The sequence below is a fragment of the Sphaerodactylus townsendi genome, linkage group LG01, assembly GCF_021028975.2.
Source record: "Sphaerodactylus townsendi isolate TG3544 linkage group LG01, MPM_Stown_v2.3, whole genome shotgun sequence".
Lineage (NCBI taxonomy): Eukaryota > Metazoa > Chordata > Lepidosauria > Squamata > Sphaerodactylidae > Sphaerodactylus > Sphaerodactylus townsendi.
This window is the reverse complement of record NC_059425.1, coordinates 119,288,427-119,360,515: the sequence shown is the minus strand read 5'-3', so window position 1 is coordinate 119,360,515 and position 72,089 is coordinate 119,288,427.

Sequence of the window (72,089 nt, the reverse complement as noted above, 5' to 3'; positions counted from 1 at the left end):
TGTATGGGAGTGGTGTGGGGGTGGGGGAGGTTAAGCAACAACCCCAAACCTATGTTCTCCTGCTAAGGCTAGGTAGCTGACTTTAATTGTTAAAATTTGTAGAACGATAGCTAACTCATTCATGTTCATCGTCATGGCCTCTATACAGTCCCATGTGGGACTGTGTTGTCACAGGCCTGCTGCAAAGCATTTTTAGTTAGCATTTCAAACTCATAGTGGTTATGTGAGTGTTCCCCTTCCCCAGTCACAGCCTGGGCTATCTGCTTTGCTCACCTATGTCATGTGATTATGGAGGAGGAATGTACTCATTCCCTCCAGAATTCTGTTTGGAGTTGCGAGGAGTGGTTGTGTTTTCAGAGTTAACTGTGCCTACTCATCTTTGTTCTATTGCTGACTATAATTATGATTATAAATATATATGGGAGATTTTTATATATGTTATATATAGAGGGAGATTATTTTCATGCTGTAAGTGCCAATCAGTTCCATCCAAAGGGGGGGGGGCAAAAGAGCTTGTGGGAGGGGCATGGTCTTGTGTCTGATTGTTTGCCCTCAATGGGGCACTTATTGGGCAGAGGGAAGATGTGCCAGTGGCAAGCCATTAAGAACATAAGAACATAAGAACATAAGAACAAGCCAGCTGGATCAGACCAAAGTCCATCTAGTCCAGCTCTCTGCTACTCGCAGTGGCCCACCAGGTGCCTTTGGGAGCTCACATGTAGGATGTGAACGCAATGGCCTTCTGCGGCTGTTGCTCCCGATCACCTGGTCTGTTAAGGCATTTGCAATCTCAGATCAAAGAGGATCAAGGTTGGTAGCCATAAATCGACTTCTCCTCCATAAATCTGTCCAAGCCCCTTTTAAAGCTATCCAGGTTAGTGGCCATCACCACCTCCTGTGGCAGCATATTCCAAACACCAATCACACGTTGCGTGAAGAAGTGTTTCCTTTTATTAGTCCTAATTCTTCCCCCCAGCATTTTCAATGAATGCCCCCTGGTTCTAGTATTGTGAGAAAGAGAGAAAAATGTCTCTCTGTCAACATTTTCTACCCCATGCATAATTTTGTAGACTTCAATCATATTTCCCCTCAGCCGCCTCCTCTCCCAACTAAAGAGTCCCAAACGCTGCAGCCTCTCCTCATAGGGAAGGTGCTCCAGTCCCTCAATCATCCTCGTTGCCCTTCTCTGCACTTTTTCTATCTCCTCCAATATCCTTTTTTTTTGAGATCGTGACCAGAACTGGACACAGTACTCCAAGTGCGGTCGCACCACGTGCTTTATATAAGGGCATGACAATCTTTGCAGTTTTATTATCAATTCCTTTCCTAATGATCCCCAGCATAGAGTTTGCCTTTTCACAGCTGCCATGCATTGAGTTGACATTCCCATGGAACTATCAACTAAGACGCCTAAATCCCTTTCCTGGTCTGTGACTGATAGCACTGACCCCTGTAAGCGTGTATGTGAAGTTTGGATTTTTTGCCCCTATGTGCATCACTTTACATTTTGCTACATTGAACTGCATTTGCCATTTCTGAGCCCACTCATCTAATTTATCAAGGTCCGCTTGGAGCTCCTCGCAATCCTTTGTGGTTCTCACCACCCTACATAATTTGGTATCATCTGCAAACTTGGCCACCACGCTACCCACCCTACTTCCAGGTCATTTATGAATAGGTTAAAGAGCACTTGTCCCAAAACGGATCCTTGGGGGACACCACTCCCTACATCTCTCCATTGTGAGAACTTCCCATTTTACACCCACTCTTTGCTTCCTGTTTCTCAACCAGTTTTTAATCCATAGGAGGACTTCCCCTCTTATTCCTTGATTGCTGAGTTTTCTCAACAGTCTCTGGTGAGGAACTTTGTCAAAAGCCTTTTGGAAATCCAGTAGACAATGTCCACCGGTTCACCCCTGTCCACATGCCTGTTTACACCCTCAAAGAACTCTAGTAAGTTTGTAAGACAGGATTTGCCTCTGCAAAAGCCATGCTGACTCTTTCTCAGCAGGTCTTGCTTTTCTACATGTTTTATAATTTTATCTTTAATGATAGATTCTACTAATTTACCAGGAACAGATGTCAAACTGACTGGCCTGTAATTTCCCGGGTTCCCCCTAGATCCTTTCTTAAAGATTGGTGTGACATTGGCCATCTTCCAGTCTTCAGGGATGGAGCCTGATTTCAGGTATAAGTTGCATATTAAAGTGAGAAGATCAGCAATTTCATGCTTGAGCTCTTTAAGAACTCTTGGGTGAATGCAATCTGGGCCAGGGGATTTGGTAACATTTAGTTTATCAATGGCTGCCAGAACTTCTTCCTTGTCTACCACTATCTTTGCTAGTTCCTCAGATTCGCCTCCTAAGAAGCTTGGTTCAGGTGCAGGAATGTTCCTCACCTCCTCTTGGGTGAAGACAGATGCAAAGAATTCATTCAGCTTCTCTGCAATCTCCCTGCCATCTTTTAGCACACCCTTTGTTCCTTTGTCATCTACCGGGCCTACCGCTTCCCTTGCTGGCTTCCTGCTTTTGATGTACTTGAAGAACTGTTTGTTGCTGGTCTTGATGTTCATAGCCATGCGTTCCTCATAATCCTTTTTTGCCTCCCTTACAGCTAACTTGCTTCTCTTTTGCCACCATTTGTGTTCCCTCTCATATTCTTCATCAGACAAACTGGACCTCCATTTTCTAAAAGACATTTTCTTTTTTCTGATAATTTCCTCAACCTCTCTTCTTAACCATGGTGGCTTTCTTTTGGACTGGGTGCTGCCTTTTCTAACCTGTGGAACACATTCCAGCTGAGCTTTTATTACTGTGTTTTTAAATAACCTCCAAGCATCCTGGACAGTTTGACTCTCTTGATTTTCCCTTTCAGCTTCCCTGCATACGATCCCCTCATCTTTGAGAAATTTCCCTTTCTGAAGGCGAATGTAACTACATTAGTAGTTGCCACTTGTTCGCATGCTGAGATACTGAATCTGACAGCATTGTGGTCGCTGTTCCCTATCGGCTCAACAACACTGACTTCCTGCACCAGGTCCTGGGTCCCACATAGAATTAGATCTAGGATCACCTCCCCTGGTTGGTTCCACAACCATCTGCTCTAAGCCACAGTCATTTAGCATATCCAGGAATGCTCTCTCCTTACTATGACCTGAACATGCATTTTTCCAGTTTATATGGGGATAGTTAAAATCACCCATTACCACTACATTTTGTTTTTGTTGGCCTCTCCTAATTTCTTTTTCCATCTCAGAATCCTCTTGTGCACTTTGGTCAGGGGGCGATAATATATTCCTAATATTAAACTGTCCTTCACACCTGGTATTGATATCCACAGTGATTCTGTAGGGGAACCAACTCCTGCATTGTCTATTTTATGTGATACTATGCTCTCTTTGATGTAAAGGGCAACGCTCCACCCCAATCGCCCTGTCCTATCCTTCCTATAGAGCCTGTAGCCTGGTATAACAGCACCCACTGGTTCTCCTCATTCCACCATGTCTCTGTAATGCCCACTATATCAAAGTCCTCCTTCAAAACTCTGTACTCTAGCTCCCCCATTTTAGGTCGAATGCTTCTACTATTAGCATAGAGACACCTGTATACCCTGTCTCTGTCCTTAACCTGGGATTTATGTGCTTTACCCTCAAGTCTTTTGTAGACACTATCCCTTGTCACATGCACATTGCTATGTTCCTCGCTTGTATGTGGTTGATTTAGAAAAACCTTCCTCTCTGCATCCCCATAGATACTGTATTCCGAACCGAAGTCACCTCAGCTCCTGTCGGCTTTCCCCCAGTGATCAGTTTAAAAGCTGTTCTGCCACCTTTTTAATGTTGAGCGCCAGCAGCCTGGTTCCTCTTTGGTTAAGATGAAGCCCGTCCCGTTTGTACAGGCCTACCTTGTCCCAAAAGGTTCCCCAGTTCCTGACAAATCTGAAACCCTCTGCCTTACACCACCTTCTCATCCACGCATTGAGACCCTGTATCTCAGCTTGCCTAGCTAAGCCCTGCTTGGCGTGGAATGGAGTAGCATTTCTGAGAATGCCACCTTGGAGTCCTGGACTTCAACCTGTTTCCTAGCAGCCTAAATGTGGCTTCCAGAGCCTCCCGGCTACATTTCCCAATGTCGTTGGTGTCAATGTGGACCACAACTGCTGACTCCACCCCAGGACTGTCTCGAAGCCTATCTAGGCAGGCGTGACATCCACAACCTTCGCACCAGGCAGGCAAGTCACCATGCGGTCATCACGCCTCTCACAAACCCAACTCTCTACATTTCTAATGATCGAGATCACCCACTACAAGGAGCCCCCCACCTCCCGAGGGGTATCCTCAGTGCATGAGGATAGCTGATCACCAGTTAAGGAAGGGATCCCATCTAAGGGAGCATCCTCCACCACCTCAGACTGGCACCCTCAATTCTGTAGCTCCAGGCCACTCTCCACTCACCATAAGCGGCGGGGTCACCTCTTTAAAGACACAAGGAGGATGGGCGTTCCCCACATCACAAGCGCCCACTGCGCGGCTGCCCATAATTTGCCGCTCTCCACCTCCCTTGTCGCAGCGGCAAATTGGGTCCTCTGAAACAACATTTTCAAAACCCGCAGGTGCCGCGGGGTGGGGAACCTCGGCTGTTTACTCATGGCTGATTACGTTCTGACACGCGGCTTCCGGCCAATCAGGGAAACAGGAACCGCCATTTTGTTTTAGGAGGTGTCCCCGTCAGAAAGTGCTCGGAAATTGAGGCGTGTGCACAACAAGGCGTGCCAACATTGCTCTTTTGCTCTTTTTTGCTCAAGCTCCACTGTTTTGCGAAAGCTTGGCAAAGTGCCGCTGAGCACAGGGTTGTCGGCAGTGTAAAGCCGAAACCGATTTTTACTTTCATTTTTCTGCCCAAGCAATTTGCAACAGGTAGTGGCGTCAGCATGTGCAGGCGTCTCAAAACAATCGCGTTCAGGTTATCAAGCGAACTTTTCGGGTCCAGCCAATCCAAAATGGAGCCCAGCTTCGACTGGCTGCAACTCTCCACGTGTAAAATGATGCTTGCGCATGCCAGGCAATACAATCAAGAACACTTTCGATTGCCTCTTTCGACTCTTGATGATGTGGAACCCTGCGGCTATCTTCCTGAATGGAAGAATGGAGTGGGTAACAAATGTATCTCCGTTGTCAAAAGAAACCCGCCGGAGAAAAACTTTTCTCACGAGGGGTCACTGCTGGGGTTGCACTCCAGACGAAGGTAAGGAGTTAGGGAAGTGGCCCTCCACCACTGCAGAACCTGAAGAGTCCAGGCTGCTTGGTGCAGGGCTGTTGCTGGTGTAACACTTGGATTAGTAGAATGGGAAGGGGTGGGGTGAACAGTCCCCAGGGAGTGGCGCCAGCGTTTCAGTAAACCTCCTCTCCAAGATTGAAGGGGAGCTAGTAGCATGGGGCACCAGCCCTTCGGACTTAGAGCCATACTTCCTGTTGTGTATGTCCTTTTCCACCCCATATGGCTTTAGCAATGGGGAGGGTTTTGAGCTTTTCCCTGCTCCCCACACCACCAACAAGTCAGCTTTTGGAACTGGTGAGGGCAGCACCACATTGATGCTGCAACCTCCTGGTTTTTGGATGGGGCTGTTTACATAGTTATTGTGGGGAGGAAAACTTCAGGCGTTAGTGTACAGTGTAAATGATGTGAATCTGGACCTACCCAAACTGAGAAAATTCTACCTGAAATTTGCTGTTTTAGTTCCAAGCTTAGGAGGAATATCAGTATGAAGCAAACACTCCCCAATGTCCCTTTGCAAATATTTGTGTCTCTCAGAGACTGGAGGTAGCAATGTAGTGGCCAAAGTGGAGGGAGGCCATGCCAACTGGATTTGGAAGCACATCCAGCCCCCCTTTAAAAGTCAAGCGAAGCACGTAGGTAAAGGGGGTTCTCGAGGTTTGAACCCCCCATTCGTAATCTGAAGCTCCAGCACCCGTTTGTGGAGTTTTAAAGACATTTTTTAGTGTTTTTTCGGTTTTTTTTTTTTTTGCCTGCAGGGGGGCGCATTGTTTTGGAGCTAGCTTGGCACCAAACTTTCTGAAAGAGGGATTGATTAGGGGGGACTCTCCTAATGATTACTACCCAAGTTTGGTGCAGATTTGGTTCAGGGGTCCAAAGTTATGGACTCCCAAAGGGGCTGCCCCATCCTCCATTGTTTCCAATGGGGAGCTAATAGAAGATGGGGGCTACTCAGCTTTGAGGGTCCATAACTTTGGACACGGTGCCTGAACTAGAAATTTCACGCAAACCTGGGAGGTAACATCAGGAGGAGTCTCTTACCTGATACCATCCAGGTTTTGTGAAGTTTGGTCCAGGGGTCCCAAAGGCTATGGACTCCCCAAAGGGGAGGTGACCCATCCTCCATTGTTTCCAATGCAGGAGCTAACAAAAAGATGAGGGGCTACACCTTTGAGGGGTCCATAACTTTGGACACCCCTGAACTCTGGAGAATTTCACCTGGGAAACCTGGGAGGTAACATCAGGAGGAAGTCTCTTACTGATACCATCCAGGTTTTGTGAAGTTTAGGGTCCAGGAGGTCCAAAGCTATATAGACTTCCAAAGGGGGTACCCCCATCCCCATTGTTTCCAATGGGAAGGGTAATAGGAGAATGGGAGCTACACACACATTTTGAGGGGTCCATAATTTTTGCAGACCCTGAACCCAAACATTCACCAGGAAACTGGGTGGTATCATTAGGAGAGTCTCCTAGAGATACCCTAAAAGTTTGGGTGCTTCACAAGCTTAACAATTTGCACTTACTGACAGCAGGCACCCCCCAAATTTCCTTTTTAAATCCACCCCATTCGGCATGGATTTAAAGGGAGAATCTGAGGTCCTCAGTTTAGAAGAAGAAGAAGAAGAGAGTTTGTGGATTTATATCCCCTTTCTCTCCTGTAAGGAGACTCAAAGGGAGTTTACAATCTCCTACATGCCCTTCCCCCCTCACAACAAACACCCTGTAGTGAGGGTGGGGTGGGGCTAGAAGAGCCTTTCCTGAAAAGCTGTGACTAGCTCAAGGTCACCCAACTGGCTAAGTCGTGTTGGGGAGTGTACAGCCTAATCTGAATTCCCCAGATAAGCCTCCACAGCTCAAGCGGCAGAGCCAGGGGAATCAAACCCGGTTCCTCCAGATTAGAAAGCACTTGCTCTTAACCACTACGTCACATTGAAAGTGATGCTGTTTCACGGGGGGGGGGGTATCCACCCCCAAACAGCATCACTTTCAATGTTATTTAACTGGGGACCCCAGATTCTCCCTTTAAGGTGGATTTAAAAGGAGAATTTGGTCTCTCCAGTTTAAACACCATTGAAAGTGATGCTGTTTGGGGGTGGATTCTAGCATCACAGCGGCTGCCCGGGGGACAGGGTGGTGGGGGACTCAGATTTTGCACCGGCTCCATTTTCCCTCTACGCCTCTTCCCAGAGGGGAGGGCAGAAGGAACTGCCAGCTGCCGGCTGGCAGCCCAGCTCATGGGGGGCAGGGGAGGGCAGGGCGGGGGAGTCTGCTGTCCCTGGCCTTGGAGAGCTGCTTTTATAAGTGCTAGGCCGTGGGCGGGGCTTGGGGAGGCGTGGCCACGCCCTAGGGGCAGGTGGGGGTGTGGCCCCACCCCGAACCCCCCATAAAAAATCTATACCTACATCCCTGAAAGTCAGTGTCCTGATATCCTCCTTTCTGAAAGGTGTAGGGCTAAAAACTGGTTCTTAGCTTCAGTGAGGGAACCAACTTTGTTGAAATGTTTTGGCTCCTAAAATGTGTATTTTATCAGAGATATACCTAGACCTCCCAATAGAATTGTAAGTAAACCAAAGGAAATATAATTGTTAGTTAGTCATCAGTATGTTGTTACCCAAATGGTGGGATGCAAAAGAAACCAGCAGAGAAAATACATTTCTTTTTTAAAGGATTTTATTGGGAAAATAAGAAAGGGAATAAAAATAAATCCCCACTCGCAATCACTCATTTACTGGGCTAAAAACACACACATACAAGGTTTCCTAAGATATAATGTAATGGTGAAAGACAGGTTTTATATATATTATATATATATATAAGAGGGATGGGGCATCTTATATATATATATATAAGAGGGATGGGGCATCAAAGATTAGTGGATGTCCAGGAAACTGAATCCTAATGGCTAGGCTTTGGATGATCAGCACTGTTGGAACAATATTATCGAGCACCATGGTGGTGTGATAATATTGAACACCTGACTGGGGTGGGCTTTTATAGGGAAAAACATGTCTTGTGGCCAAGGAAATCCTTTAACAAAGGATTTTTCCTGCTGTTCCAGGTGATGTAATGGTCTTGAGAATGAGACCATTGAACTGATGGCTGACCGATTATCTTGATGGGTTTTTGTCAGGCTGTTGGACAATAAACAGGTAATGATCCTTAATGGGTGTTGCAACATGATGGTCACAAGAAGGATGAGTCAGAGGAAATGTTAACAAATATAGACGAAAGGGAACTGGTTTCGTCCAGGTGTGCTGCTGTTTATATTGAAATGTTGTTTCCTGAGTACCTGAGGGGTGGGGGGTGGGGATCCTTTAGGCATTCTTGCTCACAAGGTCAGACATAGTCCCAAGATGGAAGTTTCTGAATCCAAACAGACTCCTACATTTCATGGCACTGTTCTGCCAAGTCTGACAGGGTAGCATTCTGGGTGAAAGACTATTCTCTCCTCTCTGCACTGCTACAGGTCAGGTTGGCTACAATGTTCATGACTATTATCTTGAATGTTAGAGCAAATTCATCATATCTAGAAAGTAAATCTGGTCTCTGTTATGGCACCAGTGCTTATGATTAACATTTTAAATAAATTTTATAAGTGTTCAATTATACTTTTCTATGGTTGATAGCTACAGGAGGAAGCCATTGATCCTTTTGTAAAACATATCTTTATTTCTTCAAGGATATTAATTCAAATCTTGATATTGTCTTCCTTCTCATGTGTGTAATCTAGGTGGCATCAGAGTAGTGTGAAATACAATTGAAAAGGAATACCATTTTTAACTGGCAGCTTAGTAGGTGGGAGGGTGTAATTCAAATTCACCCTTATTAGAATGGTGAGAGCAAACTGAATCTTAAAACAAGTTTTTTAATTGGCTATTCAAAAACTTGCTTCTCACTGTTGGTATTGACCTTGTACAATTTTGATTGAGCCATATCATCAAGGATAGTATCTTCAATCCTGAAAAATATTGCCATTAAAGGACATGATTTAACTTCCTTTTGGAAAGTCTGTGGTTAATGGGTAGGTTTTGGTTCCTGCTTTGTTTTTTTCTCAAGATATGGTTGAGAAAAATGCATTTTGCACAGCTATGTCTTAAAATGTAAGTACAATTACAAAATAGCCTTCAGTTCTTACTACATAATCAAGTATGCACCGTCACACACATTTAGGGAGGAGTGGTTTTGTTTTTTGGTAGATGCAAGTTCTTTTTCCTTTATGATTTCCTTCAGGAAACCAGATTTCTTAATAATATGCTTAACTACTATGTTAACTTGCTTCTGGATTGGCACCGACGCACTATTTATGTTTTTAAATGCGGTTTACACTTTAGATTAACATGTTTGCCCCCTTAAATATCTAGAAAACTGGCTGGTGTGAACAGTTCCTACCATTTTCGTGAAGCTTACATGATATGGTGCAGTTTTTAGGCTAGCAGCACCAAACAATCTAAACAATAAATAAATATAAATTATCATGATGGTTAGTCTCGGATACTGTTGTTACCAAGATTCCCTTTCCCTAATTCCTTCCAGTCCCCTCTATAAGTTATTGAGTTTGAATTATTTTTCTTTTTAATTTCAGTAATGTTGAAATTACTCAGCCCTGATTTTATTTCTGTACACACAGTCCTCTGAGAAATGCACTTTGAGATCTGCTTCCATTCTCATTCACTCTATGGAACTTGTCAGGATAAATTTCCAGAACATCATCCCTTCTCACTACATCTTCAATGCAGCTCATTTGACTTTGAATTCTGAACCACTTTTCCAGCTGTGACTTGCATCTACTGTTGGTACTGGTTTCAGTCTTACACTCAGTCTGCATCGCTGACCTGGATCATTGCACCAGATTCTTAATGGGTTACTTCTTTCTCTGCTATGATACAAACATTGCATCTCACTGAAATTAAATATGCTGCCTGCATATATCAGTAGACTTCAGTTCAAGGTGTCTGGCAATTAAATTCTATGGCTTCTTTTTCCAATGTGTGATTCTGTTTCACCAGGGAATTTCATAACAAGATGTTTAACTCTATCTGAGACCAAAATAGATTCAAATATAGCTGCTGAGGGATAAACTTGAGGGCTGTTTGTACGAGGTCTAATTCAGTTGAAAGTGTAATAGTCTCTTCTGAGATGAAAGGATCTATTCTCTAGCCAGTAAAGCATGCATTTCCTGATAACATTAATCAGACTTATGCATGTGAGCTGACAAAAGGAATGACCCCTAAAAGGCCTAATTGTAAGACAGTGAATTAGAATGTTTTATGCAGATTAATAAATTAGACAGTCCTGTTGGCTGAATCAAATATTTTTATAAACAAAAGCTAAACTTTCTGGTTAATTAAGATCAGTTTAGATTTGGACATGGGAAGACCAGTTTAAGTCTCTCTGCTCAGCCATGGAGTTAATTCCTTACCTCATTGAGAACTTATATGCTCTCTATAAAGGTGTGTGTTTCATGTCTCACTGGGGCTGTAGCCGGTCTTCCTCACTAGAAGGGAATGCCTTCTTTTCAGATGAGGCGTTAAAGATATGAATGGAAACCCTGTGATTAACTCATAACCAGCAGACTGTTCTACAGTTCTGTTACCCAAGTGTTTCATGTGCATTTTAGTCCTAATTTTTTAAGTGATGGAAAGTTAATATGTTGAATAAGAGCCAATATTTTAAAAGTTCACAAAAAGTTTCGCATTTTAATAAGAGCTTCCTTAGATTGTCTTTTCTCCCTTTATGCAAACTTTGATGTTCACATTGTGCATAACAGCTAATACAGAAGGAATTTGTGTATGGGAGACAGCCCAATCTAGGTGGGGTGGGTGGTTGGGCTATGGATGTGGTGCTGGGTTGTGCTGACATGTTTGCCCCGGTGGCATAGTGCTCCTGGGATGGGGGTGGGAGTGGGGGGTGCGACGCCCTGGCGAAGCGTCCTGGTGTGGGGGAGTGGAGGGGGCCCGGAGGGGCGGGGGTGGGAAGCACTGTGGCAGGGGCGCAGGACATGTGCACACCCTGGGCCAGCACAAGGGGCACCCCACCAGTAGAAAAGGCAAAGATGCCAGCATCCGGGTGCTACTCAGCTCCATGGTAGGCTGCTGATTTTGGCTGCCATAGGGGAATGCTAGTATTCCAATCAGACACTGTGGTGGGTGGTGGGTGGGCTGGGTTGTTCCCAGAGGCAAAGCTACCAGGGAGCTGGGGTGTGTGCAATGCACCAGGAGCCCCCTTGTGGGGGGCACAAAAATTGCAGGTTCGTTTGTGTTTTTTTGGTATTTTTAGTGTTTTTTCAGTTTTTGGACTGCAGGGGGCGCAGTTTTTAGGCTAGCAGAACCAAAATTTCAGAGAGTTTTTGGGAGACTCTTCTGATAATACCACCTAAGTTATGTGCAGTTTGGTTCAGGGAGTCCAACTTATGGACTCCCAAAAGGGGTGCCCCATCCCCCATTGTTTCCAATGGCAGCTAATAGGAGATAGGGGCTACACTTTTGAGGGTCCATAACTTTGGACCCCCTGAACCAAACTTCACCAAAACTGGGATGGTATCATCAGGAGAGTTTCCTGAAGATACCCTGAAAGTTTGGTGCTGCTAGCTTAACAATTGCATGCCTGACAGTAGGCACGCTCCAAATTTCCCCAGATTCTCCTTTTAAATCCACCCCCTTTGGCATGGATTTAAAGGGAGAATCTGAGGTCCCCAGTTTAAACATTGAAAGTGATGCTGTTTCAGGGTGGGGAAGAATCCACCCCAAAACAGCATCACTTTCAATGTTGTTAAAACTGGGGATCCCTGATTCTCCCTTTAAGGTGGATTTAAAAGGAGAATCTGGGCTCCCTAGCTTGAACACCATTGAAAATGATGCTGTTTGGGGGTGGATTCCAGCATCACAGCGGCTGCCCATTGGGGCACAAAACTCAGATTTTGCACCAGGCTCCATTTTTTTCCCCTATAGCTCACGCTCCTCTATGTGTTGATTTATTTCCTAGGTGTAAAAGGTTTCAATGAAGTATTGTTTGATGGGAAGAGGCGGCCGCCTCTTGGAAAGTACATTCCACAGCCGAGGCTGATGGAGGCCCAGCTTCATCGGCGGAGACTTTATCTCTGCGCGGGAGATGAGGTCTCCGTTCCCATGGGAAGCCGGGAGGGGGATGGGATGGATAGAGTTATAACCTGTGCTTCTGGCGGGAAGTGTCATTCCTGCCACTGCGTGTACTTGAGCTTTCTAAGATGTCTGAATAAACGGTCTTTTTCACCAAAGAGCCTTTTATTTCTGCTTCTATGGAATTCCTTACACTAGGGATGGAGCCAACTTCAGTTGGCTTCTACCTGGGCTTTAGGACTAGGGGTGCCATGGCCAAGGTTTCCACTACACCCTATAGTGGGCTTCCAGATGGCTGGGTTTTTTCTGCCATTTGCTTCCCTACACTGACTGGCCAACATGACAGCATGGGATGGCACCATCCCCAGCCACCTGGTGATCTGGATTGGGCTGTTAAGTGTGATAACAGTGAGAGTGAGAGTAATTGTGAAAACTCTATTATCTTTAGCAGGCAGAAGTGTTGGTGAAGTTGTGGAAGTTGTGTAAGCTACCAAAGGCATTTGGTGGGCCACTGTAAGTAGGTCCCAAAGGTACCTGGTGGGCCACTGCGAGTAGCAGAGTGCTGGACTAGATGGACTCTGGTCTGATCTTATGTTCTTAAGTAGATGGCATTTGAAGCACTACAACTTTTGGAAACACAGTTGATGTGTTCCTTTGTGATGAAAGAGAAATATTCTTAAAATCACTTTTCAATGTAATTTCTTATATTACAAATAAAAACATCTTTAAAAACCCTAAAAAATTTGGTGAGGTAAATCAGTATTCATGGACATAGCACACTCACTGATTTCATGCTAGTCATGGTCTGATCATAGAATGATAACGTTGGAAGAGACCCCAACGGCCATCAAGTCCAACCCCCTGCAATGCCACATTAACAGTCATTGTCTTTCTTTAAAGAATCCAGTAGAATTGTAGCTTGAATGAATGTTGAGTGTTCTGGTACACATAATTATCCTCTCATCTGGAATTCCAGGTACAAGAAAATAAACATTAAACCAGTCTAGTATACATTGAAAATGCCACTGAAGTTCTACTCCAGGTAGTATCTGAACTAAAATTCTGCATACTATTTAGGGTAGAAGCATTTTTGACACACATTACCACATCACATTGCTGGATCCACTTGAGAAATAACCACAGCTCCTGGAACAGGGGATGAACAGTTTTATCACTGTTCTTACCACATGCTAGAGCCGAAAGGAATGTAATACTGGAGTATGGATTGGTCAGTTGTCTATAGGCTGAACCCATATGGTCTGAAAACATATAGCTGTTATTGGAACAGCTGTATTGTGAGCTGCCTCGAGCCCTTTGGGGGTGAAGCGGCCTATAAATCTAATTAACAACAACAACAACAACAACAACAACAACAACAACAACAACAACAACAACAACAACAACAACAACAACAACAACAACAACAACAACAACAACAACAACAACAACAACAACAACAACAATAATAATAATAATAATAATAATAATAATAATAATAATAATAATAATAATAATAATAATAATAATAATAGTAGTGCATAAGGTGCATACTTCCACAACTATATCTGGCAACTTTGAAACATATGAAATAAGTCCCTTTGTCACATGATCTAAGAAATGTCAGCTTTGCTGTTTGCTGATGTTGGTTTTGCTGTTTCATCACTATGCATTTATTGAAGAATTTTTGTGGAGTTAAATGGACTGATTCTCTGCCAAGTAAAATTTTTACAGATTTGATAAAACTGGACCCATTCAACCCCAAATGTTCACATATATGTCTGTAGTTATTTTTAGAAACAATGACCATGTAATAAAGCATTGTGAACAGTAAAAGAGCTATAAAATGATTTATATGAAGAAAACTTAAGGATATAATGGTATAGTTATCTTTGCTACATGTAGTGATGCAAGAACTGAATGACACAATGTCATTGTGGCAATCAACTGAATTGTAAATATATTATTCATTATGGGACTATGCTTCCTTTGTAAAAATGTAGTAACTGCAAAAGAAAGTGGAAAGAAATTCTTTATGGTATGAAAGATACTTTGATTTAGATTTTTGATAACTGCAAAGTGCAGCATCATTTCCAGATTCTACTAGCCAAACCAAAAAGTAGCCTTGGAAATAAATCCATTTTATAGTAAGCAATACACTCAGTTTCTAGGCTTAGAGGCAATCCAAGGGCAGGCAGATGTCATGGTTTTTATCTTCATCTTAGTCTTTATGCACTGGAAATAAGTCTTTGTCTTTAAGGCACACATACACACATTAAAATTGCCCTTATCCTCCAATTAAAAAGGATAGATAAAGATATGGAACTGTCAACATATGGGCTTTTAGTAAAGCAGTTTGAAAAGCTATGTCATGGCAAACCGATTTCTTTTTAAATTAACAGCTTTTCACAATCCTCACAGTCAAAAGCTTTGCTGTAATCTCAATTCAATTCAACAATCCTTTATTACACATAAATATATGTCTCTCAAGGATAGTAATTCCATAAAATGTCATACATTTCCGAATCATTAAAACTTATATAATATTAAAACAATTACTCTATTGTCTGTTATACTTCCTTGTTAACAATAAAATAATTTATTACAGACCGCTTAGTTTATCTCCTTAATCTTAATCTTAATCTTAATTTCATTTCATTTATTAGATTTATACCCCACCCTCCCCTGAAGGGTTCAAGGCGGTTTAACAATTGACAAATCAAACAGCAAATATCGATCATAACATATCAAAAGTAAACAACCTTTCTAGACATAATAGCAAAATATCAATAACATCTTAACAATAAGAAGTGTTAATAGTAAACATATGAAACCTGACAATTTGCTAAACCAATAACAACAGCACTAACAACAAATCAATACCTATCCATACTAAATCCATACAATAGCAATAAATCAACTATACATTAACAAAGCATTAACATACCAAAAATATCAATACATGGACAATATCAATAAATTAACAATTAATCAGTATCATACATTTACAACAATACATTAACAATATATCAATACATAACCCTATATCAATGCACAACAGTAAACTAAAAACTACTCTATAACTGCTGCAAGGATAACCTAGTGATATTACCTAATTACTCCAACAAGGGAACTGGCTACACCTGACCAACCTACACACTCTAACAGTATACAGAAAAAAGTATTGACTACATTCCTTAACAATATGCAAGGAGAAGCTAACTAACTAACCAACAGTATACAGAAAAACTACTACTGCTCCCTTTGGTTGGCAACCAAAGTTTTTAAAGGGTTGGATGGGTTGGAAGACTTTGGTGAGGGTTGTTGTAATATTGTTCTCAGCATCACTCCTAGCACTCTCAGGTAGGCCAGGGATCTCTGCTACCGACACCCATTCTGCCTCGGCCCTCCTGGTAGCTGATAGCCGTCCTCCATGCCATCATGGCTTCGCAGCAGTTCTCCCTCACATGCTCAGGCAGGTGTTCCGGCTGGCATGGGTGCGCTACCCCTGACCCACACACCATCTCAGGTTGGCATGGGGTCTCTGCCACCGACTCCTGCACTACCTCCATTCTCATAGCACCACCGGCTATCTCAGGCAGATGTTCTGGCTGGCATAGGGCTGCTGCCACTGGCCCCCATGCCGCCTCAGCTTTTCCGGCAACTTGCCCAGTCCATTTGGGTTGCATGGGGCCTCTTCCACCGACCCTTGTGCCGCCTCCCCTCTTGTAACTCTCATCACTTTGCCGACTCTCTCAGGCAGGCAGGGGACTCCACCGACACCGCCCTGCCACAGCTCTCCCAACATCAGCAAACAGGCCTCCACTCCCTCTTAACAACAGCGGACCTCTGCTGACTCTGTCAGCTCCGTCGACTGCACCCTCTTGGTTGGCTGAGAAATTTTGCAAACAATTTAGCTGCAGCAGTTATTAGCTCACTTGCATTTGTATTTCCTTGAAGAAGGTATCAAACAATATTTGTATAATCTAATTTTTTGTTTGTATTAGAGGGGTTACATATGTGTTACAATTAATCTTGTGTGTTTTACACTCCACTATAATATGTTCTAGTGAATCAATTGTTTTACCATCACAGTTACACATTCTCTTGTGTGGGGGAAATTTTTAAATCTTCCCCAAAGATTATTCAATGGAAAAGCATTGAAGCATGCTAATACAAATGCTCTCCGAAGATTGGGACTATCCAGTTCATATAAATAATCAGCTCTTTTGTCATTATATGTTTTTAACTTTAGGAAAGATGGCGAATATTTATTTTTATTTATTTATTTTGAGTTTTTTATACCGCCCTACCCCCGAAGGGCTCTGGGCGGTGAACAACAGTCTAAAACATACAATCAAATCGATTTAAAATAGATACAGCGTTTAAACATATAAAACATATAAAACAGCGTCAGCAACAAAATCCAATTTTAAAAACCTCCGCAAAGGAGGGGGGAGGGGTCCCATAGATGGTGGAGGGACCCTAAAACAAGAACTAGAGTAGAAGGGGGGAGGGAGGGGCACATCAGCGGCCGGACACTCCAAAAGCCCGGTGGAACAACTCCATCTTACAGGCCCTGCGGAACTCACCAAGATCCCGCAGGGCCTGGACAGCTGGAGGGAGAGTGTTCCACCAGGCAGGGGCCAGGGCCGTAAAAGCCCTGGCCCGGGTGGAGGCCAGCCGCATCATAGAGGGGCCGGGGACTAGCAGCAAATTGGCCTCTGCCGAGCGCAGAGGCCTGGAAGGGACATATGGGGTAATGCGGTCCCGAAGGTACGAGGGTCCCAGACCGCGTAAGGCCTTAAAGGTTAGCACCCATACCTTGAAGATGATCCGGAACTCAACTGGGAGCCAATGCAGGCGGCGCAGCACAGGTTGGATATGATCACGAAGCCCCTGTGAGCAGGCGGGCCGCCGCATGTTGGACCAGCTGTAGCTTCCGGATCAAATGCAAGGGTAGGCCCGCGTAGAGTGAGTTACAATAGTCCAACCTGGAGGTGACTGTTGCATGGATCACCGTGGCCAGGTCAGTGCGGGAGAGGAAGGGAGCCCACCATCAGGCCTGACGAAGATGGAAGAATGCAACCCGGGTTGTATGGGCCACCTGGGTCTCCATTGAAAGAGACAAATCCAGGTGGACCCCCAGGCTGCAAATGGAGGAGATCGGCGCCAATGAGACCCCCTCCCACACCGGTGGCTGGAAATTCCCAACCTCCCCCCCGCAGCCAAGCCAAAGGATCTCCATCTTCGATGGATTAAGTTTTAACCTGCTCTGCTGCAACCAACCAGCAACCGCCTCCAAACAATGCTGTAGAGCCGCAGGGGCAGCGGCCATCCCCGCCTCCATCAACAGAATGAGCTGAGTGTCATCAGCATATTGATGGCAGATCAGCCCAAAGCTCCGTACCAGCTGAGCAAGGGGTCGCATGTAGATGTTAAACAATAGCGGGGACAGTAGCGCCCCCTGAGGCACACCGCAACAAAGCGGGTACCTCTGAGAGGCCTGGTCCCCGCACCACACTTGCTGACTCCGGTCCCGAGAAACTTGAGGCAATCCATTGAAGGACAGTGCCCGCACCCCGGAAGCGGCCAGGCGGTGGAGTCAAAAGGTCGTAGGTCGACCACATCAGCGCTGCGGTCAGATCTAACAATACCAACAGCGCCGATCCGCCTTGGTCAAGCTGCATACGGAGCGTGTCTGTGACGGCGACAAGAACCGTCTCTGTCCCATGCCCAGCACGGAAGCCGGACTGGAAGGGATCGAAGGCCGATGTGTCATCCAGGAAACCCTGAAGCTGCTCCAACACCACTCTCTCAATTACCTTCCCCAGGTACGAAAGATTCGAGACAGGGCGGTAATTGGCCAGATCACCAGGATCTAAGGATGGTCTTTTCAAGAGTGGGCAGACCACTGCCTCCTTCAACACACCTGGAAAGACTCCTTGCTCAAGGGAGCCATTGATGATATTCAACAGGTGGGGCCGTAACTCCTCCTGGCAGGTGTGCATAAGCCAGGAGGGGCACGGATCCAGAGGACAGGTAGTAGGTCTAACAGCAGCCAAGGCCCTGTCAGCAGCGGCTTCGGAGAGCAGGGAGAACTGGGCCAAACTTGGGCCCGAAGGCGGCAAGGGAGCCTCCAGTTCACTAATTGTAGACAAAGTGGAGGGAAGGTCCCGGCGGGTGGCCGTGACTTTGTCTGCAAAAAGCTCATAAATGCCTCAGGACTAATCGCCAATTGGGAATTTACTGGACCCTCCGATAAGGAGGTTAAAGATCGAATCACTCGGAACAATTGTGCTGGGCGAGAGCTAGCAGATGCGAGAGAGGAGGAGAAGAACGTCCTCTTCGCCTCCTTCCGTGCCATCTCATAGGCTTTCATAAAGCGTCCTATAAGATGTTGGCGCAGCTTCGTCGCGTGATTTCCTCCACACTCGCTCTAGCCGGCTGAGTTCCCGCTTCATAAGGAGGAGACCCACAGTCTACCATAGAGCCCGCCGAGAGCGGGGACGCAGAGGACGTCGAGGGGCAACAACCCGATGGCATCGGAGAGCCGGGAATTCCAATCCTCCACCTGCTCATTGAGTGTGCGGCAGGTTCAGGATCCCGCCAGAGCATTCCAGGAAACCAGTCGGATCCATAAGTCTCCGGGCGGGCATAAATCAGCCCGTCGCCTAGACAGGGTTGGTGCGGCAAATCCATCCGGACCTTCAGGGCATAATGGTCGGACCATGGCACTCTATCAGCAGAAGATACGACCAGATCAACTCCCGACCCAAAGACCAAATCTAGCGTGTGGCCAGCCTCATGAGTGGGGCCAGAATTTACTAAGGAGAGGCCTAGCGTCGCCATGGATGACACTAGGTCCACAGCCACTGTACAAGAGGCAGTATCGACATGGACGTTGAAGTCACCCAAGACTATAAGGCTGGGGAACCTCAACGCCCAGTCAGCCACCACCTCTAGCAGCCGTGGCAGGCTGTCCCCAGGTGCGCTAGGCGACCGGTACACCAGCAGGACTGCCAACCTCTCCAAGGCCAACCACTCTAGGCCGACACACTCTAAGCCAGTGATCTTCGGGACAGGGATAGCCCTAAAGGGAATAGAATCACGGATGAACATTGCCACCCCGCCCCCCCCGGCCCTGGGTTCGAGGCTGGTGGAGGCACGCGAAACCTGGTGGCGCGACCTCGCCCAAGGCGACGGTCTCGCCTTCACGCACCCAGGTTTCGGTGACACAAGCCAGGTCCATCTGCTGGTCTCCAAGATAATCGTGGAGAACTGCGGTTTTATTATTGATGGACCTGGCATTTATCAACACCAGTGACGAAGCAGGGTGTCTCTGAACCCAACCACTCTCGTTCCTTGGGATAGGACGGAGGTCAGAAGGCGAACGAGCATATCCATATCTTGTCCGCTGTCTATCATAAGGCCGCTGCCTACCGTCATATTTACCCCGTCCCATTAACACTGGCGGATATATACTGGCAGATTCATTGGATTCATTTTTGGATCTCTTTGTCTAAAATTCTTTGTTTTATTGTTCTAAATATTTCAGTCTCATTAATGTTTTCAAAGTATTCAATAGAAAATCCTATAGAGTGAATTTTATTTTCAATTAAACCCCCCCCCCCCAATGGTGACTAGATAAATTATTTTGTAGATGAGGTAGCAAGGTGTGCTGCTTCATTCTAAAATGTATTTTGAGCCAATAGCAGTTGGTTTGTATCCAGGATCTAGATCCAAGCAAATGTTGCCCCAGTTCTACAGATCACATTGTTTGGCCCACACCCAGGTACACTAAAATCTCCATCCACATTGGTATGCTGTATAGAAGTTGGGATAGAGCTTTTGCTTCATTAACTTTGGCTTCAGGTACAAATTGGTTTGAGGATAGAAGAAACATTTTATAGCAGCTACTGTACATCTCGCTGAGTTAGGCGGTTTCTGCATGGGCTGAAAGCAACGGCTTCAGCCCGGTAAAACACCATTTTGGCGGGGACCCTTCACACAGGTGCTGCTGCCAAATTGATGCAGCAGCGCTCTGTGCCTGCCCAAACGGTGTATTCAAAACTTGCTTGGGGAGCAAGTTTTCCTGCAAATGCCAGATTCCATCCGCTGCCATGCGAATGGCTGTGGGTGGAAGCCGGCGTTTTCCCCTCCCCTCCTTGGCCCCAAATGCCTCCTTACCTTCTGCTGGCAGCCACGTCACTCTATCATTGCTCTGAGGAGGGAAGGGGACACGCTCCCTGGTCTCCGGTGCTTCAGCCGTTGCTGTGGCCATGGGGGCATGTCCCCTTCCCTCCTTAGAGCGACAATAGAGCGACGCAGCTGCCAGCAGAAGGTAACAAGGTGTTTGGGGCCGGGGAGGGGAATACGTGGCTGTGCGGAGCTTGCTCCCACAGCTGCGCATCCCATGGGGCCGTTTGTGCGAACAGCCTCAGAGCCTGCATCGGCATGCCGATGCAGGCTCTCTCCCTTGGCTGTGCAGAAACCGCCTTAGTTATTTTAGATATATGGGCATTACATCTTAAATTATATTGAAAATTCACTCGACAAATGAAATTCTTTACTTGATCAGGGATTTTGTTCCCAACTATCCATCTACATTTTTTCCGACTTCTTGAAAACATCATAATTTTGGAGTTTGTTAAATTTATAGTAAGATGATTTTCTGAACAGTAATAATTAAATACACGGAGATATCTTAAGAGCCCCACTCATGTAAATGATAGAAATGTTGTATCATCAGCATACAGTAGTACTGATGTCTCATGAGTGTCTAATTTAAGGAGGATGTCCATTTATAGTTTGAAGGACCGGAGCCAGATTGTTTATACATAGATTGAATAGAGATGATTCCAAAACATAGCCTTGTCTCACTCCATTCATAGTAGGGAATTTTTATGAGAGCTGACCATCGTTCGTGTACTTCACCTGTGCACATTTTCTTTATTAAAAATAATAGTCCTGGGTTCATTTTAAGCAATTCTAGTTTTTTTCATAAGATTTTCCTATTGATAGTATTGAATGAACTTTTAAGATCAATGAATGCCACATTTGGTTTTTTATTCTTCTTTATCTTTATTAACCTTTAATAGGCATAGAGGTTTTTTTATTACTAATATGCATGTATTTGTTAGCTAAAAAAGACAGCGTGAAGCAATGATCAATTGTTAATTTACCTTCAGAAAAGCCAATTTGTTCTTGACCTACAATTTCATTGGAGTACATCCAGAATTTTAGCCATTGCTCTAAGTTTTTTTCTATATAATTTGCCAATTATAGATAGTAAACTTGTTGGCCTGTAATTTGCTGGGAGAGATGGTTCACCGTTTTTATAAATTTGAAATATTATTGAGTTTAGCCGGGATTCAGGAATAATTCCATAGAAATCTATCAAAGTAAATAAATTTGCAACCACCACTGCAGTTGCTTTTTTTTAATTTAAAAAAGTTTATTTCAACCACAGTGATACAATACATACATTTCCATTTCTTCTACATATCAACAATTATTACAGTTGTTATTATTACAGTTATTATCGTACGTACATATGAACTTTCAGAGAGAATCATTATTAGCTATAAAGTAGTGTGCATATAAATAATAATAATAGAAAATTAGAAGATAAAAAAATATAATAAAAAAATAAGAATAAATAATAATAATAATAATACAAAAAACCCATAAGAAGGGGGGACTTCCAATTTAAGAGAAATCCCTTAGAAGGGATTACTTTGTTTAATAAATATAGCACTTGCTATTTTTTTTCTCGTATATTCATAGGTTAATTATTATTTAACATTGAAGGATCAATAATAATTTGTTTGTTCCATTTCTAACTTGTATAAAGTCATTTAAAGGTCGCCAAGTTTCTAAGGTCTTATCTATATTTCTTTTTTTAATATACCAGAAAGTTTATCCATTGATGCATATTCAATTAGCAGTGAGATCCAATCTTGAATTTGGGGGGGAGAAGTCTTCTTCCAGTTTCGTGCAATCAAAATTCTAGCTGCAGTTATCATATACAAAAGTAAAGTTTTACAGTTACTTTGAATTTTATCCTTTATCATATTTAACAGAAACATTTCCGGACAAAAACATATATCTATTTTTAGAATGGTCTTAATATTTTGATAAATTTCCAGCCAGAAGTTTTTAATTATTTTACAATTCCACCAAATATGGAACATGGAGCCCTTCTCCTCTTTGCATCTCCAACATAAGGGTGAGGCCCCTTTATACATTAATGATAACTTACTTGGACAAAGGTACCATCTAAACATCATTTTATAGAAGTTTTCTTTTAATTTGGTACAACTAGTAAATTTGAGGTCCTCCCATGTTCTTTCCCATTGTTCCAGAAAAATAACTTTATTAAAATCTTGGGCCCATCTTACCATACAGATTTTAACTTGTTCTGCCTCTTCTTCTTTTTGTAGCAGTATCTTATAAATTTTACTTACAGTTCCTTTCTGTCCTTCTATTAGTAGTTTCCAAAAAACTCCTTCAGATTCGAATCCTTTTTTGATCTATTTTATATTTTACAGTAATTTGTTTATATGTAAACCATTGACATGGTACATTGTCAATTTCAATTTCATTTCTTTCTTTCAGCCTAATTTCAGATCCATCTTTAATTAATATATCACTATATCTTAATATTGTTTTATATTGATTTGTCCTCAATGTCACTGCTTCCAGCGATGAAATCCATGTTGGGGTTTTAAGTCTATTTTCTTTTTTATATTTATCCCAAATTTTATATATTGATTTTCTTATAATATGGTCTGTGAAATGTTTAAATTCTTTTCCTTCCATGTACCATATATAATAATGCCACCCGTATATTAAATCGTACCCCTCTAGATTAAGCAGTTCCCTATTTTGTAAAGTAACCCACTCTCTGAACCATGTCATGGTTGCAGCATTATAGTACAGTTTCAGATTAGGAAGCCCTAATCCTCCTCTTTTCCTCTCATCGCACATTATATCAAATTTTATTCTGGATTTATGTCCACCCCATATGAATTTAGTTAGATCTCTTTTACAGTTTTCAAAAAACCCTCTGTTCGTTATAATCGGTAAAGATTGAAATAAATAATTCATTTTAGCTAGGACCATCATTTTAATCAGTGCTATTTTGCCTAGCAAGGTTAAATTTAAATTATTCCATTTTTTAAGATTTTCCTTAATTACTTTCCATTTTTCCTCATAATTATTTTGATAGAGTAAGATGTTAGATTTAGTAATTACTATTCCCAAGTATTTTATTTTATTTGTTATCTCAAATTTCACTGTATCTTTAATTTGTTCTTCCTTGATTTTACTTGAGTTAAATAGTAATATTTTAGTTTTTTTTCATTTACTTGTAAACCTGAAATTTGCTTAAATTTCTCTAATTTTTTTTCAGTAGTTGCAGTGTGTCTTCCTGCGGGTCTATAAATAAGGCCAGATCGTCTGCGTATGCCTTAACTTTATACTCATATTTATTGATTTTAATTCCTTTTATTTCTTTTGTTGTTCTGATATATTCTAGTAACGGTTCTATCGTCAATATAAATAGGAGGGGGGAAAGTGGGCAACCTTGGCGTGTGCCCCTTTCAATATTGAATTTCTGTGAAATTTCACCGTTTATTTTAATTCTCGCAGTTTGATGCATATAGATCGCATGTATCCATGATTGAAAGTTTTCCCCACATTCTATTTTAGTTAACATTTCTTTCATACTATCCCATCCAATGCTGTCAAAGGCCTTTTCAATATCTAAAAAAATCAGTGCAGCTGGCTGATTGATTTTTTTTGGTAGGACCTCCACCAGGTTAATAACAGTTCGTATATTAGTTCTAATGTATCTCCCGGGTAGAAACCCGCTCTGGTCCGGTGGTATAATTCTACTTAATACTTGTTTGAATCTATTAGCTAGCACCATTGCGTATATTTTATAATCACTATTTAATAAGGCTATTGGATGGTAGTTTTTAACGTTTGTTAGGTCATTCCCTTCTTTTGGTATGACCGTTATTACTGTCTCCTCCCATGACTTAGGTATTATTCTTTCTTCCTTAATTTTATTCATAATTTGATGTAATATAGGGGTAAGTTGAGTTTCTAATATTTTATAAAGTTTGTTTGGTAAACCGTCCATCCCTGGGGATTTGTTCGTTTTAAGTTTTTTGATAGTGCTTTGTATTTCTTCTTTTGTTATTTCCTGGTCTAAATATTCTCTTTCCTTTTCAGTTATTTTCATCTTGTTTCCTACTTTAAAGTCTTTTATCTCTTTGTTAGCTTCTTGATGTTTGTAAAGTGACTTATAAAAATCCAGAAATTGGTTTGTAATTTCATCTTGTTTAGTATATCTTTTTTCCCCATTTACTATTAGGTTAATATTTCTATTTTGTATTTTACTTCTAATTTTCCAGGCCATCCACTTAGCAATTTTATTTGCACTGTCAAATTCTTTAGCCTTTAATATTTTTAATTGTTTTTCCATTTGATTAGTATATAACATTGTTAATTGATTTTGTAAATTATTCAGTTCCTTCAGTAGTTTTTTATTATTCGAATCCAATATTAATTGTTCTTCTATCTTTCTAATAGCTTGTCTAATTTCTATTTCATATTTTTCCTTCTCTTTTTTCCAGCTTGCATTTTCTTTTATAAATAAGCCTCATATATATGCTTTACAGGCATCCCATACTATATTCAGATTTACTTCCCCATTCAGATTAATTTCAAGGAAGTTGTTTAATTCCTTCTTTATTCTGTCTATCACCTTTTCTTTTCTTAATAGATATTCGTTTATTTTCCATATACCATTTTTCTTAAAATCCTTCCATTCCCAAACAACTGGTTTGTGATCTGACAGTATTTTTTCTCCAATTGTTATCTTTTTTGTTCTTAAACAAAGATCTTTGGTGCCCCATATCATATCTAATCTGGAAAATGTCTTATATTGGTTGGAGAAAAAAGTAAAGTCCTTTTCATCACCATGGTGTGTTCTCTATATGTCTTGTATTTTTAAATGATCACAAAGATGAAAGAAAGCTATAGCCAATTTCCCTTCTATTTTCTTTTTCCTTGTCTCTCTATCTTTCTTACTCTGTGTTATCTTGTCCAATTGTGTTGAGGCCACTCCATTCATATCTCCCATAATACAGATACTACTGTATTCTTGTTCTTTCATAATTTCTCCTATCTGTTTATAGAAACTACTTTTGTTTTCATTTGGGCCGTATAATCCCACCAATAGTGATTTTTTTATCATTCCAATTAATCTCTACCCCAATGAATCTTCCTTCTTTGTCTTCAAATATCTGTTTAGGGTTATATTGGTTTTTCACATACATTACAATCCCCCTCTTTTTCCCCTCCCCCGCAGTAACAAAACTCATACCTAACTTATTATTCTGAATTAATCCAATGTCTTTTTTCCTTATATGCGTTTCTTGTAAACAAGCAATGTCAAACTTATTTTTAATTAAATAGTAAAATATTTTCCTCCTTTTAACCGGAGAGTTCATTCCATTGACATTCCAACAGATAATTTTCCCAACCATTTTTTGTTATTCACTTAAATAATAATTAACAGCAATTCAACTAATAAATTACAACCAGTCCGGTACTTACTTATTTCCTGATTTTAAGGTTAATTTAATCTTCTCTAAAGTCTCTTTGATCTGATTAACAGAGGAGAGTCTGTAAAATTTGTCGTTATAGGTGAACTGAATTCCTTCTATCTCCTCCCATTTAAAGGAAATGTTCTCTCTTCTGAGAAAATTAACTATGTGGGAGAATTCTTTTCTTCTATTGAGAATCCATTTTGGTATCTCCTTAAGAATGATTATTTCTTTCATATCAATTGTCATTTTTTTCTTGGAGTTTTTTCTCAATATCTCATCCCTTGTTTGCTTTCTGTCCAAAAAAGTTAGCACATCTCCTTCTTTTGTTTCTTTATCTGATGATCTGAAATTGAGTCTGATTATTTTTTCTATATCATCTCCAAGCACTTCTTCGTCTATATCCAAATACTTGGCTAGACTATTAATCATAGTCTTATTCAGTTCTGTTCTATCTTTAGGTGGAACTCCTCTGAATCTTAATATTCGTTCCTTTTGTCTTAACTCAAGTAATACATTTTGTCTTGTAAGCCTTTCAATTTCTCCCTCATATGAAAATAATTTCCTTTCCATGCTTTCATTAATTTCTTCTTGTTTTTTATTATTTCCTCTGTTTTCTGTATTCTGTCTTCCAAAGGTTTCAGCTTACTCAATTCTCCTTTCACAACATCCAAGTCTTTCTCTATTTTTTCAAAGGTTTTCCCAAGAGTACATAACTTATCTTCTAATTTATTAAATCGCTGTACTGATTCATTTCTTGTTTCAATCATCATTTCCATCAGTTGGTCCATCTTACTGTCATTTTCTGCTTTTTCAATCATATCCGGTATACTGTTCTTCCTCCCTTTAACAGCTTTCGCCATTATTTTAGCCATAAGATTCGCTACTTGTCTTTCCAAAATATCAATAATTAGCAAGCATCACCAATATCCTTCCGTTTTCATACTAAGTTTCACTCTTATTTTGTTATGTTGTTTACGGGCATGCAAGATGTTTTCCCCGTTCTTCTCATCCACTGCGCATGCTCTGGATTGTTAAGCACGCTGTCTCTTTAAATAACTTGAAGACCGCGAGTTTCCACGTCTTTTGCCTTATAGCGCAACCTTCAATGTTTGGTAAGATTTAAATTTCCAAGTTTTCTTTGCCCACTTTCGTATAGTCAAATAGATGTTTTTTCTTACCCCTTAAATTCAGCTGTTGTAAGATTTACGAGGGTGCACGGATGTTTGCCTCTGCAGTACTCGGTCTTTCGTCTCTCCCATTCAACAGACAGGATTCGCATTGTGGGCGTTCAGCGTCTCCCTGCTGCTTGCTGGTGGACGAAACTGAGGGGAATTAAATCTCCTCCAGACCCTCCTTTTTCCAGGAGGGACCCTTCTCCCTGTTAGCCCTTTGCTGGCATGGGCTACAGGCTAGAAGAGTTTATTTTTTTAGAGTATTTGCAGCTGCCGCCAAGATACGGTCCGACTCCGCTCCCCTCGCAACCGGAAGTCCACTATCTCTCACAGTTGCTTTTTTAACAACTCTGCTGGAATTCCATCTGGACCAGGTGATTTACCAGTTTTAAAATCAGTTATTAATTTAACTGGGTTCTACTGAGGGCCATCTAGGGAGATCGGATGGTACAATAAGATCAGCAGAGTATAATGGATTACTTGATACATTTTAGATGGCACAAAAGTGATTTACCCATATCTGTGGGGGATTTTAACAGAGTATTGAGATTCTTTTGTATTCAAATGGGGGCAATGGCCTTCCAGAAAGTTTTCCCCTCTTTAGATTTGATAGACATCAACAATTGTTCCCATTTTACTTTGCTGCAATCTATGAGAACACAAGCTGGTTTTCTTTAGAAATTCTCTTGTATGATCCAGTAATTAACATAATTTTGCGATATGATCTCTAGTGCCTCTTCCTTTTCTGAATCCACGTTGAACAGCTGGCATTTCTCATTCCATATACGGTAACAATGTTTGTTATAAGATCTTGAGCATCACTTTACTCATGTGAGAAATTAATGTGATAGTCCAATAGTTGTTGCAATCTTTGATGTGTCTTTCTTTTCGGATTTGAAATATGGATTGAGTGTTTCCAATCTGTAGGCCATTGTTTTGTTTTCCATATTTGTTGCTATATTCTTGTTGAAATTTTGATGGCTCCCATTTTTGTGGCTTGAAATAGCTCTATTGATATTCTGTCTACTCATGATGACTTAATATGTTTGTTTTAAATGTGTTGAAAAGAAATACCATAAAAGTGTTTTGTGCGTACCAAGTTTGCCCTTTCTCTAAGACAAGTCACATTTTATAAGCTTGAATAATTTGTACAAATGAATACTGACTCCCAAAGAGCTTTCAATGGGTCACACCAGAATGCCACCCTGGATATTAAATATCAAGTGAATCCTGCACGTTCCATAGCTCTAAATGAGCACACAACACCACCAGAAACTCTGGTGGTCCAAAGCACCTCATTAGGAAATAATATTCTAAATGTAAATCTTGCTCCAATGTTGCCATTTTTTTCTTTGCTTCAACAACTGATTTGCTATATACAGCTCAAACCTCACATAAGTCCTGTGTGGTTGTATTAACCAGTCCCTGAACACAAAAAGTACCAAATTACCATTTGCTTGGAGGTTCCAGAAGTATATAGTTAGTTGATAACTAACACTGATGTAGATGGACTTTTGATTTTATTCTGTGATAGCAAGGCAATATTGACAAGCATAACTTGTTGCAAAGTTGTACCATTCTAAACTCACTGAAATATCAGGGTTCAAACTAGAAGAGCTCTGCACAGGATAGCACCACAGACTCTTTGCTTTTATCATTTTTAAACTAACTCTTTAAGTTCCCTTTGCTTTTGCAATACTGAACATTTAAAGGCCATTCATATCATTTTGGCATCCTTTTTCTATCTCAGCAATCAATTCTTCATCAATCCATTTTGTAGCAAGATTTTTGTAGTCTAGTAATATATGTATGCAGAGTAACTAAAAAATAACCTCACTTCATGTCAAAGAAATGCAGAAGATTAAATGATATGGTTTGGATGGAAATGTCAAGTAGCAATTTTATAACAATTAACAGTTGCCTCAGTACTTCCTGAAGTCAAACTACCGCTTACCTTTTTTGCTCTGCTACTCTGCAAATTACTGAAATGCACATTTCTGTTTATAAATGTTAGAGGTAAGGGCAATAATAACCTTAAAATAAAACAGCCTTTAAAAAAAAATCATTGTTCTGAACCACAAAAGCTGTCAACAAAGTAAATTACATGTCTGAAAAGGAATGTATTAATATAAGATGAAAGACGGGTTAGGATTATTTTTTTCCTAACTCTCCAATAGAGGCACTAAATCAAATCCCAAATCTTCAGCAGCACATATTAGACGTCAGACTTGCAGCTTGCGCATTTATCTCTCCTGTTCTCTCGATGCAACTTGGCTCAGAACTAGGTAAGAAGAGGTAATTAAGATGCGAAGACAAAAGTCTCAATACACTTCCTGCTCCTTTTTTTGGCTAATACTTGAAGCTTATGTGAACTATGTTTAAACTTTATGAGGAGAAGATAAATCTAATGAGAGAAGGCAGCAATTCTAGTCATTGCCCTTCATACTATTCTTCCATATTTGCCTTTTAAAAATACTTTATTATACTTATTTTCCATACACAGAAAAAAATATTCCATACATCAATTACCATACACCCAATTCAGTTTAAAAACGTGTTTTTTTTAAAAAAATATATAGATTGTTTAGCTGGAAAAAACATGGCATAATCACTTTGGTACTGTTTTGAAAATAAAACTTTTCAAAACCTATATGAACAGAAACCTCAAAAATGTTCTTGTCGTATTTCCAGACTTGTGTTTCAGGAGAAATTTATGGGCTATTTGGTTTTTTCACATGGGATAGTAGGAAAGAAAACAACACAGTAAATGACACCCCCCAAGTCTACACTGTGGTGGGAAATTTCCTAGAAGAAACCTTAAATATAGGTATGACACACCAGTGTTGTTAGCTGCTGTCAGAACTGTAGACAGATGACTGACCAGTTAGTGGTTGCTGGTATATTTATAGCTACTCTGGTGTAGGGCAAGAGCAATCCCAAAATGATCACACGCCTCCAGTGGAGAGCAAGAAGCATAATGTTCAAAAACAGTCATTACTAGTATTACAGATGTTGACTCTTGTTTAGGAGTACCTGTGTAGCTAGAGCCTCTGGATATTACTAGGGTATATATCAAGGTAGAAACTTCTCTTCTATGTTTCAGGGTGAGTTATAAATTTTCCTCAGACCCAGTGAAGAAATTGTACACATAATATTATTTTCTTACTACCAGCAATATAGTATTTCATAAAGAGTACTGTCTGTCATCCACACTGATTCAGAACATACAGAAAATTATTCAGATACCTGCAAATTATATACACCAGATGCAGATAAGCAAATGAAAAGTCAAATTGACATGTGTTAAATCAGAGTAAAACAAAATAACTCTGTATACAAACATTATCTTACATTATCAATTAAACCTAATTCCCTCATTTCCATACAGTGATGGCTACTTGAAGGCCTTTGGTATACCATTACTAGAAACTGGACGAACTTCTCGATTAGATTGAGTTATGTGCGATTATCTTGTTCAAACATGCCTTTCAGTCGCGGCCGTTCACTTGGCTGTGGCTTCGAGCCATGTTTAAACAAAATAACTGCACATAATGCAATTCTCAAGAAAATGGGTTGGGGAGGGAAAACACAGAGCGGATTCATGTTAAGATCATGTTAAGTCCCCCCGACTTTTGTTTTTTACTGGTTTTTAATTGGCCTGTGTGAAAAGGGCCATAGAGATGTTGTAAAGAAAAGGGAAAGGATCTAGAATTCTTAACCATGTCCTACTATAAGACTTTCAAAAATGAGCAGCTGGACAAAAAGGAGCAACAGTTCCTTTACATATGTATATGTGGTCATAGGCAAGAAGGAATGCTTTTTTTTTTTCAGAAGAGTGTTGAACTAAGACAAAAAAATTGTATCAATACATTGCTATTTATTCATACAAGAGGTAACTCAAAGTCCCCTTTCAGTCATTCCAAAGAAGTCATTGTGGCCACAGTAATTTAGAGGGAGTGCTTCATAGACAACAGTCTTTACATGTCCTTAAGACAATGGAGATGGGCTCTAAAAGTGGAGTTGGTTTCTGCTCGTGCAACTGAACTTGTGTTCATGTTACTGCAACAGTTTCATGTTGACAGTCATTCATGATTCTCTGGTAATATGCCGATATGAGCAGTTCCACATAATTTTGATTTTTTAAATTTGACTTTTAATTTATATACTGCCCTCCCCCGAAGGGCTCAGGGCGGTGTACAACATAGTAAATAACAAGAGTAAATACAATAGGCATAAAGCAACGTCAATTACAGCAAATCCTAACACTGGTCCAACATCTCATGTTAACAACTAACACAATTAACAACTAACAAGTAAAAAGGAATAGTTCCAAAAAGACATTCGTGCAGTTAAAACGTTCAAGCCAAAAACATTTGTATTATGCCAGCAGATCAGAAAAATAACTGATAACACTGGAAACCCCTGTCTCCTCTACAATCCCATATCTTGATCAAGCACACTCACTTCTCTAATTTTCTGGTCAAAGATACTCCATGCAGGGTCCATTGTTGCTTCCCACACAAAGTTCACCTATACTTCAAAAATGAAGGACATCATTCTTGAGCATGGAAATCCTTTTCCTGACAAGTCATGGATAGATGTCCATGTTGTAGAGGTGATGGTGCTAAAAGGAACACATAAATGTGCCATAGCAGCTATCCATGCAAACAATGTTCATAAACCGGTTGTTGTGGGTTTTCTAGGTTGTGTGGCCATGGTCTGGTAGATCTTGTTCCTAATGTTTCGCCTGGAAGATCTACCAGACCACACAGCCTGGAAAACCAATGACAACCAGTTGAATCCAGCTGTGAAAACCTTCGACAATACAATGTTCATAAAGTACTGTAGTGTTTCAAATTTTCCTTTAAAAAAACCCTGTCTCACTGAATAGGGAGGTATTAAAGTGGCAGCAAGTAGTTTGAGACAATACAGTGTAGCTACATAGAACCTTCAGTCAACAAAAAATAAGGAATCTCTAAAATAAAAAGAACAAAATCTACTAAAGAAAGAATAACTCAGTGACTACAGGGGGGAAATTTCTACAGCTATAAAAGAAAATGCAGTTTGGCTGTCATTAGATAACCTTGATAAGTGCCAGTTCTTGTTGCTGTTTCATTTTTTCCTGCCATTCTCTGTGGAACTGAAGTCTTACAAAAGAAAACATAATCTTCCTTTTTATACACTAAGAGTGTCCTTGCCAGTTTAAAAATAGAGAAAGAGAGAGGAAGGGAGTCTTGATTATGCAGGCTATATTATGGAAATAAACACATGTATGATATGGGCCTGCCAGTCTGTCAGATGATTGGTGCTGTGACCTTTGACAGCAGTGATGGTCTGTGTTCAGAGACAAAGAAAAGACAGCCGTGCTGGTCTGCAAATTCCAAGAACAATTGGGTAGCATCTTTTATTTGGAACAATTAAAGCATTGCTTTCTTGCTTGCATACTGTGTTGTAATATTTTGATTGGGAGAGAGGGAACAGGCTTGAATTCTGTCCTCTCCTCCTAGCTTCCATCTTCTCTCCAAGAGGTTAGTCTCATCAACATTGACAGTATCAGCTATCTGATCAAATGTACAGACACAGTTCTGGGTCCAGAAATGGATGTGTACTGCTATTTGCACATGTATACACAGCTCCAAATATAACAGGGGATGGCATGCAGAAAGCTGGCAACTGTGTGCATCATTACCAAGCAGGTTGCAAATGCCTATAGGATTCTACCATAGATGCATGAAAACTATGATCCTGCAAAATGAAGGGCAAATGTAGTATCTCCTGAAAGCCACCCAGGTAAAGTTTGCTTTCATAGAAGTAGCAAAGCTTTAAATGATTCCTGCAGAGCTCATCATCAAGCTGACAAGAGTGGGTTGAAAAGTAAATCTTGCTAGTCTGAAGTTCCCTGTTCTAAACATGAAATCGGGTGATATCTGGAGGAGTTGACTGCATCAAAATAAAATTGTTAAGCAGCAGCACTCCCATGTGATTAATTATATCTCTAAATTTGCCTGAAATAAGCACTCTGGAAATTGCAAAAGAGAAGACCCTCACTCACCATGAAAAAGCTCAAAAAACATTCATATAAAAATAAACTGGCATATTTCCAAAGACTATCAAGAGAAACAGGTGCAGGTTTCCTTTTAACTGTTAATATCATATGGGAAACAACAACATGAAACATGATGCAAACTGCTCTTCCAGTAAGGTAAGGTGAAGCAGGCTTAACTTATGAGCTTTATAGAATCACCTAATTCCCTTCTGCAACCTTTAGGCAGAAAGTAGAATAAAATATTTCTCATCTGTGAAATAGCCTCCTGGATTGCAAAAGCCAAAGTGACTTCTACAATTCATTCTAAATATGGGCAAAGAAGTGCAAATTTTGTCCCCTTCGGCCATACCCGATACAATAAGCAGATAGTAAAAACACTGACCCATCACTGTATCAAATGGCCATTAGACATGAAAGGAAAATGTCTGGTAGGAGGATCATGCATCTATGGTAGACTAAATGCTCCAGTCCTTTTCAGTTTAAAAAATGATTAACACCCAGCTTCTACATTTCACTCCAGGTGTGCAGAAAGAGGCCACTATCACTGAGCTTTTAAAAAATGAAATCACTCCTCTGATGCAGAAAGGAGCTGTCTGTGAGTTGTTTGTGAAACCTCCATGACAACTGGTTGACTGCTGTGTGAAACAGGATGCTAATCTAGATGGTTTGCTCCAGTAGGGTTCTTTTTATATTCTTCAAAATATCATCCATTCATTGTTGTAACATGAAAAGTGATATTTTAGTGTACCACAAGGGAATCTGTGGAGCCCACTAGACATCTGTTTCATATATTGGTGATCTTCAGTATGAAGGCTCACCTTTTTTCTTTGCATTAAGCCCCATGCTATACAGCTTTGTTGTTGCACAGCAGCCACAATGGTGGAGTCTCATTTTCACTTTTACACCTGTAGTCAACTTTGTTCAGTAAACTGTTTTTCACCTCAGCTCATGGTTAGATCAGATCATCAAAAGATACGTGGTGAAGGTGGTGGTGGAAACTTCCATGGGTCTGTGAGAAAATAGGCACATATGAACTGCTGCATGGTGTAATGGGTAAGAACAGGTGAATTCTAATCTGGAGAACTGAGGTTTTTTTAATTAAAATATTTTTATTATATTTAAAAGTAACATACAGAACATACTGACTAATAAGTCTGGCATTGGAGAACTGGGTTTGATTCCCCACTCCTCCACCTGAGTGGCAGAGGCTTATCTGGTGAACCAGATGAGTTGCCACACTCCTACATTTCTGCTGGGTGACCTTGGGGTAGTCACAGTTCTTCGGAACTCTCTCAGCTTCACCTACCTCACAAGGTGTCCGCTGTGGGGAGAGGAAGGGAAAGGAGCTTGTAAGTCACCTTGAGTCTCCTTGCAGGAGAGAAAGGTGGAATATAAATCCAAATTCTTCTTCTTCTTCCCCCTCCTCCTCCTCCTCCTCCTCCTCCTCCTCCTCCTCCTCCTCCTCTTCCTCTTCCTGCTCCTCCTCCTCCTGCTCCTGCTCCTCCTTCTCCTTCTCCTTCTCCTTCTCCTTCTTCTTCTTCTTCTTCTTCTTCTTCTTCTTCTTCTTCTTCTTCTTCTTCTTCTTCTTCTTCTTCTTCTTCTTCTTCTTCTTCTTCTTCTTCTTCTATCCAGAGAGATTGGCAGCCATTGACACTGATCAGACAGTCACAGATGATCAAAAAGTAGCAGAACATTTACTTTAAAAAGTTGTACACCATTTATTTCTATCTCGCGGACAGCTTTTGTTCATTTTTCATTTAAACAATTGGTGGCAAAATGCAGTAAGATGGGTGATGAGGTTAGAGGTATGACTCTCTGCATGCATTAAAAATATTCTGATCAATGGGCCAGAACCATTTCCCAGCAACTCAAACTACTTTGTGCTCATGATGAGTGAGCAGGACATGATGCATAAGCATCTCTATTTCAGTGTGAGGAAGGGCCATGTCTCCGTGGTAGAATTTTGCACACAGAAGGTCCCAAGTTCTATTTGTATCTCCAGTTAAAATGTTTCGATGGGAGAGGATGGATGCATGTGGAATGGAGTGATGTAGCCTAATTTTGTCAGATCTCGGAAGCTAAGCAGGGATGATACTTGAATGGGAAACCACCAAGGAAGACTCTGTAGAGGAAGTTAATGGCAATCCAACTCTGCTCTTCATTTGTCCTGAAAACCCCTTGACAGGGTTACCATACATACCATACATACGTACATACATACATACATGTGAAAGAACTGTACCTGATGTCTGGAAATTTGCTGTAATGCTCTCTCTCTCTCTCTCTCTCAGGAGAGAATGCTGCTAGAACATGGCCATGCAGCCCGGAAACCACACAGCGCCTCAAGGAGTTTTTATATTTCATCCTCAGTTCAGCACCTCAGTGATTCCGGCCTGAAAGCCTTTGACAATACATTAAAAACTCTTTATTTGCTAAGTGGTCTGGCTTCTCGGACTTCCATAAGATACTTTTCCTTTTAGATAATGAGGATCTTGCACATTGTGCACTAGTTGCAAATTTATTATTAGATATTATAGAGACTCAGTGAATTCCTTAGAGTTGCAAATTATATTTTGATCTCTTGTTATGCTTGTAGTCGTGCCGCGAGGTCAGCGCAAGAACCAGACGAGACGCGGTGATAACATCTGGTGGAGAGCGTCAGCAGCGGGAGCGCAGGTGTCCGTGTTCCTAGCGACTCTCTCGCGTGCTGGTTCCTGGCACCTTTTATTATGATTCTAGCAGGGGCGTGTAGAAGGGCGGAACGGGGGGAAATCCGGGAGAGCGGGAGAGCGGGAGACTGAGAGATCATCATGTGATGCATGATCTCACCTGGCTGCTACGTGCGGAGAGGAGCATCAGCGTCTGGGCCTAATCCTCACCTGGGGGCAAGACCATTGTCCCTTTGTCTGGGACACCCGGTGGTTGTGAGCCAGGTAGTTCATGACCCGTGACTCATCGGGGGGTGAGGAGTGGGGGAGCGGTGCGACCAGAAGATCGTAGGAGCGCTGGTGTTCCAGCGCTCTACTTACAGTGCTGCTGGGTCAGCAGCTCATCCCTACAATGATTTTTGACTTCTTATATGTTATCCTTTCCCCCTTTTTTCTTATGCCATTAAAGGTTTACTTCACTACCTATCTCTCTCACTGTTGCTTCAATTCATTTGCAGATCAGCTATCATGAAGTACTCAGCACTTTGCAAATAAAATATCTTGCACCTGTTCCACCTTAGATTCTACTTGGATTCTACTTTAGCTGTGAGAGGGTCAGATTGTCAACAACCCCCAGACTTGGTCAATAAAATAATCAGTACTTTGAAAGCAGAATTCTTATTTGCGGCCAGATGTGCAGAGGCTACTTAAAATAATCATGGACTCGGCTTGGACTGGAATAGAGCTGCAGCCCTTTTTATTTAAATAATTGAACAAAGCTGGATGATCAAGAGGAGCACATCTTCCCTGCCAGACAGCTTCCCTGGCTGCTCCCGGCTCCTCCCCATTTTATTGGGGAGGATAGAGGTCGTGGGCCACTGGGCGTCCGCTCCATTCTTCATGGCCCACCCAGCAGGGGTGTCGGGCTCACCTGCAGAGGTCCTCAAAGACATGCTCCCTGAGCCTGCTCCGCTTCATGCCTCTTAAGGAGACCCCAATAGGTGGGGGGGGTCCGGTAAGCAAACTCGGTCCCTCCAAAATTGATGCACTCCTCTGCCCAAACCGCCCCCCCAAAGGACTGCGACGGAAACTAAAAAGTCCCATCCCTAGTGGGAGGGAGGGTCAATTTGCTTCAAGGTGTCTAGAGAGGCCGAAGCAACCACGTGGGGCCTGCTCCACCCTAATGCCCGTGTGCATCAGCACGCCTATTGCCGGGTGGGAAGGGGCTGCCATTTGGCTACCCAGGCACACGCATGCTCCTCCTCTGGACCTCTTACCACGTGCCCTGCCCCCTGTCGCAATTATGGGCCTAGTTGATTCTAGTGCCGTTATTTATTGATGGTAAGCATAGAAAAGCTGTTGACTTATATTGTCAGAACTGAGTACATTAGAACAGGCAAAGCATTATATCTCCCATCATAGATACATCAGGCCAACAACCCCCCTTTCCCCCCTGCAGCAGAAAAGTACCATCACATATATCTATATGAACACACATTCCCCAGACTGTGAGAATTGGGATGAAAACACTCAGCTCCAACCCCCCCCCCCCTTTTCTCTGCAGCTGCAGACTCAGATAAGGGCAGACTGGTACAGAGAGAGATGAAAGTTAAATGTTATTAAGGCTGCTTGAGCAGCAAGCATTCAGTAGAAAGAAATATGGCAGGACCCAGGCTAAGACATTAGAAGATCATGATACAGATGATACCAGGATGCCAATGTCTCCTACTACATGGTATACTTTTCAGTTTATTCTATAAGAGGATGCGGACAAATTTCTTGAAAGTTTGAGGTCTACTACCTGCTTGTCTGACCCTTGCCCTTGCTGATTACTTAAATCTTCCGGGGATGGCTAGCTTACTGAGTTTGAAAATTGGTTAATGCTTCCTTAAGAGAGGGGATGGTCACCCCAGCCTTGAAGCAGCCTGTGGTGTGTCTAGTTCTAAAGAAGAAGTAGTAGTAGTAGTAGTAGTAGTAGTAGTAGTAGTAGTAGTAGTAGTAGTAGTAGTAGTAGTAGTAGTAGAGGAGTTTGGATTTATATCCCCCCTTTCTCTCCTGTAGGAGACTCAAAGGGGCTTACAATCTCCTTGCCCTTCCCCCCTCACAACAAACACTCTGTGAGGTAGGTGGGGCTGAGGAAGCTCCGAGAAACTGTTACTAGCCCAAGGTCACCCAGCTGGCGTGTGTGGGAGTGCACAGGCTAATCTGAATTCCCCAGATAAGCCTCCACAGCTCAGGCGGCAGAGCTGGGAATCAAACCCGGTTCCTCCAGATTAGATACACAACCTCTTACGCCACTGCTGCTCCTACCCTTTTCATTTTGGAAGTACCACCACCCCAGCAGCCATCCTGATTGTTGACTCAGAAGACAGGTGGAGTAGACCAGTAAATCTCACATCCTAAAATCTTAAACAATTACCTTTTTCTCAAGCACAGATAAATGATAGAACTTTCATTTCAAATGCATCTCTTCAGGCTCAGAATGGCATTGATGCCATCAGAAAAACCAGAAAAAACAAACAAAAACAAGTTCATACTGATATCACTCAGCATACTGCTGTGTTCATTCATTTGACCATTTGTGGTGAGAGATACAGTATATCAATGAGTGATGCATTTTGTTGTTTTTTTCTCAATTGTCGTTGGTGAAATATTGGCTGGTGGATAACTGATGGCTGTGCACTCAACTTGAGTAACTCTCAGTGTCCTAAAAGGTCCTTGTCTGCTAGAAAATGTAGACTAGCAGAACATCTGTCAAAATAAAATGAAAAGAAGGGATATGAAATGAAGTAGAGGAGGAATCTCAAACCTAAATTAGTCTCAAACCGTGAAAGTTTTCCCACCTGAGATCTGTATTTTATTATGTGCTGTGAAGCCATGTTGTATCAGAGACAATTGTAAGCTCTGGGAAATGTGCATGTGTGCGTGTGCGTGCGTAGGAGAGATATATATGACAATCCTGGTAACAAACACAGTCATGGTTGTGATGCAGATGAAGCAACATTAGGGAGAAAATGAATGTAAATGGTTTCTGGTTATTGAGAAACAAAGATAACTTGAGAATTGTTTCCTGGTTATGCAATGTATTTTTCTTGAAGCCAGATTGTCACTACATTGTAGACACATAGTATGGAAAAGAATTTTTTAAAGTTAACTGTCATTAGGTCTGCTATGTTATTAGAGCCAGAAAAAATGTTCTATTTCAAAAGTTTTAATTTCTCTCTGGATATAAGTGACAACCTGTCATAATTTTCCCCCAACACTACGTGCTGAAAAGATTATTTTTTAAAAAATAAATAGAATCAAATGTATATTGCTTATGTAATACTTCTATTATGTTTCCTCTATCTTTTCCATATTTATCCATTCTACCCCCCTCCCAATTTAATTTCAGACTGTAAGCTTGTTGGGCAGAGACCTGCTTTTTAGTTTATTATTAAATGCTGCATGTGCACATTAATAAATAAATGATACTAATAACTGGGAGCTTATAATGCCCCTGTGAACATATGAATATTAGACCAAAGTTAAACTGGAGTAATATTTTCTTTCCACCAGTGGTTAGCCAGAGAATTAAGACTTTAAAAACTTGCTTAAAATGTATTCTTGTAAAGCTACTTGGGTAGAAAATGAGTAGCAATTCTGATAATGACCCTTCAGCTCCCTGGCAAGAGCACAGTGGAATGTCACAGTCTGATATGGATGTTTGTAAGACTAGAAGTTTTTAGATCAGTTCATCTAAATGAAAATACTTTTATGCATTTTGAGCAGCTTCCATAATCAGCATGACTTCTGCTGGTCTACTATATAAATGCCAATTGTGCAAGGTAAAAATGCTTAAAGGCTCAGAGTTCAGGATTTTTTTTGTAAATAATGGCAGTCAAATACCAAGTTTCATCACAACACTAACATTTACTACTTCTTCCAGTCTCACCCATCAGAATTTAACATAAATCGGAAAAAAGGTCGTATTGATTTCGCTATCACTCAAATTACAAGCAATGTGACAATAATGGCTGGGTGAATGAATGCAGATGACTCTTCTTCAGAAGCTCTTCCATACTTTAAGTTAGCTATTTAGATCTGCAAACATAAAGTTATTTTAATTATGTTAACATTTAAAAAGAAAAATACACAATGAGCAGACCAATCCAAAAAGCCCCTAATGGCCAGGAACAATGCCGCTGCTGCACTGCTGTAGCACCTTCATACAGCTTTCAGGTAGTGCATGGAAGCAGAAAAAATAATCCCCCAGCTGCCTGAAAGCCCTCCATAATGCTGAATGGACTTACACCATCCTTTGGGGTGGCATAAGTCTAAGGGCCTGGCCACTGCACTTCTGGCAGGAAAGTCTGCATGGAAGCTGACTACAGTTGGCTCTACCCCCAGGAATGTCCTGGCTCAACCCCCTGCACCAGCATCCATAAAAACACCCACTTCTGGGTTTTGCCACTGTAGAGCCAAGGGGTGTCCAGCCACCAGTGCCTTTACCCTTTACAGTGGTGGGGGTGCCTCTTATGCTGGTGGAGGGGGCAAATACATCAGTGCAGCCCTGTGCCACCTCCATCAACCTCTCTCTTCCCCCTCCATTGCATTGGGCTGTAATTCACTTATAACTTAAAATTGTAAAAATATATACAAAACATTAAACGTATAAACAAAACATTGATGAAAAAAATTTCACTTCATAGTGAGTTGATGTATCTTTATTTATTTCATTTTTTATCTCAATTTTCATTTAGAACTGACTCCCAAAGCAGCTAGTTCAGTGGTAGAAAGACTGCAGCTGCTGGCTTCTCCTTCTGGCCTCAGGGATGGTTGCTGGTAGCTGAAGATGGAACTCTGTGAAGATGGTCCATACTAGCAGTTTCCCCTCAAGCCTTAACAAGGGTCATTGATGGTTGGCGCTCAACTGAGTTGCACAATCGAAAGTTGTTTGACTACCAGGGTCAATGTGAGAGCTAGAGAGTCATTTGTATTGAGCCCCAAACTCAAAGAGAGTCTCAAACCTAGACTCTTCTAATCTGGATTTTGAATTTCAGTTTAACATCACAGTTATTTTGACAACCATGGAAGAAGTAGTGGGTGGGAATTTGTGTGTGTGTGTGTGTGTGTGTGTGTGTGTGTGTGTGTGTATACACAACTTTTGTGACCCAAGGCATAATAAAAACAAAAATAGCAGTTTTTTGGATAGGAGAAAAGTCTATGTTGTTCGCAGAGGAGACTGTGGTTCAGGGGCAGAGCATCTGCTTAGCATGCAGAATGTCCAGGTTTCAGTCCCCTGGTACCTCCAGTGAAAGAAGCTGGCAGTAGGTGAAGTGAAAGAATTCTGCCTAAGACTGCTGCAAGTCTCAGCAGACAATACTGACTGTGATGTACCAATGGTCTGATTCCACAGCTTCTTGCATGAATAGAAAAGAATGGAGACTAGCACTGGCACAGGCAATTGAGAACTACTTTATGGGCTACTAAAGAAGTAATTAAAAAAATTATTATACAGTGCACTAAAAATACAATTTTAAAAGTATAGGCCTTGAATTTAGCCATTAGATGGAAAGCTGTCAGACTGAGTAGTCCTCAGTGGACAATATAAACAAGGTGTTTTTTTTTTAAGGAAGCATGGTTAAATCTTCTTGGTTTAAAACTACATATCTACCACTTTGATTAGATCATGCAGTGAAATTATTCTTTTATTTGTCTTGTAAAAGAAATTATTTGATAAATAGTTTCTGGCCTGCTTCTAGCTTTCAAATCAAGATCTAAACAAACACTTTGCCTGGATCAAGAGATAGACATGCAATGTTCACAAAATGAATACCAGTGGAAGGGAGCAATCCCAGTAAAAAAAATTGGGGAACTGATGAAGTTTATTGTTCAATATTTTAAGATTTTCATCTTTTCCATCCATAAGGCCACTGTAGAGTGGCTGACTTCATACTATGAAAGGTTGACTAGGCTCATATTGTTTGTCTTCCAGACCAGTAAAATGTGTAGAAGTGATGATTAAGAAGCTTGAAGGTGAAAAATGCCATCTTTTAAGGTGAAATGACATTTTTCCCTGACACTCCTAAAGCAATCAATGAGAATTTCACAGAGTTTTTCTTCTTGAAGTGCTTTGTAAACCTTGACACTGAAGAGCTCTATATAAATGGTGCAATTCAATTTCATACTACTGTAGCGTTTTAAGAGTATTCTATTGTTCTTCAGCAACATGCTATTACGTACATTAACAGACCAATGATGAAAATTATATCTATCTATATCTATCTATATATATCTATATATAAATAAATAAAACCAGAATTTAACCAATCATATTGGACTCATGAACACATGAATTTGCTTCATACTGCAGCAGAAAACAGACGTTCTCATATACTTATAGTGACCAGGCATCCCGCTTTTGGCGGGACCCACCGGTTTTTAACAATTTCTCCTGCGTCCCTCCGCCTTGTAAAAAAGTCCCGATTTTTGCTGGCTCTCCTTGGCTGTCTCGTGCTGGTGACGGTGACAGGGGGTGTCCAACGCACTGGGCACACGGCTATGGGTCATGCGGGGGGCGCAAAATTCTCCCCGGCCCCTCTCCCTTCCCCCTCGTCAGTCTGCTGCTCAGCTGTGGCCTCCGGCTCCTCCGCATCCCAAAGAAGCCAAGCCGGCAGCAGCCAGCCCGGCAGCCAGGCCAGAGCAATCAACGGTGAGAGCCCTGAGCAGCCCTAAGCAAAAGGAGCAATTGACTGCTCAACTCCCCTTCCCCCTCCCTGCAGAGGGGTCCATAGCAAGCACAGGAGTCGGGACTTTTTGTGGGCTGGGATCTCCGCTCTGGTTTTCCTTCGGCTGCTTTGCTCGCTGGTGGATGGAAGGAGAGGGAGAGAACTTCCTCACGATCTCCCCAACGAGGAGTGGGGGGGGGGTAAGAAAGATTGGGAGTTGAGAGGAGGGGGGTGGAGTGTTGAAATTCATGGGTGCTTTGTGTTGTTTGCTGGGGAAAAAACCAGTTTCGTTTTCTCTTAGCTCATCATGCAAAGGCCCTTTTCCAGTCTTAACTGCTGTGTCTTTCAATGGCAATTCATAGGTGATGAACTTGAGCTGCTAAAACAATTCCCCTTCTCGTTTCTGTTGTTCTAAACCAAGGTCTCTGTTGTGGTATTCTGGAAGATGCTGGTTGAATAGTGGGGGGGGGATGGGGACTTTGGATTGTTGCTAGTATTAAATGTTAGCTTTAGCTGAGACTCTCAGTTCTTTTGCTTTTTTTGTTTCTTTTATGGTGCCTGAAGCCCAGTTCGAGCAGTGAAGGCTTCCTGAGCTTATTAGGGAAGAGTTTCCATTATTATTCTCTAGAACACATCTAGAACCAGGAGGCATCCATTGAAAAATGCTTAGGGGAGAAGAATTAGGGACTAATAAAGGAAATATTTTTTCACGCAACCTGCGTGATTGAGTGTTTCAGGAATAGGCTGCCACAGCAGGTGGTGATGGCTGCTAACCTGGATAGCTTTAAAAGGGGCTTGGGCAGATTGATGGAGGAGAAGTCGATCTATGGCTACCAATCTTGATCCTCCTTGATCTGAGATTGCAAAGGCCTTAGCAGACCTTCAGGTGCCTCAGGAGCAGCAGCAGCAGCATGGCATTATACGCTTTCACCTCCTGCAATGTGAGCTCCCAAAAGGCACCTGATGGGCAGCTGCGAGTAGCAGAGTGCCAGATTAGATGGTCTCTGGTCTGTTCCAGCAGGCTCTTTCTCTTAAGTGTTTTTACTGACTGTTGTACCTGAGAGACCTTTTACACTTGGGGTCCCCTTCCAGTTTGTTGAATAGTTTCTAAGCTAGCCATATGAATGGCATTGTCCCCTTCTCAAAGGCTACCCCTGGGCTGTTTCCAGTTAGGCTTGAGTTTTGGAGGGACTTTTTCCTTCCAAAAAAATAAGAAGTTTTTGGGATTTTTTCTGTGTGGAATCTGGCCAGTTGGCCTGTATATATTGGAAGCATCAGTTTAGCATCAATTTCACCTGCACAGCCCCCACCAAATTCAGAAGAGATTCTTGTGTTTTCTCAAGCATCTGGGAGGGGACTCAGTTCTTTAGAAGCCTGCTCAATGCCAGCACCAGGCCACCAGCAGCTTGGAATATGGCCAGTTGGCCTGTATATTTAAGCATCAGGGCTTTAGAAAATTTAGTGCCCCAGCTTTCTCCTGTGCAATGTTTCTGAGAACTCCCTGTTCCTTTATGTGGCTTCCAAAAGGCTGCAGAAACTTTTGCAAGCGTGGAGCAAGGAAACCTTCAGGCTTCATTTTTGTCTACTACAGATAGACATGAGAAAGATGTGTCACAATGCAATCTTGCTTATTGTAGTTGTGTAGCCCTGGAGGAAGAAGGTACATCAGTAGGTAGAAAGTTAAAGACCAGAATCTCCAAGATAGCATTCTCCTCAGAACTGCTATCAGTTCCATGCCACCAGAACCACTTGAGCAGGCAGAGAAATTAGGGGGCTCAATGCATGATAAGGAAGTGATGCAAGAAGGAAAGCCTTAGATTTGGTAGGCGCATCTGGGGAGCAGTGGCATAGCCACCAGGGGGGGTCCCAAGGGGTGTGCGATGCACCGGGCGCATGCCTTGAAGGGGCTGCCCAAACCTCAAAAATGCACTTGTAAAAAAATATTTTAGTGTTTTACTTTATCGGCCATTGCAGGGCCCAATGTTTAGATTCTTCAGCTGCAGGGAGCTTCAGATGTGCCTGAACTGCACTGCTCTTCTGTCAGCATGGGCTAAATTGGCCATGCTGGTAGGGGTCAGATGGGAATTGTAGTTCCTGAACATCTGGAGAGCCGCAGGTTCCCTACTCCCCTGACTAAGCGGGGTAGGGGCCTCTTGGCTCTCCGAATGTTCAGGAACTGCAATTCCCATCAGCCTCTGTCAGCATGGCCAATTGGCCATGCTGGTAGAGCTGATGGGAGTGAGATTCCTGAGCTCTGAAAACACGGAGGCACCAGTTTCAAATTTCTTTAGGTTATCATCAGGTGACATTCCTGATGATATCAGCCATGAGAGCTTAGTGAAGTTTGAGTTCAGGGGAGGTCCAAAGTTAGTGTGGACCCCCAAAGTGAGGCAAGCCACCATTCCCCATTGTTTCCAATGGCTTGAGCTAATAGTAGATAGGAGGGCTTCCCTTTGAGGGTCCATAACTTTGGACCCCCTGAACTAAACTCTTCACCAGTAAAGCCTGGAGGTGGTATCAATATCACTGTGGGATAGACTCTTGCACTGATACCAGCCAGGTTTGAGTAGGGAAGCATGGTTTATGGTTTACTATTAGCTCCCATTGGAAACAATAGCAGGGAATGGGGAGAACCCCTTTGGGGTCTATAACTTTGGGACTCCCTGGAACCAAACTCTCACTAAACCTGGGTGGTATCATCAGGATAGTCTCCTGAAAGGTAGCCTGAAATTTTGAGGTACTGCTTAAATCCATCATTGCTACTCCTGACAGGCATTAATTCAATTTTCCCCCCCAGATATTGGTCCCTTCTGGTCCCTTCTGAGTGGATTTAAAGGGAGAATCTGGGCTCCCTAGATTAAAAAAAATTGAAAGTATTGTTGAAGGCTTTCACAGATGGATTCAACTGGTTGTTGTGGGCGTTCTGGCCGTGTGTCGGTGGTTTGGTAGATCTTGTTCCTAATGTTTCGCCTGCATCTGTGGCTGGCATCTTCAGAGGCGTATCACAGAGAGGAGTCTGTAATAAGAGAAGTCTGGACACAGTGTATAACAGACTTCTCTCTGTGATACACCTCTGAAGATGCCAGCCACAGATGCAGGTGAAACATTAGGAACAAGATCTACCAGAACACGGTCACGCAGCCTGGAAAACACACAACAACCAACATTGAAAGTGATGCTGTTTGTGGGGTGGGTGGGGAATCTACCCTGAAACAGCATCATTTTCAATGTTGTTTAAACTAGGGAGCCCAGATTCTCCCTTTAAAGTGGATTTAAAAGGAGAATCTGGGCTCTCTAGTCTAAACAACATTAAAAGTGATGCTGTTTCAGGGTGGATTCCTCCACCCACCCACCCCCAAACAGCATCACTTTCAATATTGTTTCAACTAGGGAGCCCAGATTTGTGAGTTGGGGCATGTGTTCAGATTTGTGAGTTGCGGCATGTTCTATAATGTGATTGTGACTTTGAGATGACACGGTGCAAAAATTGTTCTTCGGTCATAGTGGTGGAGGGTGGCCTTTGGTCTTGGGGAAGCCGTCCACAGGGTGGAGGGGCGCAAAACTCAGATTTTGCACCGGGCTCCATTTCCCCTAGCTACACCTCTGCACCCAAGAAAGGGCTTTAACGAGGTTACGGGAGTGATGTTAGAGGGCTACAGCTCTGCTGAGTTAAGGTATTTGAAAAAAAGGATCTGAAGCACCTTTTCTTATCGTCCATTCGGGTTAAACGGAAAGGCGTGCCTCGGGGTATCGGGTCCCTTGACATATTTTGTGCCTCTGGGGACCCTGAGAGCCTGGGTAGGTCTGGCGGCGGGGCGCGAAGGTCAATGGTGTCCCACTTTACCAGTGTTAAAATCTGGTCACCTTACATATACTAGAAGTAAAATGCAACAAAACACATCAATAAAGAGAGTGTAAAAAGGATTTAGTATTGAATACAACAGTTCATGAATATCATCACTCACATAAGCACAAAATGGATGAGAACAAAATGCAATATATAGGGAAAGATGTAACAAAGTCTCCTGCCAATTATATAATAATAAAAATACAGATTGGCTTGACAAACCACAGAATGAATATAACATTCAGCAAATACACAGTGATGGCAGATAGCTAACTGAAATCCATTTCAAAACTGATCTTCAGAAAACTCCTAAGTTGTTTGCAGTCCACCGGCCCATTATGCATGTTCCACTTCCTGTGCGGCTGTTCGCTTCATAGTGGGTTTTCCACATGACTGTCTGTCCTTACCTGATCACCCTGCTTCAAAGTGAGCAAAACTGAGCCAAGGTTGTGCCGCCATTTTGCCCACCCACCACTGATTTCCTTGTTCCCTTCAAAACCACTTTCTGGCTCCACCTTGCCTCTGCTGTTCTGCTTCTGTTTTTGCTGAATGATTGGGAAGGCTTTTTAAAAAATAACTTTAAACACTTGGACTGTATTAAATCTATTAGTGCATGGACTGTATTAGAACTAGCATTATTTTGATAGATCTAATATGATCTGTATGCTTAAAGTTTTAGTCCCCCCAATCATTGGTAAAGGCAGAAGGAGAGTGAAGGAGGTGGGGTGGAGCCAAAAAGCCCAGGAAAGAGTAATGCAGGACCATCCATTTTGTTTTTCCTGCTCTCACAAACCACAGAGATTATTGGAGATGTGGTGCAGAGTGTGTGTGTGTGTGTGTTTGTGTGTGTGATGAGGTAAGGCATTCATAGCAGAAACTACCACAAAAAGTATCTACCTTTACCGCGGAGCAGAGCTTCAGCGTATAATCAGCCACTGACCTTTTTTTTTGGCTGACTCACACCTGATTCAGTGAGCATAAGCAGCAGAAAAGGCTGTCTTATCTCTATAAAATTTGAAATAAAAGGTGGCTGTAAAATTTGAAATAAAAGATGGCTTTTACCTACCAGGTTCCCTTCTGTTATATATACTTGGCAGTAAGTATTGTTGAAGTGAGCAAATCGGTATGCCTGGATATTGGAGAGCAATACATCACTCTAAAGCCCATTCCACATGGACTCATTCCGCACATGCAGAATAATGCACTTTCAAACTGCTTTCAATGCTCTTTGAAGCTGTGCGGAATGGCAAAATCCACTTGCGAACAGTTGTGAAAGTGGTTTGAAAACGCATTATTTTGCGTGTGCGGAAGAGGCCATGGTTAAGGATAGTAAAAAAAACACATTGGGGGAGGGGGGAAATTCACACGGATCCCGCCCCAAAAGCGAGTCTGCTTTGTGTTATTTCCCCCAAACCAGTTTTTTTGGGGAATTGAACAATTTGTGAGGCTCATTCCGCACATGCAGAATAATGCACTTTCAAACTGCTTTCAGTGCTCTTTGAAGCTGTGCTTCAAACAGTTGTGAAAGTGGTTTGAAAACGCATTATTTTGCATGTGCGGAAGGGGCCTATGTCTTTTGAAAAATCCCGGTTGCTGCCACTTGTGAGCAAACAGCTGGGTAGGAGGTGCTTTATTCGACTGTGCTTTGCTTTTCTAAAAAAAATTCCCAGCTTACATCTGGGTAGTTATGCAGGTGCAAATGATCATATGGTGGTATTGTAAGACATCAGCGTGGCTGTGGGGGATCATTTGTGCATGCCTGCATAGCTGTACATCAGTGGGATATAAATTAAAAAGTTCCATGCAAAGGTGTGGCAGCAACCTGCATTGTTTCCGTGGGCTCCAATTGCTGCCTTCACTGATGCATGTGAATGCAAAAACAGGTTTCTTTATCTCAACTGCAACCCACTATACATTTGCTGTGCAGAACAGAACTTTGTGTGTATAAGTGTTATTTCTTTGAATGGGGCATTGCTCTCTTTGTCTTAATCTGGGACCTGCCCTCTGACCCCTTCTCTCTCTGTGTGTCCATTGTTGGTTTAGTGGTAAAGAGCAGGTGGACAGTAATCTGGAGAATTGGGTTTGAGTCCCCACTTCTCCACATGGCTGTGGACTGTTATCTGGTGAACTGGATCTGTTTCCCTGCTCCCACACATGAAACCTGCTGGGTGACCTTGGGCTAGTCACAGTTCTCTCAAAATTCTCTCTGCTCCACGCACCTCACAAGACGTTTGTTATGGGGAGAGGAATGAAAGGAATTTGTAAGCCACTTTGGGACTTTTTATAGGCATGAAAGACAGGGTACAAATCACTACTTCTCTTTTTCTTCACTTTCCACATGATTTTTTATGGAGTCACACATAACTACAGGTCTCTCTTGTAGAAACAATGCCTCCTACTCCCGTACACATGATACTGGATCAGCTGACAGTCTGATAGTCTGATAGGGAACTTCTCCTGAACTTCTTTCAACTGCAATTTGAATGTAAACAAAATTTACTTGAATAAATGTAAGATTTACTTTCTGCAAGATACTTCTTAGACTATTTATTTATTTCACTCAATATCATGCTTCTATGGGTTCTGTTGTCCAAATATCCCAATAGGTGTGAACCTCATTGCCTTGTGGTGGGAATACTATACTGTCTCTTTAAGACTTATTGCATCCAAGTTGTTAAAGGAATAGATCTGTGGACTATGAAAAAGCTGCTGCCTGCAAAACTACTGAAGGGAATGTTTTGTGGTAAAATCAATTTCATAAGTTCCAGTTTAATAAATTATTATTATTGGCTATCAGAAGTGTTTAGTATTAAAAGAGAGAATGTCACATTCACTACTCTGATCAAGATGCTAGAAAGATCAATAATTTTTTAAAGAAATCAAGTTCTTTAAAAATCATAATGTAGGCTGGCTACTATAAAACCTGAGTGCTTGAGAAAGGATTTCACTAATGAACAATATCAAAATTATTTCAAACATGCAAAACTCCACTATACAAAGCTGAACAGGCTACTTTATGATTGCCAAATCTGGCTTTGGTAATTCCTGGAGATTTGGTGATGGGGCAACTGTGAAGGGCAGAGTTTGGGAAGGGGAGGAAAATCAGCGTGGATATGATGCCTTACAGTCCCTTCACCAAAGCTGCTATTTGTCCCAGAGGAACTATCTCACTACTGTGCAGAACAGTTGTAATGCTAAGAGAAGGCCAAGGCCACCTGGAAGCTGGCAAAAAAAATAGTCTAAGGTTAGCAACTTTCAGATAGGGCTTGACAAAGTCTGCAGGAAACTCAAAGGCTAACTAATTGCTGGGAGAGAAGGGATATTTAAGGCATGGTGGGCTGTCAGGAGTGGGGGGAAGGAAGCATAACTACAACCACCACCATTAAAAAAGCAAAATTATATCCTTCAGAACCCATTTACTTTAACTGATTAATAAGGGTGAAATTCTGCTTAGGGTTGCACTGCAAATCACTCCCAGTCAGCATTTTGTCTTGTGAGATATCAAAACCATGTTAGTATAGAGAGTCTATTGCACAGGTTTGTCATTTTTCATTTCCCACAGTTCTTCTTATTCCCTGATGCAGAGGATATGATCTCATAACACTTTGGGATTTGATAATACATACTAAAGAAATGACACTAAGTTTTTGAGGAGAAAAACATTATTGTATAATATGGGCTTACTCTTCCAGCTTAATGGGAAGAGTAAGTACATTGTAAATGGAGCTCACTGTGCTCCATTTATAGTTCCCTATGTGCTGAAACTCCTGAGCCCACAAAATCAATTGCTCTTCCAAACTAACTGCATGTGATAAGTCCCTGATGAATTTATCATGAGACAGATAATATATAAGCCAGGCAGACACCCTTAGTTTGCTTCTATCCAATCCTCATTACCACCTGCAGCATTTTTCCAGGCCACCATTCCCATTCTGAATAGCAGTTAGGCTCAAAAATTAAGGCAAATATCAGAAAGATAAGCCTGGCACTGGAGTCTTATAGCTGCCAGGTGTATCCTGTGCATGACCACAGCTGCTTACTGTGATAAACAAACAAACCAAAAATAGCAGGTGAGACAGAGACATTAGAAACCAGCAAGAAACAATGCTATGTCATTATTTTAATTACATGGGGAAGTGCTGATTGGCTAGGTAATTGCAAAGTGACAAATTGCCGCAAGCCCAAATATATGTATGGCAAGACATTTCCAGTTGTATGTTCAATAGAAGGAAAGTCTGCCAAGGAAATGGCTGTTTAGATACTCCATAAATATAAATATTTAAAAGGTTTCTTACTGTGATTTTACAAGTTCTAGTCCCACCTCCAGTGCAGCACAAGACTAATGATAAACAAGAAAAACAGCTGAAAGCTATAAATGTGGACACATTGTAAAAACAAATATAAAAAAAATGTTAAACATGGTCTTTATAAAATGATATAAATGGATTCATGTAACTATGGGTGAATCCCCACTGAAAATTAAATACAGATACAACCAGGTTTCAAAAGAAACAGAACCTTTTCATCCAGGTTTCACCCTCCCCACTGCAGCATGTTTCTAGTGAAGACATTGATGTCTATCATGGATTCAAACAACGTTACGCTCCCCACGAACACACGATCAGCTCGGCGGGTCATGGGTGGAAGCCAGTCTATTTAACCATCACTGTTATTTGGTACTTCTATATAGGTCATTCCACTACCCAAAAAAGCGACTCCAGAGACTGCACCAACTATAGAACAATTGCCCTAATCCCCCATGCCAGCAAGATACTTTTAAAGATCATACAGAAGCAATTGGGCCCATCTCCCATTGCCTTATGAAGCAAAGTCCCCCAAACCTGTATGGTGTCATCATGAGAGTCTTCTGATGATACCCTGAAAATTTGGTGCTGGTACCCTTAGAAATGTTTGTCTCACTGCTCCTGCACATGGAGGTTCAACCACAAAGAAATTACCAAAAAAATTGTTTTCCAGCTAGTGACCCCAAACTTTCAGGGTGTCTTCAAGACACTGTTCTGATCATGCACCCCACATTTGGTGCAGTTTGGTTCAGGGGGTCCCAAGTTATGGACCCCCAAACAGGTGGCCCATTATCACCCATTGTTTCCAATGGGAGCCAATAGTGGCTATCTTTGAGGGTCCATAACCTGGGCCCCCCTGAACCAAACTGCATTAAACCTGGGGGGCATCATCAGGACAGTATTCAGAAGATACCCTGAAATTTTCATGCCGGTACCTTTAAAAATGCGCCCCCTGCAGGCACCCCAGGAATTCCCCCATTGAAAGCAATTGAAAAAATTCAATGCAAACCACAGAATCTTGGGCAAATTTTTGGGGGTGCCTGCAAGGGGCGCATTTTTAAAGGTACAGGCATAACAATTTCAAGGTATCTTCTGAATACTGTCCTGATAATGTCCCCCAAGTTTGGTGCAGTTTGGTTCAGGGGGGCCAGGTTATGGACCCTCAGAAATAGCCCCTATCTTCCATTGGCTTCCATTGGAAACAATGAGTGATATGGGCTACCTGTTTGGGGGTCCATAACTTGGGCCCCCCTGAACCAAACTGCACCAAACTTGGGGGACATCATCAGGATAGTATTCAGAATATACCCTGAAATGTTCATGCCGATACCTTTAATAATGCGTCCCCTGTAGGCCAAAACGTGAAAAAACAGCAAAAAAATAAAAAGCATCCAAGAATCTTGGATGTTACCCCAAATTCAGGTGTATCCAAGCCTGGCAGGCTTGGATATGGGAGGATATGACCCCATACACCCAAACTGGACCCGAATTTGAACCGGGGCCAAATTTTTTCCCCATTTACCAACCCTACGTGTTGATTCAAAAGAGGCTTCCATGCTTCTGGGATAATAATTTGAGGCCACTTTACAGGCCCTCTTTTTTGTGATGCTCATGTATGTGCATTAGTATTTCTTGTGCCAAATGTGTATAGTATGAATGACAGATGCATTCTTTTAACACTTGTGTATGGATGTTGAGGAGCCTTAGACCAATTGGCTCCTAGTCATACATGCAGAAAAACAGTCATCTGTTGATCACACAGTACAAGAAGCAACAATGCAATGCTTGTATATCATGGCAAACACCACCATGGCTTTTAAAGTGTAGTAAGCAGCCCAATGCAGCTTTTACCGGAACGACCAGGATTGCAGTACATACATTTTACAATGCTGCATTAAAAAAAAAATCTTGACAAGCAATTCTGTTGCTGTTCCATGAAAATGGAGTATGTTGCTTGCCATTTCACTAAAGACTGAAATCAAATTGGTCTGCTCTCCTGTTGTAGGGAAGCTGCTGTAGCTAATCATGGTTATATCAGCCCTGAGTTTATTGTTTGCACATAGGAAAGTTGGCAATAAAGAATTCTGTGTATTTTAAATGCATTCTTTGCAGGAGTGCACCTCATGCTTGGAAGATTAATGAAGAATTTCTGGCCCAGTTTTTATTAAAGACTCCACTGTTCTATAGCATTTTAATTGTAAATCTACACTTTGACATCCTAACTAATGGCTCTTTCCAAATTAATAAAAGCAACGTATTAACTTTAAATTCCTGATAAGGTAAAGATTGCTGTTTTAATATCCCATCCATATCCTTTATCTATCTATGGGGCTTTCAGGCCAGTAGTTTTAATAACATGCATGAATGAAGATGCTTTTTTTATACTCAAATAGTGGCAAAGAGTTTTTCCTTTATATTAGCAGGCAATCAATTCCAATAGCTTTTTAATGCTTTCTTAAAGAATCAATTTTGAGGCAGAAGCTCTTCGGGGAACCCTCTTAAACTTCTTCACAGCCGGTCTCCTAATTTTCTATTACAATGCAATCTAAAGCAGCTACAAAAATAATGCAGATAATGTTTGCTGGGTAATGATTTCCAATTTCCCCATTCCATGTACCCTGTTATTAGGAGGATCATCTTGGCTGTGTAAATTAATTTTCAGTTCACTTCAGGGGAACATTACAATGATTTATTCAGCATTGATGTTAAAGAAAGCATTGGGAGGATTCAGCTACGTAAAAACAAAACAAAATCAATTTGTTCTGATTATTGCTATATTAAAAACAGAAAAGACAAAAGGTTCATGAAAATAAGTTAAGTCTAAATGTACCTGATGCAAAAGTATCTGAGATGGCAGTGTCAAGGACCATTGATCTGAAGAACAAATTCCTGGAAAGTGTACATGGGGAAGGAAATGTTGAAGAGAGTTTGCAATTGGCAAAGATCAGATTTGTTCTAGGCAGATCTAATTTGTACTGATTTTTATACCACTCAATTTATTGATCTAAGATTATAGTAATGGTTGAGTATGATCCATCTGCTAAATCCTGAAGAGATGTTCTTGGTGTTCAGCCTGAATTCAGAAAATTTCAAATACAGCGCCACACATATAATGAATCACTTCTGCTTCTCTCTTCCCACTGCAACCCACTGGGAATACATAGCCTCCAAGGACATGAAGTGAACTACTAAAACTGATGGGCAGAAGAAAAATCATAACTTTCCCCCCTTTTATGAAACGTGAAATATCCTTTGGCTCTCAGAAGTGTACTTCAGATCCAACCTCATATGCACAATCTATCAAGGCAAATTGTTTGCTCATAAGCATGACTTTCCTATAGGCAACTAAGAAAACTTTCATAGACATAAGTGGAGAACAAATGTATACATGTAGAGATACAATGCAAGACCAATTCATGTTGAAGTTGTTGAAATGAGCACCAGTTTACCATGAAGCACCAGTCCACCTCTTTGAAAGACATAATTGAGAAGGTGCATTGTTTTACAAACTTGCATGTTTGTAGGTTTTGGTTCAAGTATATACACATCTAAAGTCAATCATTAGAAAGCAAAGAAGAAAGCAATGAGTACAAAGAATTACTATCAAGTTGGAGTTGGTTCCCCCAGTTCCTTTGTATTTGCTTTCTTGTCTGTTGGACTGGGTAGTGCAATTTCAGTTAAGAGTATTTTACTAATCAGGTAATGATGGGACTCCTTTGTCTTGGAATATTATGGAAGCATATTTTAAAAATTGAAAGAGATCTCTGAGATATATTATGCTATTATATTCCTAGTCAATAATGAGTTTTACCTGAATATTACTTTGAAAAATATGGGAATAATTGTCCAGCCCCAACAAGGCCATGCCTCCTCCACTTACCACTTTTCCCAGGATATACCACCACTTGTCAGTCCCCCACTCAGACAATAAAAAGTCTGTAGGTTTTCAAGGATTGTATTGAAGACAGATGAGGGACAGAAGAAAACAGTTCTGGTGAAAAGGTGCAGTTGATAATATGGATAGCATAATCCCCACCCCTAGAAGTGTCCAGCCTGAAAGCCCTTCCCAGCCACAGAACTCCAAGGCCAGAGCCAGTAGATAGCAATGCACCTGCAAAAGCAAAAGCACCCCAAGACATTCCCCCCTCCCAACAACACCAGCCTGGCTCCACTACCCCTACCCTGTCAACTTCAAGAGATTTAGCCAGTGGTGGGATCCAAAAATTTTAATAACAGGTTCCGATGGTGGTGGGATTCAAACAGTGACGTTGCCACACACACGCACCTCCAGTCCCTATTGGGTAGGGAGGTTGCTTTAGTAACCCCTTCTCGGCACTCAGAAAAAATTAGTAACTTCTAGAGAAGTGGTGAGAACTGGTTGGATCCCATCTCTGGATTTAGGCCAACTTGAGGATTTGCTCCTAGGCTCCTCCTGCATTTGGTCTCTTAAGAGACCTTAACACCAATTTTGTGTCCTCTCCCTCTTCAAGTTTCTCTACAGACCAATCTTTCTTATGTGAGTTTTCTTGGTGAACAGTAGAACAACTCCCCACCCCTATTTTATGATCCTGTTATGTATGGACTGGACTGCACTTAATGTTATTCACAGGGATCAAATTGATCACATTACAATTAAAATGTTAATAAGTAAATTAAAAGCATGCACTGCATAAGCAAACACGGCAAACTGAGCAAGGCTGATCATTCCTTGCTTTCTCAGGACTATGTGCATCTGGCTACTCTCATGCGCTGTGATGACTCCTTTCTTCTCTTACAGGAAGGTGTAAAAATGGCTTCCTTCCTTAACAAGCTGCACATGTTTATTGTCTGCCTTTTATCACCCACAGTTGACCCACTTTTTTTCCTGTCCACCCTGCCCCCCCCCCATGACTTAGGTGTGACTCAGTGCTGCTTATTTTCCTCCTCTGGCTGGGGTCATGTGCACTACTTTGGCACTGAATGGCACTGCTGCACCAGGGAGGTGACCCTTATTGACTTAATTTCCTCCTGTTAACCAGCAAGGAGCACTGTACGGTCTCTGGGTCTGAACAGAGTACAACATCAACAGCTTCTTTCTGGGACTGTAAATCATGGTGCTACATTCCTAGGATTTTAATTAATTAATTAATTAATTAATTAATTAATTAATTAAAGACATTTATTAGCCACCATTCTATCTTATAAGAACTTAAGGCAGTAAATATAGGTATTTCATCACATCTCAACTTCAAGTTTCCTACAGCAGGTCTCACTGCATAACCACAGCACTCCATTGCTAGGGGCTTCCAATTAGATATGAAAATAATTTAATATAACTGGTTCTCTCAATGCTGCTGCTTTCACAATACAGATAACTTTTAACAGGAATCATATACAACAGTCTTTCTGCAGAAAGCTTTTACTTATTTCAGTCAATGCACATTTGGATGGCAGACATTTTAAAATTCCAATTGGCCAATGGCTTAATATATCTGACCAAAGGATAGCTATGAAGTACATGCTATATATAGGAGTTCTCAAGCAGTATTTTGATCAAGCCTGCATAGGAATATTATTAGGCAAAAAGCCTTGGAAAGATTTGCTAGCTACTCTCTTCTTTGGATAAAAATATGACTGCACATAGTAGTACAAAAATCAGAACTAAGTAGGTACAATTTGTTGCTATTTCCTCACAATGTGATAATCTAACTAAAGGTCACACTTACAACGTTATTATCCATGTTTTTATATACTCTTTCTGTGACTTCTGATCTGCAAATATATTGCTTGAAATTAGCTAATTTTGGACACAGGTGAGTAATTTCTGATATACTTTTTGTATTGATTGTATTCAGACCTGTTAGATTTGCAGCTATGCTAAGAAAAGTAGCTACTGAAAAATCATTCAGGGTATTACTGTTAAGTATATTATTATAGCCAAACTATTCTTCAATTAGCTTATCTGATTAGGGCTTTCTTTAGCTAAATTACCAACATTAACATGGCTTCCTCCCACACAATACGTTTGGGTTGTGATCTAGGAAATTATCCTTAATTTGGGCAAATAAATTATAACAGGGATTCTTTTCAGGTCTCAGTCTAGGGCAGGGGTAGGGAACCTGCGGCTCTCCAGATGTTCAGGAACTACAATTCCCATCAGCCTCTGTCAGCATGGCCAATTGGCCATGCTGGTAGGGGCTGATGGGAATTGTAGTTCCTGAACATCTGGAGAGCCGCAGGTTCCCTACCCCTGGTCTAGGGAGAAAGGTTTCAATAGCATGTTTTATCAAGCCCAAAGGTGTGCTCTTGAATAAATCTAAGGTCATGTAACACAAAAAAGCTTGGTTTAATTTGTGTTCATCTTAGTTTATCCATGTTATTAACTCATAATAAATAGTCACTGTTGAAACAAGCAAAGGGATTTGCCTTGACACGCATAGATAGAAAACATTGAGTTAACTGAATATGTAAGACCCATTTAAGTCATGGCAGGTAAAACCAGTGATTTAAGTGTGCCCCAAGAATATAACTATAGAAGACCTAAGCCATGAGTAGGTGGTGAGGCAAAGTCAACCTTGTCTCTAAACTATGCCAGGCATAGGCTTAGATTCCATGGAGTATTTCTGCAGGCAATACGATATGTGCTAATAGAATACAACTTTCTCTTCTCCCTCCTTCCTATGGCAGACTGAAATGCCTTATAAAATCCTGTTTCTGATGCTTTCCTGATCTACCAGAAGATTTTGGAGGCTTTTCAGGCTACAGCAGGAGTGAAGAGGCAAGAGAGCTTCATGAGGACATATCCTTCCACCCATGTAAAAACTGTAGGATATTTGAGCCAGCAGCTTTATTCAGAGCTCTTGACAAACCTCTATATCAGGGGTAGGGAACCTGCGGCTCTCCAGATGTTCAGGAACTACAATTCCCATCAGCCCCTACCAGCATGGCCAATTGGCCATGCTGGTAGGGGCTGATGGGAATTGTAGTTCCTGAACATCTGGAGAGCCGCAGGTTCCCTACCGCTGCTCTATATGTTCATGAAGGGGAGGAATGAACCTTTTGTTGTGCTCCTGTATTTCCCTTCCTTCTCTCCTTGAGTATGATGTGCAATAAAATGCATCCTGCTCTGTGAATCCTTGGATCTAACTCCAATTAGCCATGATGTCCGAGTGTAAACTGGAGCTCTCTCCCTTCACAAAATGGAATTTTAATATTTTAGAATTTCTGTGGGAAGGGAGCTACCTGCAATTTACCTTAGCATTAGCATTTGTATGTCATGGCAAATAGTAGCTTGATTTTCCAAATATTGGTGCTTTTGGTCACACACCATGTACAAGGTAAATAGGAAGGTAGGACTGTGGGAGGATGGTAAAAAAGTTGTGTTCGTGCCTGTCATTAACAGAGGCTTGACTGATTACATCCATATAGTTTGGAAAGGGCCATCAAGTCACAGTTGACTGTTGGGTTTTCAGGCAAGAAATTAACTGAAGTGTTTTGTCATTGTTTGTCTCAGCATAGCAACCCTTTCTTACTAGTATCCTAGAAAACACCTCATATCATATATCATTCCATCTATTATTTTTCCTGCGCTATTTTTTCTTTCCTATGTGCAAAAATAAAGTCAGAGATTTTTAAAAACAAAAACAAGCCTTCATAGCATAGTTGAAGCAACATTCTTCAATATTATACCATCATTATCCTAAGCATCTTCCAGGCCAACAGAAAAACTGAAAGTTATGGCCAACTTCAGAATGTCTGGATATCATTAAAAGTTTAGGTACTCCCCCCCCCAGCCTCTAAATGCCATTCACAAGACTGTAGAAGAAGAACCTATCAAGATTTCAAATAAGAGAAATGAAAAATACATTTATGAAAACTTATTTCCTAGATCCTTGCCGCATCTTAAGCAGAAAATGATACATACTGATTTCAGAGGCACAATTACTACATTTAAACATCGGTGCTAAAGGAAAACATCTCAGACATTTTATTAACTTTGCCATGAGTTTTATGCTAGTCACAAGTTTTATTAAAGTGTGCCCCAATGAGATGGGGAGGAACACCCCTGCTTCTTTGCCAGGAAGGAAATTGAATATGAATTCTTTTCTGCTCTGAAGTGTTTAGCTTTTCATACGCAAATAGCTTTGCAGATTGCATCATATCACCATGCACCTGTTTAAGACAGTAAATTATTCCAGTAAAAAAATTACCACAGGATATTATGAAGGAATAAACATGCAAAGCCGTAGTTTTTGAAGTTGTGAGAAAGAGGTAAAATGTACTATTTCAAGAGTTGAATATCTCTGCTTTCGTGCTTTTAAAAGTAATTTTTTTAAAAAATCCCAAGAAATGTGTTATGTTTCAAAGCTGCATTAAAATTGTTTGAATACTAAAATGATTCTCTGTGTAGGAAGTAGCTCATTCCATTCTGTTCACAACTTGGTAATGAATGAGCAGCTTTGCTCACACATAGTTAGACCTTTTGCATTGATGAAATCTATGTAGCTGTTGGACCATTCGGAGAACCTTCTACATTATGGCTGATTCATTGTTTGTCACAGATTTTTCTGAACGTTCTTTTTTTTTAAAAAAATGGCTCATCTCCAAAATGCCTCCAGAATTAAAATATAAAATTCCATTTCTGATGGTTTACAGGTTTTTATGGAGATTGCGAAAAGCCTTTGGTTATCTTTTGTGACAACCCTAGATCTAAACCAAAAATTCAAAGTGTTTACCAAAGCTGCCACACAAATGAGTTGACTAGAGTATCTTTATAGTATCTATACAAAAACATAATTAAGGGATTAGGGCTCGGGATATGACTGAATTTTGTGAAAATACTGTTTTCATTCAAAAGTCCCAAATGACCAGCTGCAGGTATACCTGGAGCTGCCTCCTCTGAGGAGTTCTGGAAAGACACGCAGTGTTTAGGGGGCTCAGGAAGGGGTGACAGAAGGGAAGGGGGTTGAGATGGCAGCACTTCAGGGTGTACCTCCATTTGTTCCTCCTCCTCCAACTCTGTCCTCCCCTCCTGTGTCCCTTCGAAGGGCCTGCTGGGCTCTGAAGAAACCAGGGAGAAAGATAGTGTTGGCCTCACCTTCCTACGTGGTTCCTCCAGCATCCTCTGAGTCCTTGAAGTGAAATGCTTGGCAGAGCGATCATACACTTCCACCAGGTTCACCAGCAAGAACAGCTCAGGTGTGTCCTCCTGTTGCCGCTGCTGGGAAGTGGGGGGGGGGGGGAAACATCAGCAGCCTGAGGAAGGGGAACCTGTGCAGCAGGCTCCTGCACAGTGCCAGCACCTGCAACTTCCTGTGAGGGTGGATCTGGTCCAGCAGCCAAAATCTAGCTATCTAATATGGGGTATTTAAGTCCCCCGAATTGTCACCTAGCAAACCCTGACAGCATTTTGGGAAGCCTTCCACCAGAATTTTTTTTAAAAAAGTGAACGTTTTCTAAACTTTACCTTGATTCAATGCGAAAGGTCTTTTAAAAACAAACTAGTGACCTATTCGTACACCTATCTGAAGTTAGCTTCCAACTACCCTGGAGATGGAAGGTGAAACTTTTTAGAACAGGTTAAAAGTAGCTAAAGATTTTTTTTAAGTTGTCCTGTAACAGTACTAAAAGGTGTGCCCAAATTCTAAAGGAATCTGGAAGGAGTTGTTCAACAAATTCTGAGACCTAAGAAGCTAGTGTTTAAGTCAGCCCACCTGTTGAAGGTGGGACTGAATCCAAAAAGGTTTCTTTTATGCTATTTAACTATTTGCAAACCTTCACTCTATGCTATTTAACTATTTGCAAACCTGCTGTTATCCTATTAAGTAGGAGACTGAAAACCTACAGTGCTGACTTAAATAAAAACTCTAACAAACTCTATCAAGCCCTTTAAAACCAGCCTCTAATTAAATCTAACATTTTGGAAAACTGTGACTCAAATATAGAAAACCTAGAAATATCACCACAACAACACTTCTCCACCTTTCTCAACAGAGAAAGAATCCCCCCAACCCCCCCTAAAAAGTAATGTGGGGAGATGCACAGGCCCACCCAGTACAAAACAACACCAGTCAGAAAAACCATCAGAAACCAGAAAACCCAGAACCAGAAGGAAGGAAAAAACATCAAAAGCGTTGTGGAAGAAAATTCAAATACTAACACTGTACTATCTGATAAGCCTTAATTAGAAAAATCTGCCGGAAAACACCACGAAGGCAGCAAAAACAGAAACACTGCAGCAAAGATCCAAAGGACGGAATTCAACCGTATAGTGTGATAGTAAACCTTAACCAACAATTTTCAAATAGCAGCAAACCCAACCAAAATCCAATGATCAAGAAACAGAAGCAATAATGCATATGGTAATGATAAAGGCAGCTCCAGAACAACAGTAAACTTCAATCAGAAATGCAGAACTTTTAAAGAACACACACAATTACAGTGAATTATATAACTTTTACAGAAGGAAAAGAAGCAATTTCCCCCTTAAGATAACATTTAAATAAACAGGACAAGCTAGACCCATGTAGGCTTAGCCTGGCCACTAGACCCAAAGCTTTGGGCCTAACCCTCAGCCCTAACCTACCAGAAAGCACAACTAGAAGTAAAACAAAAAGCAATAAAATTTTAAAAGTCAATAAAAAATAAACAAATCCTTCAGTCAAATCCTTCAGCACTTTCTTCTCCAGGCAGTCTCCTTTGCAGGGCTGGCAGTATCCCATGAAGGCAGGTTCTCCAAAGACCAGACAGAGAGAGGACAAGTTCAAAAACAAAAGGGAAAACTCTTGAACTATCACTCCACCTATCTGAAGTTAGAATGGGCTGACTAGAAACCAGCATTATAATTTATACTGTTTGGGCCAGCCAGATAACCCAAATCCAGATGTTTGAAAATATCCCAGAGAATAAAACCCTTCTCTGATTGGCCAAACAACAGTATTGCAATTATGGTCACACTTCAAGGGCCACAGTAAGCTTTCTCTTCCCTCCCATCACTAAAGGTGCAAACTCTGCAAAAACCTAGCTAGCTATGTAGCTAGCTAGGGTTCTGCAGAAATATATTGCACTCACTGGCTGGGAGTGACTCTCCAGACAACTCTCCCATTTGTTGCCCTGGAAACCGACACACAGGACATGCAAAGTACAGCAGATGCCAGAGAAGGACAGAGGAAAATTGCAGCCAGCTTCAGCAACATTGCTGCACTTTAAGCAGCTCCGCAGACCCCAACAGAAAACCCAACAGACACCAAGCAAAGATAAGTAAGGTGGAGGTGAGATTCTCCAAGGGAGGATTCCCTGGCTTGAAAAAAAAATCAAATTGGTTTAAAGGGACTCCATGTTGCAAGCTGTTATGAAAGACTCCCTTTAAACTTTAAATGCCCAAAACCTAATGAGCTGAATAGCAATTCAGCTTATCGGGTTTGCTAAGTATTCGGCTTGAGTTTTTTGTCTGAACTTGTATTTGGGGACAACTGGGCTTTTCATATATATATATATTTTTACTGGCAGTATCCCATGAAGGCAGGTTCTCCAAAGACCAGACAGAGAGAGGACAAGTTCAAAACAATATATATTTTTCATATATATATATATATATATATTTACTGATTTGGTTTTACCCAATCAACAAGCCTAGTGCATTGTATTTCTTAGTCAACATACCAAACAATTATGCTACAGTTTTTCAAAGTAGAGATTTCCTCAGACTTTTCCTGCCAGAGTCTTACATTTGTAATCTCTTTTTTGTCTTTTGCTACCCTCTCCAGAAGCATTGGGTTACAATATTTTTTTTATAAGCATGGATTTTCATCTCTCTGGTTGCCACTTTCTTGTTCTCATAACACATTTGGTGAAGAAAACAGCTAGGAAAAGTCATTATAATGTTAAAATTCCTGTTAAAATGACTGTGGGAAATTGCCTTGACCTTTACAAATATGTTTATATTAGTTGGTTATTCATTCCACTACTCTCCATTTACAGCCTTACTTCTTTCTTTGAAATTCAGGAAGTTGGTAAGTGTTAAATGTGAAAATGTCAATTTCAATTCCTCCAAGGCTGTGTTAGACACTCTAACGCTGTTACTTTATTATCATAGCAAAGCAAAAATTGAAAATAACCTAATATTACTATACCCTTGACTGGGAGATGAAATAGATTGAGTTTTATTAAAGAATGTTAAATTCCAAGTTGGAATTCAAAAAGATTCAACAGCAGTTCAGAAGTAAACCATTTATTTGACAGCAGACACACTTGAATTGTATCATGCCATTAATACTACACAATCTTTCATTACAGTATACAGTTACAGTTAAGCCTTTTAAAGTACATTTAATAAAGTGCTGCTTCATACAGGGATCCTTATTTAAGTATTTGAGTTACAGGAACAACAGTGGCCTCCAGTAGATATGCAAAGCTGGAAGACCCAGGTTTAAATTCTATCTCTGTTATGGTCATGCCTGTGACCTTGGATATATCTATATCTTCTACCATAATTACCCATTTGTAAAATGGAAAGAATAGAGAGTTGTCACATTGTTATTTTTAAACATGGATTATAAGGCAATTATAAAATTGGGAAAAAGATTCATTTAATATTTTGAATAATACTAACAGTTCATTTGTGATATAATGACCTTTGTAGAACCTATAGCACTATTTTAGGCAAGCTTAAATATTTACATGTTCCAGTGGGATTTCTGGGTATTTTCTTCATATTGTAGATCCCTATTCTGCAGAGAGACATTTAGCTGGCAGGGGGCAGGCACTGCTATTTAAGGAAACCCAAATCTACTGTCTTTGGTGTGTGCAAAAGTATCTGAATGTGACTTTGGAACATCTAAAATAAAATCTTCTCAATCATGTTAAATGACTTTGGCCTGTTCATCTGCTTTCAATAGATGTAAACTAGTATTAAAGGAATAATTTAGAGTTTCTTGCCTCTGTATAGTTGAAAAAGAGGTGCATTTTAATTTTAATCTGGCCATTGGTAGGGGACAGCTCCTTAGAGTCAAAACGAGATGTCCTCTGAAATGTAAGACTTGGGTATCTCATATATTAGCCTGGCATTCTAACCCCTTCACCACACTGGCTGGAAGTTATTCTTTACCTTTCCCTCATCAGAAGACAGGGAATCCTAAACACACCTAACAAGGAATGTTGACATGGAATCCTAAGCACACCTAACAAAGAAAAGGCCATTTCCTCTCCTGCCAGAACATTCCTCATTCCAGCAAACCTTAGAAATAAGTCACTGGGAACACTGGAAGATTAAAGGAAAAGAAGCCTATTTAAGATTGGAGTTTGCCCCATTCTCTGGTGATCTTTTGATGAAAAAATTGCCTTTGGTAGCATGTCCAGGTTCTTCTTTTTGTGGTAAATTTCAAAGCACTGATGGGGTGAGCAAACAGAGCATTGGTGAAGACTGTGTTCTGTTCTCCACTCAGCTGTGAAGTTCCTTGGGTGACTTTGGACCAATTGCTGTCTTATACTTTACTTCAATGCAGGAAGCAAACCCTCTCTTTTCATTGAAAAAAATATCTTCCCAAAAATAATAAACTGACTTCTGGCAGTGCCTAACCTTCCCTAAAATTACAAAAAATGCTCTCAGGGTTTTAAAGATAACCATAACTTTATATTGTGATTGAAAACAAACTGAAATTATTTCAAGGAATATGGGGATAATATTGCTGAATTGTTTGTCAATATGTTTCAATATGTTTGTCAGGATTGGTTAGATAATATTAATTATCTAGTTATTAATCACTAATTAATTTATTTATATGCCAACAAAATATGCTGTAGTTGTTGGTAATATATTTGAAACACGCTGAGTTATCCATGGTGCTATATTATTGTTAAATCACCATCACAGAGATTTCCCCCATCACATTCCAACAACAGCAAAAATAGTAGTACGAAGAAAAAACAGCTTGATATGAGTTCTAATAATGGCAACCGGGGTGAGGGTTGCTAAATATAAATAAATACAGATATCATTGTTTTTAAAAAACTATAAACTATAATAATGACTGCTTTCTAAAATAGGAAACAATGATAGGAAAGAGTGGACATCCACTTCTAACTAAATTTCCTAAGGTTTTCATAAAGCATTGGGTGATGTAGACTTCATGCTTTGGATTTCTCAGCCTATAATATGAGACCTAGTTCTGTCTATTTTCCATGAAAAAGCAATTATTTTTAATCTAAACTTCCCTCTGTGCAACAAAAGCAGGTCTTCAAAGAACAGAACAGTTAATTAAGGCATGGGAAACGATGGGCCCAGAAATATTAAAAGTCTCAGTATAGACATGACACTCATGTTTACTTAAACACAATTAAAATCCATCTCTGTCCTTCTGAGATATTCTGTGCCTCAGAAGACTACTTGAGGAGATTAGAACAGGGAGCATGAATTCCAGTTTAAAGAATTCAAAGGTGCAATTTCCAATGTTATAGCCATATAAGACATTAGCAAGATATGAAAGACAAATGTAAATGGAAGAAATACATTCCTCCGAAATTCTTCTTCTAGCAATTAGTCCCTCAATTAATAGAGGTCAAATTCCTAGCATGCCTTAGTCCTTGCCATCTAAGTATGTCTATTTAGAATCTTACTCAAATCTATTAAATAGGGCTAACTCCCAGAACAGTGTTTATAGAATGGCAAAGTGAGTCCTTTTAAGCTGTGAAGATATTGATTACTTCTAGTTCTTGCACATTGAGCTGTACTTACAAGCAGAACTATAGATGTTACAAAACATCTGAAAGACAAGTGAAGAATTTGTATCCTGTGTCAATGGCTATTTGGTAGAAATGTCTTACTATATCAAAATAGTTACTCTAGTCTTAACATTTGCCCAATTCAAACAAGCAACCTCCTGGGAATCTGGTCCTTCATTTGCCCTTCTGTCTGTGCTGGCAAAAGAATTGTGGAAAGCATATATAACGTCATGCTATGCGTTGACTTCAGGTGAAAACATGGAAATGAAATCAGCACCAGAATAGTGTTGACTGATAAGAGGTCACGTCAGGGTTTTCACCCCAAAGTGACATCAACCTATAGACCATTCATAATTTCCATTTCTTGCCCTATCTCCAAAACTAAGGGTGCCAGGTGATAGCCTGTAAATCCAAGATGCCTCACAGGACAACCAAAAATGAAAACATGGAATATGGTCTTATAATGTGTAATAACCTGCTTGTCCTCCTGTAGCTCAGGATTAGTATAAAATTGTGGTAACACAGATAAATGTGAACTAAATTTTAAATCAGTGAAGCTTCATTAATAGGGGATCAATAATTTATTCATTATGCTTCAGGAATAGGTGTGTGAGCAAAAACTTTACTTGTATATATTCAAAGGCAAAGTAGCACAATCAGTCTAGAAAACATCTGAGAATGATTAGGATGGAGCAAGAAGTTGTTAGCTTGCAGGGATGGAAAAGCACAGTCACTGGAGAAAATTTTTTACTAAGTCAGTTCACAGTGTTTACTAGGCACAAGTATCCCCAAATCACCAAAAATAATTGAATCACGGTCTATTTGGACATATTTGGGCCACTCAAATATACTCAAATATGAGCCAATCCAAATGCAAAGTATTTGGATCAGCTTGTATATATTCAGCGGTATTCGAGGATCATTTAAATGATTCCACATGCAGCCGCTTCCCCCCTTCCCCCAGTAAGTGCCTGCAAAAAGGAGTCTCTTTAAAGACAGAGTGAAAGGAAACTGCTCCCCACCCCGGAATGCCACGCTCCTGCCACACCCCTTGACAGCCCAGCCATGCCTCCGCCACTGCTCTGCCCGGGGTGTCATGCCCCCTGTCCCACTGGGAGGAGGTGGAATCTGTGGTTTGCTGTTTTCTGACTCATTAAGCATTGTTTCAAGGGACTGAAAAATCCCTTGACAGAATGCTTAAAGAGTCAGAAAACAGCAAACTACAGATTCCACCTCCGCCCTTCTTGCAGCAAGTGCCTGCAATGGGAGTCCCTTTAAGGATCTCTGCTTTCAGGCACTTGCTGGGGAAAGTGGGGGAGCTTTATATCAGTGGGTTTTTTTGTGAATGAAAAAAGTGCAATTACTCATACACGAGTTTCGTCCAATTTCCACCAGTCCACTCCCTTTGCGGATCCCTACTAGCTGTTTCTGGGAGTCTGCTGTCTCTTTCTCTGGCAGTGCAGCACAGACTAGTGCACAAAGATTGAACATGGGTTAATATAAAAAAGATGCCTAAACCCAGTATTAGTGAGAACATCAAAGAAAAAGCCCTATAAACAGCACATAACCAACTACCACCTCCAATAACGTTTATCTAGCAGCTGTTTCTGCTTTCCACAAAACTCTGAGGAATAAAAATTCCTTTACTCAGAATCTAAAAATTACCTTTAAGGCTTGATGAATATGGATCCACAGTTCAGTTCTCCAGTTCCTTGAAGGAGTTTGTTACTTGCTGTAGTTATATTAATGTGATAACACTTTGAGCCCTGGGCTACAAGCTCTTTCCAGCTGCTCACAGCAAAAAACAGCATTTTCAGTTGCTGTCACCTACATAGTTATTCACAGGGTTAATGAATTATGTGCATGAAGATGTGATCCACCTTTCTGGAAATTACAAACTGATAATGTGGTCTTGAGACCCAGTTCAGAATTATTATCTGAAGTAGTTACATAGTTACCAGGATATAGCATTACCAGTTTTCTTTCCTCAACTTGTTGATACACAAGAAAGAGCTTTAAACTCCTTAGAGATTAAGCAACCTTTACTATTTAGTTACAGAGAACTAAAGAATTCAGGATCCTCACTTGTTGCATTTGCTACAGAAGAACACAAAAGACATGAGAGTTTCTGCATAATCTATATTTTGTTGAATTCTCTCTCTCAAGTTATATTATGAACTCTCAAAAATTCAGCCAATGCCCATTTCATGTTCTTGATCACTTGATCATGGCCCAAGTATCCTCAGTCATGTTCTATAAGGGGACCTGAAGAAGAGGATGTTTACAAAGCTGTGATTTGATCCACTGTATAACATGTATTAAGCTCTACTCCAAAGATGTCTATGCCTGAAAGGAGACATAAATTGGTGGTGGTGGAAAGTGCCATCAAGTCACAGCTGACGTATGGCAATTCCATAGGGTTTTCAAGGCAAGAGATGCCTGGAGGTGGTTTGCCATTGCCTGTCTCTGTGCGGGCTGAGAGAATTCTGGACAACTGTGACTGACCCAAGATCACTCAACAGGCTTCTTGTGGAGGAGTGAAGAATCAAACACTTCTTCTCCAGATCAGAAAATCACATCTCTTAACCATTACACCATCCTGGCTCTCAGAAAGAAATTGACTAAGCAGTGTTATGTCCACTTCTGCCATTCTCTTAATAGTATCCCATGTGAGAAAGTGCTGGAACTATGATACTGAAAACAGGTTGCATTTACCCATCATGGATGCTCATCAAGTGGTCTTCTGTTCTATCACACTCCTTTCTGTTTTAGTTCAGGATCTCCTCATACTATTGCTGGAAAACTCTCCTGGTAACAAAAGGAGGGGGGGTTGGGGCAAAAGGACACAGCTTCCCATCTTCATATGGCTGCAAAAAAAATTAAGGAAAAAAGAAAACTTCTCAAGAGCTTGGGAATTTTCTGCTTAACTTGTACATGGACACTTTCCATGAGTGACTACTTAATATATTAAGTACAACCTTGTTTTCTTATTATATTGACCCTTTACTGTTATTTTGATCCGTATTCAGCATAAATAGACTAGATTAGTCTGAGTTTACCAAGGGCATGAAAGCTAAGCAGGGTCAACCACAGTTACTACTTAGATGGGAGACTACCAAGAAAGTCCTGTGTTGTTATATAGGGGCAGGTAATGGCAAACTACATCTGTTCCTTTCTTGCCTTGAACTCCCCATAGTTGGAGTTGCTTTGAATTGGTTGCAACTTTGTGTCTGGATAGCCCAGGCTGCTCAATCTCATCATATCTCAGAGGCTAAACAAAGTCAGTCCCGGATTTTACTTGGATAGGAGATCACTATAAAGTCTACAATTGCCACCCCTTTCTGTTTTGTGCCTTGAAACCCCTAGGGCCGTGGTGGCGAACCTTCGGCACTCCAGATGTTGTGGACTACAATTCCCATCAGCCCCTGCCAGCATGGCCAATTGGCAGGGGCTGATGAGAATTGTAGTCCATAACATCTGGAGTGCCAAAGGTTCGCCACCACTGCCCTAGGGGGTCACCATAAGTTGGCTGCCACTTAACAGCAAAAAAAGTCTCCTTCGGGATATAATTTTTAAAAAACTAATAAACGTGGATTTGTAAACAACATTGCCTATTCTATGGCTGTAAGTTATCTACCTTTGTTTTGTACTTGGTAAAGAGTTTTCTGTAACTAGAAATGATGAATAAACTAACTGACAGTCTAATTAAGTATATTTCTTTACTCACTTTGTTTCCTTCAAGGCACATTTTGAATCTAAAATCTATTTTTGGAAAGCATGCACTTTTATTACAGAAGTGATACTCAAATATTAAATGAACTCTTTGAAAACTATATTACAAATTAATTTAATTATTCTTTTTAGTCCTTTATCTACTGCTGCTTTTAAAGGTTTTAACTGTTTTTATCTGTATACAATGGTTATCGTTTTGTACACCGCCCAGAGCCCCTAGGGGATGGGGCGGTCTAAAAATCTGAAAAATAAATAAAATAAATAAATATTTGGTTAAGAATATCTTTGTTTCTGATCTTTCAGTATGCTATACTCACACCAAATTATTTATAGAAGATGCAATACAGATTTATGTTTGCAAATGACACTAAGCTTGTCTTTTATCATGTCTTATAGCCCTTGTGGGTTTTCTTAATGACACCTGTCAAAAAGATATTTCTTTTTTAATGGAATGCCTGGTACGCTTTTAAAGTCATCTATTCTAATATGCTAATCTGTCTCTTGTCTGCCATTATTAACTTAGACCTACACTTCATCTGAAATCGTGTGGAGAGGTTGCATGGATTTTGTTTGTAGTGCTGTCCATATAAAAATAAATTATTGTTCAATAATACCTGAAAGTAATTCTGCTCATATGGAGTTGGATCCAGTGAAAGATGGAAAGAAGGGGTTCCACTAATTTCAGAGGAAGTTTTTGGGTTGCCATGGGAGGGAGAAGAAGAGAAAGACATGATCTGATGTTAGAAATTCCTTATGTCAGTGGAAATTTCTAATGGAGCCATGCCATGAACTTGTACAATTTGGTGGCAGGTTGCTGTTTCTTGAACCGGGTCCATTTGGCGGTATGATGAGTGGACCGCGATTCCACTAGATTCTGCCTTTTTTCCATTGGACTGTGAATGAAATATTTATAGAATTACGGTCGGGAGAACCTTATGGACTCATGGAATGATTTCATTCTTGATTATGTTATTTTGTGAATATTGCATATATGCACTTTAGTCATTGTTGTTATTAACACTTCCTTGTGCATTTCCTCTGTTGTGTGAAAAGCAGAAGTTTTTTGGGAAGCATTGTCCAAAGCCTTTGTTCCTTTTGTCTCTTTGGCTCTTTAGTCTTTATTTAGCTTTTATTTTTATTTACACATAGTACATTTTAACATAGTACTCGTCTACCAAAGTACTCCAAATGACTTACAAAATTTAAAACATGGGCAGCCCAATCCAGTGTGTGTGTGTGTGTGCAAATTTCCTTCTGGATCTGGCACAGCCCAGTGCTGGCTAAAATATCCTCTCTGCCAGTGCATGGGGCAAATGCACCGGGGGGGTACTTACCCCAGCAGGCGAGCACCATGCAGCAACATGGCAACTGACTTGGAGGATGCACACCAGCAAAACACTGTGCCGGCATGGCCAGGGGCAGGCCAGGGGGTGGAGTCTGTCTTAGTAGACTTCCACTGGCCCAACTGGCCCCAATGCACCAGTAAGGCAAGCTCGGAGGTTCACCACGTTTTCCATGGCATATCTCTGCTTTCCCGTATGGGGGATTCTTGGACAGATTCATTTTTAAAAAGCTTTCTGAACTTCCCATGTTGCAAAAAAATATCTTTGAAGGGAGGAGGCAGTGTCGGAGTGGCACCTTCCCTTTCTACCAGTCCAGTCTTGATTGGGCTGTTAAAATACAAATGTAAAACAGATATAAGCCATAAATCACTATTAAATCTTGTCTCCATCCACAACCATCAAACCTATCAGTAAAACTAAAGAGATAAAAATCACTGGTACACAAATAAAATTTGCAAATAAAACCCAGTGAAACTGTATGACATAGCAAATAGAAAACAACAGGAAAAGCTAGAATACAGAATACTGGTGGTCAAATTTCCATTAGAATATGTTCCCAAAAAGAAATATTTCCCCAACTTCCAGAAGACAATACTAAAGAAGCTGATTGGGTTTATTATTTATCATTACTATATTTCTTACTTTAAAATCCACCTTTCTCTGCATTGTGGACTGGAGAAGGTTTACATCATTCTCCCCTCTTCCATTTCATTATGACAACAACCTGAGATAGTTTGACTAAGAGTGTATAAGTGGTCCAAGGTTCCCCAGCAAGTGGAAAAGTGGGAATTCAAAGCTGAGTCTTCCAGATCTTAACCATTTCACTGCACTGTCCCATTGGACAGGGAATTCATACAAACATTTTTGTATTTGAAACATTTATATTCTTCCTTTCAACCCAATTAGAGAGTTCAAGGGAGCTAAAAAATTAAAAAGCATTACAAATAAACTTTTTGATAAATATACAAATACATTCTCTCTTTTACCCTGACCTGGATGGCCAGGCTAGTCCAATATCACCAGATCTCAGAAAGTAAGAAGAGTAAGCTCTGGTTATATGGCATGTCCAGTGTTGCTATACAGAGCTATGCAATGTCAAACCAGTTCTAAATGTCTTTTGCCTTGAAAGCCCTCCGGGGTCACCATGAGTTGGTTGCAGCTTGATGGTACTTTTCACCCTCACATATTTTCACTCTCTCCACTCCCCTCTTTCCCCTCCCTCCTGCCAATTAAAACAAAAATAGGAAGAGACAATAATGATCACCAATTGAAGCAAAAAATATCCCTTCTATTTATCTGTGTTTAAAGCTTTTTTAAAAACCCACATATTTTTCCAAAGTTGTGCCTAGTTGCTTACTCAGAATCTGTTAAGGAGCACTTTTCTAAATATATTGCTTCTGACTGTTTTTGTTTTCCGATAGTATCACTTAATTGCATTATTTTCTCAGGCAAGTTAATCCTTCCTTCTGGAAAAGAAACATTAAAAGTTTTTTTAAAAAAACAAAAACAAACCCACACTTTTAATTTTAGAACTTGTGGTTGTCCAAATGGTGTGAGCCTGGCTTAATTAATAGTTAATAATGAAAACAAAGCCATACAGC